Genomic DNA, 72,089 nt, shown 5'->3' with positions numbered 1-72,089 from the left:
TTTGTGCCAGCGAATAACTCTGTTTAAAAAGTGTAATCAGCGCCTCAAGAGAAGTAACAAAATCATTAAATCTCGATCTTTTGCTTATATCGTTGATTTGTGTTCTTTGTATGAGGTGTGAGGTTTTGTTTTAATCTAAATCTCTTCAATATATGCAAATGAATGATTACATTAATATAAGTGACTGATATTTTGGATAATTGTGAAAATAAAAAAAATGCGTGTGTTGGTGGATATTAGATGGGTGAGGTATTGTTGATTGAGAATCACATCCATAGTCGGATACCGTTGAGAATTGTCAAGATACCTACATGTGAGTTATTGAAAGGTACAAAATCAATTTTGGAATATTTCAAAGTGTGGGGATGTTTGGCCTCATATAGTGTTCCTGGTTAACGGAGATCAAAGTTGGGATTGAGATCCATCATGAGTGTACTCGTCAGATATGCTCGAAATTTTGAGCTTATTGAATTTTTTGTCTTGGTGTCAAAAACGATGAAACAAGGAATCTATGTTTCATTGAAAACAAATATTTTTGATGATCAATTGATTCGAAGTGTAAATTTGAACATTGAGTTGTAGTGATCAAACTAATAATGATTTAACAAATTCAGAATGTGAGTCTGAACACTTGATCACAAGTGATCAAATTGAAAATTGTCTCTGTGAATATATGTGGTTGCAGATGCAAGGAAAACTCTAAAATTAAGACACCGAGAATCCAAACACATAATCTCTAGTGATTGAACTAATAAGCATCTTCGTGATGATGAGGTTTAGAAAGTGGAATGGTGACGAGATCTCATAGTAGATATAAAGTTGTATCCACAACATAGATTGCATTTTCGTATTGTGACGGGGGTGTTAACTAAGTATACTACCAAGTGCACTTTGAGGGTCTAGACATATTAACTTGAGATGTGAGTTTGAAATATTAAAGCATGCGAGAATTTAGTGATCTTATCGACGAATGGTTAGTCGAGGGATTTGATATATGTACCGTTGCTAAAATGGAATAAAACCATTAATCGCGTCATCAATAATGAGAACCCTACCTAGTTCTAGCCAAAAGCTTGTTTCAAGATTTAAGGGGTAATAACAAGTTATCGAATAACAAATGTGCATTACGAATGAGGATTTAGTGCTCGAGTTTAGGAGGATGAATTGTAACTCTTAATGAATTGGTACTCGGTATTAGTTCTCGATTAGTCCACCTATATGGATATGAAGTGCCGCTTCAAATGAGAGTTTTTATTAAGATTTTCTCTCTCGTACATACTCATGAACACATGGTAAGCACATAGCCATAACGGTGTTAAAGTAAAAATACTCTTTCTCATATTATTTACCAGTTGTGTGTGACTTTTCCGGTATCAACTTTAAAGTGATGGTTTAAGCGACTGTAGATGTCTATTTTTGTTAGGATAAAAGCCTCGGTTCGATCTAGATCGTTGGAATCTAGATGATCGGTTTTACACCTGTACTGATATTTTTGGAAAATTGTAGCTTGTATTTTTATAAAGATTGATTTTTAGGTGATGAAATCGATTCATTTTAGGAAAACCGATTTTATATACACAAACCACAGAGGAATACCCACCCAAGAGATGATAGCCCTCAAGGGAAGGAAGATTGGAGTCGCCACCTCAGGAGCTGCCTGAGGACGGTCATCTGGCCCCTCGCAAGGTAATTTCCCAAAATGTGGCTCCCTTTCCCTTTGGAGGCTAAGATTTTAGATAAGGGAAATGGTGATTTTAGATAAGGGAAATGGGTACCCAATTGGGAAGGTATATCAGATAGTACCCGATCAGGCCCGGCCTAAGTCAGCCTCACTATTCCCTAGCTCGTTTATATCTCGAGAATTGCTCACAATTAATGTGTAGACCCTAATTTAGTGTTGCATTTGAATCATCACCACAGTTGAAAACAAATCAAGCAAGTGCAGGAAAGTAAGCAGATAATAGCAATCCTTATGCCCCACAGACCTGAGCATGATACTATCATTGGCTCATTTCCTAGTCTAAACAATCAGCACGCAAATCTATCAATTCTACCGATTTTCCCCTCATATAACAGAGAAGTAAGCCCCAATCCTGAGTAAAATCACACAGCCGGCCACATGTCCGCTAAGGCATCTTACTACGGTACCTCCCACGGCTCGTGACTTGGGAAGACTTGTAACATGCAATACAAACTACAATTAACATGCTGAGCACCCTCGTGTCGGGTTTTAGAAACGTTTCTGGAAACTGCAAAATGAGCCGATCAGCACATAGTACGATGCTCGGCTCTGATGCCTGCGTCGTGCAGATTAAAATGATATCAAATGGTTTAGGATCTTGGAACTTGCAAAGAGAGCCGACCAGCACAAAGATAGGCGATCGCCTCTGAAGGAAACCTGGCCGGCCAAATTGGCCAGAAATTGAGGAATCGGTTTTGCACTGAAATGTTCCAAAAGGATTCATATCGTTCAAGAAAACATGGTTTGAGTGGATCATCACAGAGGATGTGTCACGGTCTCAGTGCTTCAGGAAAGTAGACGGCGCTGATCGGCACTATGTGGGTCCTCCGACTTTATCATTAAAGTCGACTGGCAATCTTAACCATCCTTCATGTAGCACGTCCTGGACCTTATTTGAGTGAAAACTAGTTTTTTCTAGGTTTTTGGAAAGATCTCAGTCAGAAATTGCGTTTCTTGTGAGACCCCTGAATCTGTCTTCATGAAAAGATCGACAATCGGTGCACACGTCTATGGCAACCAACGCTATTTGCGCCTACCAGCATGTCTGCTCCTTCACCGAGTTTTAAAATCGATTTTTTCAAAATCTGAAAATTTTCTAGTAAAGAGAAGCAATGTCAGTAGCGCCGCTCGGCACTAATTGTGCTGACCGGCTCCATGTGATCGCCAATGCAGACTTTGCCACCAGCGCCAATTGGCTCTATCTTCTATTTGGTAATAAAATTACAAAATGATAAATAAACAAGGAAAAACGACGTTTGTCCTGAAAATAATATTCTGATCACTCGAATAGTATAGAACGGAAACATAGTAATATAACAAAGAATAATAAAGTGTCAAAATAATACGTCCCGACTTCAATGGTTTCTCCTATACCGTGATCGGCACCTTCGGTACCTATGAATATAGACGTATATAGATGAAGTACTAGATGGAATTGGACAAAATGCCTCACCCTTTGGACTATTGATCAAAAGGTAGTGCCCTCCTGGGACCAATTTTGTGGACAGTAGGGTGTTTTCTTCACTTGCATTCCTACCTCGTACTACTATCGAGGCCTAGGGGGAACTCTCACTCACTATTCTCTCAATCTCACAGAGCCTTAAGGATTATAAGAGCTCCTTTCACTCTGGAATTGCTTATCGCGAGAGCATGGAAATGGCCTCTATTTATAGAATTTTGGGAGCAATGTCTGGCAGTCGGCCTAGACAGCAGGGGAGGTCGGCTAAAATATTAGCCGGTAGCCACAAAATGCAAGCTCCAGCGGATTATAAATCGGATTTCCCGCTTTCTTACCTTGAATAAGGTCAAATCGGTTTAATGCGCGGAAGTCCAAGATCCGATTGACCTGTTGTGTCAACAGCGGCGGTCGGCCCAAACAACAATGGCGGTTGCCGCTCTATGCACTCGACCTAGACTTTCGAATTTCTTCACAGCCAACCCATTGAGATTCAGGTCGAACCAACTTGATATCCGAGATCAGTATCTGGATCCAAGTTGGGTTGGCCATAGAGGCCATCTGTGCTACTCGGCGCTACAAGTAAGTGCAGTCGCCGATCTCTGTGCCGACCGCCATTAACTGTTGGGCCCGACCTTTCTTTCTATTTGGACTGGTTTCACTCGTTTGGTCCAAAAACAGTTCGTAGGGTGAGAACATCTGACCAATCCATCATCATACACACGTCTTTATATTCGACATTTGGCCGATTTGAGTCTTCATATCATTGCAGAGAGCCGGACGGAATCAACTGGTTCCATTTATGAAAATCTTGCCAAAAATGGAGTGTCAACAGCGATTGGCCACCAATCACTTTGTTGATGCGTTGAGAGTTTACATAAAGGGAGGGTTTAAATTTAATGATACCATTCTTTTATGCATGACTGTAATTATTTAATTTCTAGATGATGCAATCTAATGGGGAATTGATGAATAAAATAAAATGTAAATTCATTGGATTTGCATTTTCGGTAAATTACTTAGCGTAATTTTTGTATTAAGTGGACGAAATTGAAGTTTTGGTTTGAATTAAGAATAAAATAATCAGCCTTTCACTGACGCAAAACATTATTTGACTGTTGCAAAGCATGTAACAGGAAATGGTTATTGCATATTGAGTTGCGTGGGACAACAGTCATTTGTTTTGACATAAGTGAAGAGGTGCTTATGTGCTTTGGGGACAAGGAGTTGCATAATTTGAAGAATGTTCATTGCATATGAATTGCAATCTTACATGCGACTGAACAGTTAAAGAGAAGAATAATTAAATGAGAACTTCCTTCGTCAGATACGTTCCAAATAAGAGTCATGCTCTTTCTGAATCAAATAGAGTGAGAGTAGTAAAATAGAGACTTTAGTGTCAAAAGTCACCTAATCAATTATACGAAACAATTTCTGAATATTGAGTGAGAGTAGTGTGTTTTCCGAGTTTGCAAATCGTAGAATACATGAAGGTTTTGTTGTATCCTCGAAAAGATTCGCCAAATCTCTTTAGCAACTTTGTGTGGAGACGAATAACTCTTTTCGGAAAGCGTTCTACGTGCTTTGAATCAATTATTCAACATAAAAAATTGTATTTGTGGTTTTCTTCGACTCCGAGTTCAGGATTGACGCCGTCTTCTTGTGCCGTCTTCGAAATTCGTCTTTTCCGAATCCGAATTCGGTTCTATCTTTGTTTTCGAACCATCCGCCCTAAGATATAAATCCCCAACAATATCTACTCCCGGAGTTACTATAAATATAAGGATTGATGTAGTAATTATCCACACTCGACCCGGACCGACTCATGCCCACATGATTCAAGCAAAGGAACCAATTGACATTCAAAATCCCACGAACTCAATGGCGAATCTGACGAAAGCCCATGGACTCACATGTAAGGCCCAGAACTAACGGATTCAGGAGTTCTGCTCCTGTAATAGTGGGTAGAGCCCTCATCCCCTGGGGGTCGAACTTTCACCCCTCATTGGGGGTCGAGACCTCGGGGTGTGGTGGGTTGGGGTTCGAAGTGTTCAAGCCCTTTGGGGGATGTTGGTCAAGACCTCGGGATCGAAGGGTTTCGAACCCCCCCATCCAAATAGGGGGCCTTAGCCGAAATCGCATCCCAGACAGACGACCCATGAATTAGTCCACTGGGTTTAGCCCAAGCTGCAGAGTATGGGCCTTAGTTTAAGCGAAGTCCAAGCAGTCCCATGCTTACTTTGACATGTTTAATTCATCTCAAGTCCGGAGGTCCAATGGTGACAAGACGATTCTGTTTGAGTTCCGCTATAAATACCGACCCTTTGGCTAAGTTTGGTAAGTTATCTATTCCCAAGAGAAGATTCACACTAATTTGACAAAGGACTAATTTGAGCGTCGGATGAAAGAAAATTTTGGATGATCTTACCTCAAATGACATGGTGAGGAAAAATCAATAAGAATTCGTTAATGAAGAATAATTATGACAATTATTCGAGTAATTAGAATCAAGTTCCTAGTTTCATACAATTTGATTGGTATTTTCTCACACCACTTGATAAGATAGTATCACTCAATAACTTCTCGTCTGATGGGGTTTTCTCGGGATCAATCCTAAACCCCACTAATGCTTGTCTTTGTTGATTCAGGTGGATCAAAGAGTGGTACTAAATACGAGAGACATATGAGACAACCAGTGTCAATGCATCAGGGGCTAAATATTCATCTTTGGAAAGTCCTCAAATGGGGGCATGTCATCGGTGTAGGAATCTTCATTGTCGGTCACAATTTCACCATTGTCTCGCATCACCATGACCCCCTTGTTTGGGTATTGACGTGCTATGCGTCCCCTGCCTTGGCATTTAAAACACTTAATGTCACGATTCCTAGAGGTAGAAGTGTCGATTTTACCTTGAGGATCGTGGCTGGTTGCTTCTTGCTTTTGCTCGATTTTCGACTTTAATGTGGATTGCTTCTCATCTTTCTTCCACTGATTCGGTTTCCAAGTGGATGTGCTTGGACTTTGGCTTGCACGTGTATCGCCTCTCCTCTTGAACTGGTTCTCAATCTTGATGGCCATGTGCACCATATCCTCAAACTTCACATAATGTTGTAATTCCATGGCAATTTGAATTTCTCGGTTCAATCCAGCCAAAAATCTTGCCATAGTAACCTCCCGATCCTCCTCTACATTTGCTCTAATCATGGCCACTTCCATCTCCTTAAAATATTCCTCTACACTCCGGTTAACTTGCCTAAGACTTTGCAACTTATTATACAACTCTTGGTAGTATTAACTAGAAACAAATCGCTTCCACATCACCCTTTTCATTTCCTCCCATATATCTATATGTGGCTCTCTATTTCTTCGTCTATTTATCACCAATTGATCCCACCAAACAATTGTATAATCCGAGAATTCAATGGCTGCCAATTTGACTTTCTTAAACTCGGAATAACTGTAACAATCAAATACAAACTCCACCTCTTTATCCCACTCAAGGTATGCTTCGAGATCACTCTTCCCTTGGAATGATGAGATTTTCATCTTAATACTATCCAAGTTATTGTCTTCTCGATTCTTAGCTTCTCTAAACCGCCATCCACATCTCCTATTACTAACATCCGAATCCCAATCATCTTCTTCATCAAATCCAGCTCCATAATTCTCTTCATCTTCAACCCTTACTTCCCTCGGTTGAACTCTTTCCCTCATATGCACATTAAGAGCATTTTGTGGCTGCTCCACATGTGTGCTCTCCATCTGATCTATCCGTTCATGAACCTGCTCCAACTCCAACCTCATCACACGCCTCATCTCACTCATTATGGCCTCCATAAGTACTTTCGGATCAGCCAATTCCATAGCACATTCGGAAATATTCTTAGTACTGTTGTGAGACATTATTGTTACAAAATAAAGTTAGAAAAAAAGAACCTCTCAATTCTCTCCCTTACGTGTTTACACTCAAGAATGTGAATCGCTTTACACTCATATTTTCACTCAAACGAATGTGGCTTTTAACCCTCTAATGTTCTCACCACTCCTGTCTTTTTCCACTCGATAATTCTCTTTCAGTTCTTTTGAAACTAAACAAACAATTCTCCAAAATTTTCAGTAGCAATTCACCAAGAACTTATCAAGGAAAATTAATGGTCGAAGGAAATTTAAGGAAGAAAGTAAACAAGAGAGAAGACAACTATTATGAAGGATGAAATATATCAGAATGTTATATGTAATTATGGGAACATAATCAATGTAGATCACAAAGAAAGGAAAATTTAAACAACTTTAGAATGGTATGATGCAAAGAATTTGGATCCAATCGACAACAACAGCTGTTTTCTTTTCTTTCGTTCTTTTTTTTTTTCAGCTCTTTTTTTGTTTTTGGCAGAATTTTTTTTTTGTTTTGCTTTTTTTTTTTGCTGCTAACAATCCACAAAGGACAAAACAGACGGAATGAAATTTAGCAAATTGAAACAAAAAGGATAGGATAAACCTGATTTGGAGCCTGATGCTTTGATACCAAATGATGCGATTTCCGCCCAAGAATGATGAGACCCGACAACTAAAAGAACCCAAGATCGTTCCAAGATCAGATTTGATTGACAAACCCTCGACTCGTTGTTTACGACATAAACAAGAACCTTGGTATAACTGACATCAACCCGTTGTTTATTGTAAAGCAAGAACCTCGGTATAGGAAGACGTTACGAACGATAGTGGAAAGCTGTTTGATAAGTCAATGGTGAACGCCACGGAAATTTCCGATAAGTTCGAATTAGTTCTCCACTATTTTCTGAATGTTTGTTTGTTAAAAATTGACAAGATCAGTATATATAGATCAAAACTAATCCTAATCTGGTCATGTCTCATCGTAAAGTAAGGAAAATAAAATATAAAGTATCTATAGAGATATAACTTAATCTATAAAGACATGAAATCTAAATATTCTTAGAATATCTCTATCAAATTTAAACTTTAAACAAATCTGATGATATTTTCTCTTGATCTTCAACAAATTCTAGAAACTTCTAAAATTAGCATTATCATGGGTTAATCCTCTGCATCATAGACTTAGCTAGAATCTTCTAAAACTTGAATAATGTTGATGCATTTTTGTTGATTATATAGTTCATGTCCAATGGGCCTCCACGGTTTTACTTGAGCCCAAACCTCTTGAATCAGGTCGTTGAGTTCATCTTTAAACTCTTTTGCTCATGCTCGCGTAATCGGTCAAATTGGAACTTGAACTGGATCCCTTGAAGTCGTGCTATGATTTGCATCAGAGTCGTCGGCCACAACAAGACTCTAATTATGTGGGTGGTGGCCATAACCGAGGCAACCACAACCGGAATCGAAAGAGCCCCAAAATTGAGGCCTTTTCATTTTGGCAGTGGAGCCCCGATTGAGCTTCTGCAATCTACAATTCGCACCTTTTTTTTTTTTTAAGAAAAAAAATATTCTTTGTGATAACCTGTATCGAGCCACTGAAGGGAAATACTTGGATCCAACACAAAACTACACTCAAGGAGGATAAAGGGAAAGCTCAAATGTATCTGATTTCAATCAGTAAGGTAGAAATGTCATAGGCACAAAGTTATAAATGTGTTACAAATTCCCTAACCAGCAAAAGCGAAAACAACTAGGAAGCAGCAGGTCCCGTAAATGCAAAAGCATCATCCCATCGCAAACAAAATTTCAGGAGGGATCCACCAACTTCGGGGGACACCTGATTTCCTAACAAAAGAATCTATCAGCTGGCTATTGCGCTGGACCTGGACCACCGTAAGGAGGCCTCCCCGTGGCATGACGTGGGGTTACCCCACCAGGACTCGGTCCTTCGATCATCCCATGACCCATTTGATAGGGTCCGGGCCTCTGCATTTGCATAGGCATTGACTAGGGACTGCCGGGGGCTGGGCCCCAACCCGCTGTTGGCTGCTGCATCATCGTCTGTCCGGGGACAGGAGGGTACTGCCCCGGCCCACCATACTGAGAAGTGGCTGGACCAGGCTGCTGCCCAAAAATGGAGGGCTGGGTATTTGCCATTGCAGGGTTCTGTAAAGTGTAGTCCCTACTCCAATCATTGTTAACCTGAAAGCGAAAATTAGCAATTTATCAAACTCGCTCACTAGTTTCTTCCACTCTTCAGGGGATATCCCTGTTTCCGTAATTCAATTTTAAATAAAAAGAAGGATAGGACAATTCTGGCGAATCCCAAATCAGACATTCTGCACCAAATTTAAAAAGATCCATCGGTGATGCATGGTCCAGGTAGAATTGTCCCCCAAAAGCAGAAAAATCAAGTTGCTTACCCTCCGGTATGCCCTCCAAAACTCAAGAGCACTTATCTCCTAAAAGCTAATACTACAATACCTTGATGCTGAGATCGGTATGGCGTGAATATGAGAGATGAAGCTTGCAGAACCTGCCATTGTAAATGCAGTGTCCCTCGAAGGACTCCTTTGCCACTACAGCCGTCTGAATATCTGCAGGGAAGTTCCATGAATAATCCACCTTCTTGACAAAATTTAATAATAAGCATGCTAGAATATTCTCAAAGATTTTTATCAGCATACTGAATCAGAGCCTGCACTCCCCCGTTCTTATCAAACATGGCAATCTTCTGTACAGGCCCAAAAGCAGAAAAGACCTAACATAACAAAAGCCAAAAGCGACACCAATAAAGTAAGAGATCTCTGGATGTAGGGGTTAGCGAGTATACAAGTGCTGCATGAGTTCGAAGAATGAGAAAGCAACCAACTATAGCATACTCTTTCTTGCTCTCTAACAGATACACCATGTGAAGAACATCCAACATGACTGCATACTGCATGTTCTCAATTAATGCAAGAAGCACATTACTCTCGGGTTGTAGTTTCTTCCCATTGACGCCAACAGCCAACTGTCATGATAACAAATATGCATCATTTGAGCAAATCAAGAAATTCAGGTGTATAAGCTAAATGGCTAGCTCTCAACAACTCATGGTCATAGGGCGAGATACCAAAGCTTTGTAAGACAAATATTGAAGGTTAGGAGGGGGAGAGATATCAAATACTTTGGAGAATGAGGGCACCATGCAGTAGGAGACACAAAGGCATTACCTGACCACTGCCATCTATTGCTGATTGAGCAACAGGTAGGTATGGATTGGTATAGGCCCTGAAAGAATAGAAAAAGATGAGAAAAATGGTTGATACGATAATGATATATTAAAGATCCAGGCAATATATAAAAATCGAACTTGAGCATGAAAGATTTGCCACGCCACATGAATGGAAAAACAAAACATTTGTGCTACCTGCTCCTGTGGCTCTGGAATTTCACGCTCAGGTCAGTGTGCGCAGAGTGTGATCCTGAGAGTGCATAGTACCATTTGCGCGGGGAGCAAATAGCTGATTCCGACAATAAAAATAATACCAAAAACAATATTTAGATATGCCAGGCGTCATCAAAAGTCGACAGCTTGAATATTACATCTATAAACTTAGTTTAGAAAATTTCTAGCCGACGACTGGCTCTCTGTGTCTGCATAATCTTATCTTTAAACATCCAAGCACATTTAAGATAAAAATTGAAATAATGTTAACATAAAGGCCATTACGAGTCAAAGAGTTACCTAGGGATGCATCCCCCATCCAGTGCATTTTTTGCAGAAGAAGCAGTTTCAGCATCAGAAAATTGCACCAAGGCCTAAAAAGAACATTGTAGTCAAGACAAGCAGAACTAGAAGGCATATTATAACCAGAGAGACCAGTGATGTTATCATAGACCTGAAATCCAGCTGTTTTTTCGAAAGCAGTGATTTATTGGACGAAGCCAAAAGCTGAAAACGCCTGCATTACAAGAAACAATATTCAGTACCTGAATATTAATGCAAAACCCAGCATGAAATTCCACAAAAACACTAATTACAAGCAAAATTGCACGTTGCATGAAAACAGCTAATACATCTTAACATGTCAACTAGTATTCCCTAGTAAATGAATTGGCATCTCAACTAATGAAGGAAAGTTTTCGAATTCAAACTTCCTGCAGGAATTTTGGATGTTCCAGCCAAACTTCGTCATATGAGAGTAGAAAAACAGAAATTTTAATGGCCACAGATGGGTCTCCAGAGAGTACATGGCATCCTTTGAACATCACCTGGTTCCTAGCAAAATTAGGTGTTCATTACTGCAGTTCACTTACCTGGCAAAATATGCCAGCAACTTCCCCAGAAAGATTATCCAAGAAGGGAAGACACGACATTTTTCTTATTTAAAGTGCCTCGTCGGAAGATTAATATTATAATAAGATTGCATAACAACGGATTTTCTCCCTTGAAACAAAAGAACTGTGTTCTATTGTCAAGGATCGATCAGTTAGAACTAACAAATTCTAATCATATCATATCATCTTTAAATTTACAGACCAAAACAAGAAATTGTTCACTTTCTTTTCAAAAGGAAAAAAACCTTCCACTTAGAGCCTCCACGAGTGCAACACAAACCACCCACAAAAAATAAAAAGAACATGAGGGAATCTCAATTTCTCTCTCTGATACTCAAAAGAGAGAATGTAGAAGAAAGGTAGAGAATCAAACTTTCATATTGAAGGCGTACCTAAATGTATTTATAGAGGTTGTGATAAATCTATATGGGAATATCTTGATCTGTGTAGAATATTTGATAACATATAACAAGTAGATTTACTTGCCAAATATAAGGTTAGAGAGAGTATAATATCTCATAAAGATATATTGATAGAATATTCAAGATATAATATCAAAAATATTGCTAGATATCATAAGAGATAAGTGTGGAAGAGTATATCTGCAAGATATTGTTGCCAATTTATAGTATCAAGATGGTCCCAAGATGATAAGTTGAACCGGAAATCGAGCGGGTTTTTCGGGCCCCTAACATGAGCCCCCACTCCCTTGAGCTCCAGAGGTCGCAACAGTAGATCAACGTCTTGTAATCATTGGTGTCTAGTTATGGGTGATGGTTTTTAAGTGAGTTAGCAAGGACCTTGCATGAGAAGACTTAACCTTCGCTGTTATAAAGTGAAGGTGGCTCCCATGGTGAGGAGGCTTTGAGTAGTCTTAGCTGTTAGATAGGCAAAAGTGGCACCTGTGGTAAGGAGGCTTAAGAAGGACCTTTGCTGTTAATTAAACGGATTGAGCTCCTATTATATATGGAGACCCAAATGAACCTTCGTTGTTAAATAAGCGAAGGGTGTTCCTGCTAAATAAGGAGGCTAAATGATAGGTGAACCTTCGTTGTTAAATAAGCAAATGATGATCATGTTAAATGAGGTAGTTTAAAGATAGTTCTTGACCATTGTTGTTAAACAAGCAAAAGTTGCCCTTGTCAAATAAGAAGGGTTGAAAGCGAGTTTTTGCCCAATATAGTCTTATTTTTGAAACTATTTCCCATAATAATCTTTCTTAAGAAAATATTTCCCACAATAATCTTATAAAACTTTTTCATTTGTTTTTAAAGTCCCAGAAACTCTATTACCGAAAAAAAGTCTCTGAAATTCTTTTACTATTTTATTTGAGGTCCATTTCATAAACTTATAAATTGAAAAATAAAAAGAAAAACACAAATAAAAACCAACGGGATATAAAATAGGGAGAATATGGCGGTGTGAGGCCCTGAAGATGGGAATGGTTTGCTTCGGTTTGCTCGTGTCAAACTAAAAAAAAATGATTAAGTTTGAGTGATAAATTCAAATATTAGTCACTTTATGATAAAAAAATAGCCAAATATTTTACATGAGTATGGTGATTCTCATATTCACTATTCGGAGGAGCCGTGGTCAATGTTGGGGTGGGACCTTGGGGTGTACAAAGGAAAAAATCCAATTAAGCTATGAGTCCAATCGAATCTAACAAACAAGAACCGAACTTCTCAAACTTATTCTAATTCAATGCGACTTTTTACCAAAAAGAAATTCGATAATAATTTATTGTATTCAATCCGGCTAATTATGGTCCACTGTACCTAACCAATTTAGTTAAATTTATTTTCCGGAAAAAAATATTAAAATAACTAAAATACTCTAAGATAAGTTAGATAACTCAATGAATTGAAAAATGAAATAAGAAAAATTATGAACTAAAATTGAATTTTTTTTATGGTTTGACTCATGAGAATTTTGTCCAATGGAGCAGTACCCAATATATCTATCTAATTTAATATATTTTTTAAGAAAAAATTAAGTTAATGGAATAAAAAAGGGATTTATATTTGATTCAATTTTTCTCATAAACCATAGTTTCGACTTGTAACCTTGAACTGTATTGAAGCATTTTTTTAGGCCAAAAAATTGAAGCATTGTGTCTTTTGTTTTAGCATGATTTCCAAATCGAACCGCGGCATGCCTAACCCTGTGGCTAGCTGCCACCCCTCCCTTTGTAATTTTACCGTCTTTATATATATATATATATATTTCCATTTTTATTTTATAATTTTCATAAAGGGACTTAAAATAAAATAGTGAAAATTTTTTGTGGATTAAAAAACAAATGACAGAGACTGTAAGACTATTATGGGGAATAGTTTGCCAACAAGACTATTATGGGAAATAGTTTCAGAAAGAAGACTACTTTGAGCAAAAACTCGTTAAAAGCGAAGGTGACTTCACTGATGAAGAGGATTGACCTTCGCTGTTAGATAAAGCAATGGTGGTATTTGAGATCATGTAAGTTAGGAAGCAATTGCAACAAGTAGATGTAGTGTTTTTTGCACAAGCTTATTCCCGTTGATGGGAGAGAGTCATAAGGGAAAATATTTAAAATTATTGATGGTAATATATAGCAAGTTATATTTAAGGATATGAATAAACGATAATTTGACAAAGTAAATAAGAACAAGAGTAATGCTTATTTGAACTAAGTATGAGACTTTCTTTTCCCTCTGTGGGGGTGATTGCTTGATTCGTGGTTGTTGAGTGATAAAGGTTGTCGAGCGGGGCATGAGTCACTGAGTTTATTGTTGCATTTGTCAAATGGGCGTTATCAATGGTGACACCAAGTATGGTGCGATGTGGTGGCTGAGACAGACAAAACATCACGTTTCTTTTAAGTTATGAACTTTCATGATAAATTATTGATGTAAAATGAAGTGGATTGATTAGAGTAAGTAAAAGATTTAAATTTTTCTTGTAGAATAAGAGAAAGGAAAGGCTAAAGGTAAAAGGGACTCCCTTCTCTTAATAATGGCGGTTATTGAGGATTGTTCAAAGGATCTCAAAGAGTGGATGCTATGGCATCTTCTCCGGAGAAAGTTGCAACCGACACGAGGGGCATCGTAATCTGCAAGGCGAGTCACTAGGAAGCTTCTGAAGTTCTCGTTACGGTCCTACCATGGCGGTGGTGATTCTCGGTGTGTCGGTCGCTAGAGCTTGCTATGGAGGGTTTGTAGCCCCCGGTGACTCATTATTCTCGATTTTGTTGCGACCAACTGCTGTAACCTGGTCGAGGGGTTTTGGAGCCCCCCATTCCCAATTTGGGAGCTTGCTTTGCCTCTTAGAGTAACCATTGTATCTTCTCGATGCGGAAAACAGCCAATGTTGATGACATTTCCTGCCATTTCTCCTAGACGACACCAATGATACAAGCCGAAAAGATTAGGCCTTGAACACGTGCAGGTCACGTGCCTCCACGAGTGCAGCACAAATGACCTGCAAAAATGGAAAGAACGAGATGGAATCCCAATTTTCCTTTTCGATACTTAAATGAGAGTACGTAGAAGAAATGTAGACTTTTGAGTTTTAGACATATTTGGAGGGTATTTATAAAGGTTGTGATAAATCTATATCGGGATATCACGATCTATGCTGAATATTTGATATTACATAATAAGTAGATACACTTGCCAGATACAGGGTTAGAGATAGGATAATATCTCATAAGATATATTGATAGAATATTCAAGATATAATATCAACGATATTGCTATAAGAGATAATTATGAAAGAGTATATTTGCAAGATATTGTTACTGATCTATAGCATCGAGATGGGTCAAATAAGTTGAACCAGCAAGTCGGGTTGATTTTTCTAGTCCCTGACACAAGGGAAGACAACGGAGAAGAGATAAGGTATGCTACTTGATGGGTCTATATCGGGATATCGTCATCTATGCATAATATTTGATTACGCATTATAAGTAGATATACTAGCCTGATACAAGGTTCGCAAAATAACTCATTAGATATTGTTAGATATTCAAGATATAATATCAAAGATATTGCTAAATATTATAAGAGATAATTGCAAAAGAGTAAATATGCAAGATATTGTTATTGATTTATAGCATCAAGATGGTTCCAATAAGTTGAACCAGCAAGTCGGGCCGATTTTTCTAGTCCCAAACATAAGGAATGGCAACGGAGAAGAGATAAGGTGCTATTTGACGTCAGAGGTTCTTAAAAAAGATAAATTATGAAAGGGCTTGCTTAGTTGTAAGGCAACTCTTTAATCGTAACATAACCTTCTAAGTATGAAAAGGTTTGAAACCTTGAAAAACCCAATAACTGTAATGCAGTGCAAGATACTTATGGGTGAATGAACCCTTCGGCTCTAAAAGATGGGAGAGGGGTCGGTGAAGATGACTCTTCAAGAGTAAGGGCTTTCTCGCAATCAGGCTAAAATGATGGTACTTTCAAAGATTAAATGTGGAGAAACTTTAAAGAAATTTCATTATTTTATATATATATAAAATGAGATTTTATATGGTGACAATAATCACCGTGATAACGTGTTTTTTTTTTGTTGTTAGGCAAGATAAAACTCTCTCGTTGATAACAGATATAAGTCTAAGAGAAAACAATCTATCTCAACTTAAAACTTATAAAGAAATTACAGGATGTCCCAATTACAAATAACATGATACTCTATTGGAATGAGCGGAATTTCTATTCAAATGCGCAATACTTTATATAGTATTTTAAAAATTCATCGTTGAACTATCCCTTTCAATATAATACTATGCAATTTGAATAGAAATGCCCCATAGTGGGAGTACCATGGAAGAATACAAATATACTAATTTTGTCGTGTGAATCGAATACCAGATTTCCTCTGATTATTCACTTACCGTGTGACATGCCCCCAACATTGAAAATGTTCCCATGAAGAACCCCGAATCCCCTTTTTTCGAGTAAATGTACAGACTAGTCATACGGCATTCCGAATTTGAACTACCTAAGTTGCAATCTACACATTTCTATTTATCAAATCCGATCTCTTTCCATGCATTCTCCAACAGACGGACAACTGAGGACATTGGCGAGCGCTTTTGCATATTCTCTTCTGTGCACATTATCCCGACTTCAATTACCTTCGCGCAACAATTCCAATACTTATTCAGGTTATCTTCGGTCCCCGAGCCCGATGCTACCTCCTTCTTCAGCGACTTGTCAATGGCTTCCCATATGTTATCAGGATATAAGGAAATTACCCACTTTCTCAAGTTGAGCCCATCCGAGAATTCTTCACTCATTGGGCTTTTCCTCGTCATTGTCTCCAGCAGCACCACCCCAAAGCTGTAAACATCTCCTTTTGGCGATACGATACCTTGTCCATACTCTGCATGCATAGGATAAAGAGCAGTATAATGACTGGTTTCGAATTGAGAAACGGTTCGATAATATTGAGGAAGAATTTTCAAAAGCTCCAGGTTTACAAAAGCAGTAATAAACTCAGCACAGAACCTCAAAACCAGTCTCTCTTTCGAGCCTTGCATATCGTACCTGGGGGCATGTAGCCGAAAGTTCCTCTTAGGAAACCCGTTGAGCTGTTACTGCCACTAGTTTTATCCTCTTCCACAAGCTTCCCGATCCCAAAGTCCGCCACATGCGCCACCATTTCTCTATCAAGAAGCAAGTTCTGCGGTTTAAGATCACAGTGAAGGATCTGTACTGAACACCGCTCGTGGAGATACTCCAACCCCTTCGCAATATCTAGTAATATCGAAATCCTCTCCTTCAGAGTCAACTTGCACTCTCTTCCTTCCTCTGATTTGATATTGTAAAGGTGCTGAGCCAAATTCCCGTTATCGATGAATTCCAGAACGAGGGCCTTAAATTGAGGGCTCCATACTGAGCCGACCATCCTCACAAGGTTCCGGTGCCGGACGGTGGAAAGTATCCGCCACTCTCTCTTGAAGCTCTTATGGCTCTGGACACAATCTCTATCCAGAATCTTAAGTGCCACAGTCATATTTCCGTCTTCGATGACTGCTTTGTAAACCGACCCAAAGCTTCCTCTGCCCAACAGGTTCTCCTCATTGAAACCAGCAGTTGCTATCTCGAGTTCCCTCAGGGTAAATTTCCGGCCCTCATGAGCTCTTAACTGGAATAGGCTCAATTTGCCAAGATTTACCCCATTAGTTGTCAATCTGCGGTGATAGCAACGAAGGCCAATAAACAGAACAGTGACTAATACACCGCAACCTAATGTAACTGAGACCGCATAGATCCATGTTTTGTTCTTGTGCTTTTTTCTCTCTCCTCGACAGGGGGGGAGGCCAATGGGGCCTGAGTCTCTGCACAGCCCAGGATTTCCCAAGAATGAGGTCCTGTTCAGATACTTGAATCGACCTGTGCTTGGAACTTCACCGGTCAGTCTGTTATAGGAGAGATTGAGATTCTCAATCGCCTTACTGTTTCCAATCCACATTGGGACTGTACCAGTCAAGTCATTGTAAGCAAGATCAAGAACTCTGAGACTGGTTATTTGCTTCAGAGAATCAGGAATAATTCCATCAAGCATGTTCCGAGAGAAGTTCAGGAGGTCCAGAGAAAGGCAACTTCCAATTAAGCTTGGGATGACTCCTGACAGGTTATTCCTGGACAAGTCAATTGCCTGCACAGAGACTAATCTTCCGATGCTTGCTGGTACTTCTGCTTCGAGGTTGTTATTCGAGAGGTTGAGAGCCAGCGCAAGTTCTGAGAAAAGCCCTATTTCTCTTGGGATTCGGCCTTGGAGTTTATTATAAGATAAGTCGAGCAGAAGTAGACCTGTGCAACGGGTTAGCTCGACCGGAAGATTTCCTGACAATTGGTTCCTGAACATATAAAGATACTTCAGCTGAGACAGATTACCGAGTTCAGTAGGGATTGAGCCTTCGAAAGAATTATCCCCGAGGTCGAGTAAACCGAGGCTGCCCATCTGTCCAATCTCGCCTGGAATCTTCCCATGAAGTTTGTTCTTCCCAAGGTACAACCTCTGGAGCTTCCCAAGCTTCCTGAGCGTGCTTGGTACTGTCCCATTTAGACGGTTACGTCCCAGATTTAGATTCACTAGGCCACTTAAGTTTCCGATGCTATCAGGAACATCCCCTATGAGAAGGTTATCGAAAAGTTTGAAGTAATAGAGATCCTTGGAGAGATCTCCGACACGAGAAGGTAGCATTCCTGAGAACCAACATGAACCGAGATGCAGTTTCTGTAAGAAGGAACAGTTTGTGAGGGCTGTAAGTAGACTGAACGAATCATCACCCGGTTTGCTGACCAAGTTATTCGAATGGAGATAGAGATTCTGGAGATTGTTCAATTTGCCTAATTCCAGTGGAGCTTCCCCTTCTAGTTCATTGATGCTCACATCGAGCAAGATCAACTGAGATAGGTTTGATAGTGCCAAAGGGATCTTCCCGGAGAGTCGATTATTAGACAGATAAAGCCTCTTCAGGTTCCGGAGATTCCCCAACTCAGACGGAATTTGACCTCTCAATGCATTCTCAATCAGTGAAATTTCCTCTAAAGCCGTGCAGTTGCTTATCGAAGAAGGTATCTCTCCCTCAAGGTGGTTCGTGTGGAGATACATGATCTTTAACTTCTTTAGGGTTCCGATTTCCAGCGGGATACCGGTGAGGTAATTAACAGCCAATCCCAATCGGATAAGTTCTGTCAAGTTTGCCAAGGCCGGGGGAACCACTCCTTCAAGGCTATTAACTGAAAGATCTAAGTATGTCAAGCTCCTTATGGCACCGAGTTCATCAGGAATCCTCCCAGAGAGATTATTGTATGTCATGTTCACATATGCGAGGTCTAAGAGTTGCCCGATACTACCTGGGATTCGGCCACTGAATCTGTTTTCCTGCAAGGAGAGAGCCGTGAGGAGGGAGAGGTTCGATAAGAATGGCGAGATGCTCCCTTCTAAGAGCATGTTTGGGAGCTCAAGAGCGGTGACCCTGTCCCGGAACCGGGCACTGCTGCAGGCTACTCCGGTCCAATTGCAGAAGGGGTTGACCTCGCTCCAGGAATGGAGGGAGTAGAACGGATCATTTGTGACGCTTTGCTTGAGCTTGAGAAGAGCTTGGCAGTCTATGTGATCTTCACATGAGTATGCAGCATGCGTTGTCTGAACATGAACAAGAAGAAGAAGAAGATAGAAGACATCTGTTAATGGCAGAGCAATAGTGAAGTATTGATGATTCTTCCCCATGTCTTTCTCCTTCCCTCTCTCTCCCTCTCCTATTGCATATACATAAAGAAAAAAAAAAAGCTCATTAATACATAATCCTGGATTGACTCTATGATGCCGACGAAATTATTCTATGATCTTATCCCGTCACGTTGTACAAGCAAATAAATCAGATTGCAGTAAACACGTGAATGGTATTAATCACACGAATAATGTGCCATAATTGTTGTTGACTGCGACGATCTCATTGATTATTTCTTATCTCATTATGGTGCAGAACTACTATAAGCTCTGCGTATGGGTAGGGTCATATGTCGAAAGTTGTAATAAAAATGAAGGGAATATGTATTCACCCAAAGATAAATAAATAAATAAAGGAAATATGTGAGAAAGATGGTGTAATACTGTAGTGCACATTCTCGCATATCATCTAAAGGTTTGCAAGTTGAATTCTCGTGGTGGGTTTTTTGTGCCCTTTAATGATTATTATGATTTTTATTTCATTATTTTAGATTCATGGACATCTCTTATAATAAGAAATATATATATATTATAAAGCCTTTCATTCTCTTCTCCTCATTGCGTCAAATGTGGGACTACTTTCTTAATGATGGCATCCGTGGAAACTAATAATACAGAACATTGCAGGTGGAGATGAATTGGACAGCCAACTCCTTTGAAAAAGCCAGGCCTTGGGACGGTTACACTCCACCACCCACAACCACCCCCCCCTCATTTCTTGATCTCCAGCCACAAGTTTTTCCATAAACTCTATATCTATATTTATAACATTTGGACGTGAGAAGCAAGTTAGTCTATCTAACTTTCCCTTCCATATTTTTGGATTTATTACTACCCCAAGATCGGGAAATACAAAGTAAAATGACAAAATTAACTGCCCACTATGCTGGGCAGGCCTAATTATAACTCGAGGAAATCCCTTGCTTTAGGCCCTCATTTTAGAATTTTTTCCATAATTGAGGAAAATTTCATTAAATATATATCGTATTATATATTATATAGAATACTTTACCCATAATAGATTAAGGCCCCTCATAGTAATTTATTTAAATTTCCAATAAACTTACTTTTCCAATACAATTCCTAATAAATCTCATTTTTCCTCATTTGAATAAATTAGGTTACTATAACATAATCAATTTAATATAATTCCTATCTCTTCTCTCCATCGACCCTCCAAGTTTATTACTTGTTTTTCCCAATCCCTAATTATTCTACCCATCAACCATTCATAGACTCAATTGAATCAATTATTCTCGTCATCTTTATTTTGGGTGGACTTGTTCATCCTTTGTAATGTTCAATTAAATTAATTTTATTCTCCTAGTCATCATCTTAATTTTGTTCTCCTACCATCATCTTTTTTATCGAATAACCCGACAACCTTTCTCTTTATTTATCTTTTTAACCTTTAAATTTTTTTCCAGTTATTTTTCAAGGACATTTTACTCTTATTCAGTTATTCTGATGTAGGAAACAAATAAATAAACATTTTTTTAAAATGATTGGAATAAAACATTATGAGATATTTATTATAAAAGTTTAACTAGTAATTTGCATCTCAAAAGTTAAAAATAATTTCTAAAAGAAAAAATTTATATTAATTTTATTAAATATAAATTAAACGACTCATATTAATTTTTGCTTTAGGCCCCCAATTCTTTTGAATAATTTCTAGACATTTGGATATTTAATAGGATATTGGTAACTTTATTAAAATGATGAAATATATTGCGAAAATATTAGATATTATTTATTCGGTTATATTTTTCTCTTTTTAGTCAGAAAACTAAAATTTTCAGATTTCAAAATATCTTTTTGTAGACATTTGGATAGGATATGGGTAACTTCATTAAAATGACGAAATATATATTATTTATTCTGTTATATTTTGTCAGGAATAATTACTGTTCAGTAGTATTATTGCATTATTTTTTTCGGTAATTCAGTATTATGCGCATTATTATTTTCTTTAGATATTGAGAATAAAAAAGATACTTAACTTTTTGGGTAAGAAAAGATACTTAATCTGATATTGAACTTATTTCACAAATAATTTTCTCATTTATCACGTGATATTAGATGAAATACTGAGAGATGTTGAATATATTAATCTGATCATTCTTTCACTGACGTCGGTTTTCTTGCATATTGTATTCCTTTACAAAATTTTATAAAGTGTATATAATATATAGCGATGATACTATAGACATATATGTGCTAATCATTGTTTGATACATATGACGTCAATGTATACGAATATACACTATCTAATAAATACGTGAATACGTGTAAATTATTGCCTCTTATACATTTCATTTTTTTTATAATCTATAAATATAACTATATATTAGAGTGGAAATTATAAAATAATCTACATAAGCCTTAACAAGAATTATCAAAAAATTTGGAGTTGAGTGTTTCCTCTTCTGTTTGAGATATTTTTCAATTTCAAATACGTTTTAGTTACTTTACTTTCAACAATTTCCAGCTTACGTGAATTTCAAATTTGGAGTCTCCCGCGTGTTGCGATGGGGTAACTGGCCTTTATTAAACTAATTTAATTATTACACTAGCGAATGAAATAAAAAACATGCAATACTCATAAACACAAACTAAATTAAGCCAACATAAATCTGCTCAGTGTCAATATTATAGTATAATTATTTCCACTATTAGTGAACAATTTTCTACATAAATGATTAACTATTATTAAAAAATTACAAATTTTCCCACAGAACACGGGAATTTTCAATTTCGTCCTTTTTGCTTTTTTGCTCAATTTCATCCTTTACATTACGATAAATTTTTATTCAATCCGTTGGTTCCTCAAACTATTAATGCTGATGTGGCAACTAATTCTCTGCCACCGTTACAATTCTATATTTCGAGAAATTCATATATTTGAATAAGTACATGTTTGGTGTGATTCTACGAGAAAAAAATTGGTGCGATGAAAAAGCTGCTTGAAGGTTTCTTCAATGGGTTAATCCAATTGCTTTAGTGCTAAGTCCAATGACGTGAAGTGTGTTTTGTACCACTTCGACAGTATTCCTGTCATCTGAAGTGACCAAGTTCCCGAGTGCCTAGCTGCCACATTTCACTAATTAATGAAAGACTTGCGCGGTGGAAGACTGGAAGACTTGGAATTGATGAAGTATATATACATATCTATATAGGAAATAGTCCGAAAAATCAATTACTTTCATAAAATTTCGCGATCTATCAATTTTTTAAATTTTAACATGAAAAATCACAATATTTTTCTCCGTTTCCCTAATCTATCAATATGCTAATTGAACCGTCAAACTGCTGACGTGACTGTTAACTGCGCTGATATGACGGACGGTTGCCTACGTGAATAGTATGTCACAAACTTTTTAACCAAAAAATTAACATAGTTTGTGTGTTTTTCCTCATCTACCAAATATTAATAACTTTTCCCTCATCTACCAAGATATCAATAACCTTAAAAAAATCACATAGTTTGTTAATGTTCCCTCATTTACCAAAATATGGCATCTTTAAAAATCACATCTACCAAAATATGACTTCTTTGAATGATTATAAATTTGAACTAGGGACTTATATATATGTATACTTATTTGAATGTTAAAATAATTTTTAACATAAAAGAAATGTTATAACAGTGGCAACTTTGTCATTTGCAAATCAAAAGAATATCCATATTTATTATCACATTAAGACAAATTTATACTGTAAAGACAATAACAATGCCAAAATAACCATTTCAATAGAAATTGTGCACACCAACATCTATAAAATCATAGCATGGTTGAATTTGTTGGACACTAGGACCAATTACTTTAGCATGATTCAACTTATTTTGGCATGGTTCATGTAGATATAGATTTCTATGACCGATTGTTATTAAATTTTGATAATAAGATATCATGAAAAATGCCGAAAATAGAAATTCATCATATATGCATATCAAAATTTAACACATAAACTACAAATACAAAAATTCTAAAATTCTAAAAAGTTTATGTGCGAAAAAAATAATAGTTGAAGAACTCATCTCTAAAAATTTGAATGTGGATGTACCTAAAATTAAATTATATGCATGTTAGAAATTAACAATTAGTCCCATATATCTATATTTATGTGTTTTAAAAATAAAAATAAAATTCATTTTTGTAAAAAATTTAAAAATATGAGACAATAACGATCAGTTCCACAAATATATATTTACTTGTTTTAAAATAAAAAATAAAAAATAAAAAATAAAGAAAACTCAGAAAATCGATAAAATAATGAATGATTCTACAAATATATATTTATATATTTCAAATTCAAAATTTTATTATTTATAAAAAAACTCAAAAGATTAAGAATATTTCATTAAAAAATGAAGCGTTCTAGGACCATTTGGCATGACCTACCTTTATCCTGCTTTCACATATATGCAGGTAGGAACTTAGACATATTATACTACCAAAAAAATAATCATAATAAAATAACCATTCAAACAAAACTTGTGATATTGGTGTGCACAAATTCTATTAGAATTGTTATTTCGACATGATTATTGTATTTGCAGCATAATATATCTAAGTTTCTATATTACTTAATGTCATAACATATATAAATATTCTTTTTTAATTTGCAATTGATAAACTTGTAACTGTAATAGTTATTTTTTATTAAAAATTCTTTTAACATTTAAACCTATATATATATATATATATAAGTCCCTAATTTAAACTTATAATCATTCAAAAAAGTCATATTTTGGTAGATGTGATTTTTGAAAAAAGCCTTTGGTAGATGAGGGAGCATAGCGATTTTTTAAAATTATTGATATTTTGGCATATGAGGGAAAAATTATTGATATTTTGGTATATTAAGGAAAAAAACAAACTATGTGATTTTTTAGGTTAAAAAGTTTATGGCAAATTATCCACATAGTCAATCGTCTGTCACAGCAGCGTTGTTAACAGCCACGTCAATAGTTTTGACGGCCCAATTAACGGATTGGTAAATCAGGGAAATGAAGGCAAACATTGTGATTTTTCATGTCAAAATTTAAAATATTAGTAAACCGAGGAATTTCATGAAAGTAATTGATTTTTTAGGCTATTTTTCCTATCTATATTTATATTATCTATTACATATATAAAAATTTGGAACTCATTATTGTGTTTCTCTATATTTCAAAGTTCCCATTTTACTCTTTAATGTATGTAAATAGTTTTCTTAATTCCTATTTTTTCGATTCAATGTACGTGGATATCTTCCTAGACTCCATTCACTCATGAAGATATAATTTCTATTTTCTATATAAAGTATAACATAACCCTTCGTATTAGTGTCCATTGAAAGAAAAAAATAGCGTCTTATAGAAATTCAACAATATGTACCCAACTCACTAAAGTGTTTTCGCATTTACGGCTACCAATTGTGCCTCCTAAATTGCAGTTAAATCACTGTGCCTCACCAATTCTAAAAGACATGTTGCATATGCATATATATATTTAGATTTCTACTTCTACTTTTTTCACCAGGCGGTTCTTTTGGCCATCTGCTTACTTACTCTATGCTCCTCATTTACTTCTCCAAGAAATACTCTTCACACTTTCAAAAATATGCATCTGTATCCCCCCTTCTATCTCTCTGTTGTATTCTTCTAAAATATAACCGTATGTACCTCTTCGCATATATAAAGCCATTTACACCAATCGGCTCATTCCAAATGCATATTTTTATTAATAAATACTCTATTCAAGTATTATAATAATAATATTAAAATTATAATAATTTATAATATCTACGAAAGTATAAATCCTTTAAAGTGTTTCTTGATTTTTACTTTTTGAAAATACCCTTTCAATTTTGAAAAGTAGGCATCTATATTACTCTATATGTCTATTCAATTAAATTTTCTAAATTTATAACCTCATGTACCTTTTTTCAAAATCATCAATTTCTAAATGCATTTTTTTAATATATAATATATATGTGTACATAAATATATATTAATTACAAAAGTGTGAAGTTTCCTTATGATTTCTTCACATTTATTATGTTCCATTTTACCCCATTTTACTCCCTTTTATTGTCTTTTTCCACTTTTATAATTCCTAATAAGATCTTTATATCAAATTAGTGCCTATTTTTTCATGAAAAGTTGCCTCTTGCGCACCATGCCTTTCTATGTCGTAACAAAAAATAATAGTGCCGCCTCATTGAAAGCTCATTAAATGTCATCACCTATTGAAATAATGGTCTGATTTCATTCCATTCAAAATAACAATAGAACTATTCTCACTTTTACTGAAAGATACAACATGAAATTTTGCTATGTCCTACAACATTTCCCAACGTTTTGCAGATTTGGAGGACTCTTTGTTTGAGAGAGAAGCATTTTTCTTAAGGAAATATTGTCTAAGAGAGAAGAACAAAATTCGATGAGCACATGTAACAACAATTGAAGATTAATTTTCTATAGGTATGTGTGTGGTTTTACTTCTATTTTTCAAAAGGTTTGTTTTTCTTTTAAAATGTTCATAGAGAGAAATAATGGTGTGACACAGTATATTGAAAATTGCTGAGTTCAAATCAAAATACAAAATCGTTCATTTTTCATTCCTCTCACTATTCGATTCCTCTCTCCATCCCTCTTTTGTCTCATCTCTTTCTCTTTCTTTTGGCCAAGCCATTGTTGCCGACTTGATGCTCATCGCATCCCACTTGCTACCATCTCGACTTGTCAGGATCAATATCCTCCCATTTCGTCGAGACGATCTCATATCTCACCGCCGAGGGTCTCTTCGCTGTGACCTAGGGCTCGTCATTGATCGGCTTTTCTTATTTGGTTGCATGCTTCCTGCATTTTTTTTCCTTCCTCATCGATCGACTTTTCTTATTTGGCAGCATGCTTCTTGCATTTTTTGTAATCAAATTTTTGTAGGAATTTCTATAAGATTGACATAAGGGTGCGTTTGTTTTTCAATTCAAATATTTACTGTATCCAATTCAATTATATTCTTTCCCAAATTAAATACTATAATCATTATTGTTTTATCATTTTCTCCCATTTAACAATAATTTCTCACTCATATATTTTTCTAACCAGTTTTATAATTAATTTTTTAATAATAAATTCTCCATCTACATTCACATCTATTTATATATATTCTCATCTATCCATATATTTGTCAACACTTGTAATAATTATTTTTTTTCTTTTCTTATTCCCTAAAATAGAGTTGAGTTGAGTTGAATCCCAACTCTAAAACCAAACACAAGCTAAAGATCGAATAAAAATTTCAAAAGGTCGTCTCAACTAATTTAAGGCCTTACAACTTCTTTCATGGTATATACTTTCATATATTTAATTAACCACAATGTGCCATAACCACATTAAGTCAAATGTCATTCATCAATTGGTTGGAATACAAAGAGTCACTTAATATAAGACCTCCTTTATCCTACATGGCGCAACCTAGAGATTCGTTCCGATTTTTATATAATTATAGATATAGTCATCTCCAACATAATCTATCATTTAATTATCTCATACTCGCCAATGGACCCGCACGTTGCGCGAGTTTATCATATGTGAAAATTTCCCCATTTGATTGATAATGGGCTTACGAAATAGTATTATCTCATTTGATATTGGACTTTCGAAGAAGAAGTATTAGTAATAATTATGATTTGATAATATTAATAATTATAATTTAAGAAATTATCCAATTTATAGTAATAATAATAATAACAATAATTTATTTCTAAGCAATTATCTCATTTGATTGATAATTGGTTTACAAAATAGTAATAGTAATAGTAATAATAGTAATAATATCAATAATTATTACTATTACTATTACTATGATGATGATGATGATGATGATGAGGTATTAAATGTGGCATTTCAAGAGTCGTTGTATGAAAGACCTCCATTTGTAGATTTTGTACAAATGGTAAAGAAAGGTGAATGTCCCTGGGCAATTATATGTTATATATATAGATGATTGATAATGGTGATAACAACGATGATGACGATGATGATAAGTTGTAGGAATGTATTAAATGTGGCATTTCAAGAGTCGTCGAATGAGAGGTTTCCATTTGTAGATTTTTTACAAATGGCAAAGAGTGGTAAATGCCCCAGCAATTATATTATATTATATATATATATATATATTTGATTGATAATAAACTTACGAAATAATAATGATGATGATGATGATGATGAGTTATAGAAATGTATTAAAATATAGCATTTCAAGAGTCGTTGAATGAGAGGCCTTCATTTATAAATTTTGTACAAATGACAAAGAATGGTGATGCCCTAGCAATTATATGTCTATATATATAAAGTTGTAACCCCATAATAAATAGGGTTAGAAAAGTAATTTTTTAAATAGTATAACGTCATGAAGGTAAATTTATTGGCTTCTTTAACAATAAATGATTTCTCATTAATAAAATAAAATAATTAAATTACATTACGTAAGAGATTAATGAGATGATTGAAAATATATCAACTAATTATAATATAAAAAATAAAAATAAATTATGTGAGCTATCGGAAGAAAATAAATTATGTAAAAGATTAACGAGAATTTAAAATAATTCATATATTTTTTATCATTTTTATTATAATATATCAACTTATATATCTATATATATACAAAGTTGTATCCCCGTAACAAATAAGGTTAGGAAAGTTATTTTATATATAGTATAAAGTCATAAAGGTAAATGTCTAAATAAACAATTATAAAAGTATATATAATTAAGACTAAATTAGTAAATGCATGTGAATCATTAAACACTAAATAATTTTATTACACAAGCACATTCTTGATTTTAAATATATAATCTCAAAATTTATTTGTAAAAAATACAATTTCTAAAATAAATTTATATAAAAAAAATTCGACATAAGTAGTAACTACAAAAAAAAAATTACTATATGCGATAAGCATGCTTAAATGTTGAACACTTTTAAAATAATAATAGATAAATCTATTTAAAAAATCATTAAAAATAGATCATTTACACTTACATAGAGGTCATCCATTACAATTTTTTAGAATTGGGTATTTAAGAAAATGTAATATGTTTTCTCAGTAATATCATTTTTCATCCATATTTGGTGATATAATTCATTTCTAATTATTCAGAATTTGTTATTCTATGCACTAATATTTGAATGCTTCTAATTTAAGAATATATATAACTTAATGAAAATTTTAATTGTGATGTCAAAATTTTTAAAAATCCATCTAAATATAATCACTATAAACAATAATCCTTGCATTGCACAGGTAAAAAAGCTAGTTATATATAGATTTGTATCGTATCATTTAATTAAATATAATAACGATGTTGAATCAATGATAACTTAAAGCATTAAATAGGTTATTCATTAAGTTTATGTCAAACTTAAAGCTTATTCAAAACTTTAAATTTTAAGTCACGTAAAAACTATTTCCAAAAGTAAATTCATAATTCTATGGATCATATTTTGATCAGCTGTTTTGATTATTAAATTGCAAAAATAAGAAAGTCGTACTGAAGAATACTATATTATTTCCTAAATATATAAAATAGGATTGTTAATTATGTTGAAAAAGACCATTATGAATTAATCTCTAAATTTTCAAATAGTTCTGATAAAATCTTACCAAAGATGTGATTAATTTAGTTTTTTTAGTAAATTCTCCATCCAAAATTTTATTGCCAATATTTAATCAGATAGATAATGGTATACCATAAAAAGCTGAGAAATGAAATTAGTTTAGATATTAAAGGATCCAATTATTTAAAAAAGCAAGTGGGAAAAAATGACATAAAATGGAAAGATTCACCTTATTGAGGCACCTATCAACTAAAAAAGGGGAAAGAATGACGCAATCAGTTTTTTAACAATTGGATGATTAATAAATTATTTATTTATTTATCAATAATTGCAATCCAATGACTTAAGGTTGCACAAAAGAAAAAAAAATGATTGCATGGTCCACTGCGAATATATATAAAAATAAGCGCGAATTCTACCAGCAAGTGTACTAATCAAATAATATAGTTTTTATAAAAAAAAATCAAGTAATATAGTGATGAATAGAGTGTCGATCCCATGAGGATTAATTAAGTATTAAACCTATATTAGATTCTATTATTATCTAGGCAATCAAATTGAGAGAATTAACTAATTAACTACTAACCAACCTAAATCGTCACAAAGAGCAGAAAGAGAATTGTATGAAAATATATCAATTGGAAGTGGGAAAAATAGAATCCACCCTAGTTTCACTAATCAGATTGCCATCATGTTATATAGATTAATAGCTATGTGGTCATTCAAGTGAGTTTATCAAACCTTTAAAATTAAAGTCTTAAATTCCTAATTAATTAATCAGCTCTCGCATCTCTAATTAATAGTGGACTCTAAATTACAATCATACACCTTCCAGTGCTACGATTGACTAATGCCCTAAATTAATTATCCCTAATGTCTTAGCGAATAACTAATTAGAAACATTGCATTAATCCATGGATAATCTCTAATTAAACTAATTAACGTAGCTTCCGCATTTAACTAATTAGTCTAATCAAGAATTCTTTACAAACCCTATATCAACTCTCGTATCCATATGTTTCTAACAATTATAACCAATTAAGAATTAAGAATTGAAATTGAAATTATAGGAATTGCAATCATGAATCATCCACGCATCTATTAATCCTATAACATGGCTACAATCATTATATTAGCTACCTAGGGTTTCATCATATTCCCACAAGAGAAGCTTAGAACATCATGGAATTGAAAACACAATTATAATTCAAAAGAGTCATTGCAATAGAATTCATATTCAGCAGTAGACTCAAGATATTGAATCCTAAAATAAAGATCCAACAATTCCTTTAAGGAATAGTCTCTTCCACGATTTTTTGCTTCAAATCAATTGCTCTAGGTGACGGCTCCAGACAAGACTCTCTTCAAAAACTATATAGGTTAAAAGAGTAGTGAAAGATGGCTCCTCCCCCAGGGTTTCTTAATCTTGTTATAAGGAGTATTTATATCCAAAACAAAAAAAGATTTCCGAAAGATATAGGCTGGCTCCAAATTGTGCAAAACTCCTCAATATTACTCGTAATTCCATCTAAGTCTTCAAAGACCTACAATATCAAATTACACATAATTAAGCACCAACTTCTTATAATTTCTATAAAATTAATAATAATTTAACATGAATTGTACGATAAAATATGAGTATAATATGCCATTATCAACTTCCTCACACTTGAACTTTTGCTTGTCCTCAAGCAAAATAAATAAGACCAAGGAAAGAAATCTATCATAGAGAATACAAATTTTCATATTCACTGATTCAAGCATCTGATATCTCGCAATTTATGACTCGCTATTTTGTAGTGCCCACTGCTCAAACCAAACTGGAAACATGTGATCAAAGTACTACAGTTGAAATCAACCAGCTAATTTAGAGAAAGCAAATTTTAATCCAAGCGTTTAGCCTAAGATTTCTATTTCAAAAGTAAATACTCAGTCCTCTAAGGAAAAATACACATTTAAACTTCACAGCTGTTAGCAGGCATATGATCCCTCTAATTATCCCTCTAAGCAAGTCAACAAGGTAGTGAAAGCATATGATATTTGCTTCGTTCCTAGGTTTTCTTTCTTTTTATTACAAGTCTTAATTCATTTTTTTGTTTTTGCATTCAATTTTTCCTTTCTGTTTCTTAAGCAAATTTGTTTTTCAAGTCCAATTTTTGTTTGAACTTGTGCCTTTATGCCTTTCTCGTTATAGTGAGTTCATTGAGTCGGCACATCCCGAGCTCATCACCCAAGTGAGCGGGTTTTAAAGGGACCCCTACAAACTCTTCCTCACTCTAACATTCAAGTTAGGATACTCATAACTCAATTCTTGAGTCATTGGAGTAAAGGCTATGCTTGCCTTTTTTTTTTTAGAATGTTCACTAACACTTTTCAAACTTCTTTTATAGGAATCACTAAGTACAAAGCTTCTTCTACCTCTTTCACTAAATGTTAAACTGCTCTTAGAACAATTAAAAAGAGGATATACTAACTAACTTTACTTAGAAGTAGACCTGTTCATTTTTCACTTAAGGATTTGACCGACTCTTAAACTTCAAACTCTAGGGCTAAAAACTAGGTAAATTTGATTTCTAAAGATTTGACTAATTAATTTTAACTAAGTACAAAAATCTCAATAGTGGTGAGTAGGGCGCCTAAATGAGTCAATTTTTTCAAACAATGCCTGAACAAATGCTATCAATAGTATTCTTCGTACACTCTCTAGATTTCAATAAAAAATTTTAAAAACAATTTAGCCTAACAATTGCCAGATAACTTAAGGACAATTATAGTTCAAGGTGACAGGGAAGTATAACCATTTATCAACATAGACAGGTATTAGAAGTCATGAGTAACAAATTAAATTACAGAATTCAGACATCAACACTATATTCAATTTTATACTCCATCTGTTTAGTATCTCCATTCCCCACACTTAGATTAAACATTGTCCTCACTGTTCCTAATGTAGCTCCAGTAAAACGAAAATCAAAATAAAGAACATAAGAGAAAAAGAGATACTAGTACTTCCCCGGTTTCGAAAAATTAAGCTGAAGCAATTGGAGTTCCAACTGGTATAGCAATAGAGAGAGTCAGCAGTTGTTATCCACCCTGGCTTCAAAAACAAAAAGAAAACAACAAAAAGAACAAAAAGTCGGTGCTTGATAAAACAGTCAAATAGCAAATATCCCAAGTCTATCCAATGAGTGGGTGCTTGATAAAGTACAAACCAACAGCAAATCAAAATAAAACAAATGAAGCAAAAGAATTGAGAGCCAACAAGGACTTTAGCTCTCAAACATGGGCTGCCTCCCATGAAGCACTTAGTTTATAGTCGCTAGTTCGACTTTTCCAGTTCTTCAACCGAATTTGCTAGATCCATCGTAGTGGCATCACCATCAATGTTTTCCCCTTCAAAGTAATGCTTGAGAAGATGACCGTTTACTTTAAAAGTGCGGTCGTCTTCTAACTTCAGCTCAACTGCACCATAGGGAAAAACATTAGAAATAACAAATGGTCCAGACCATCGAGATTTTAACTTACCTGGGAACAACTTCAGGCGAGAGTTGTATAATAAGACATTCTAACCAGGCAAAAACTCTCACTTTAGGATGTTCCTATCATGCCATCGCTTGGCTCGCTTCTTGTATATCCTAGCATTTTCATATGCTTCCTCTCTCATCTCAGCCATCTGATTCAACTGAAGCAATCTCTTTTCACCTGCAGCTTGTAAATCAAAGTTAAGGTATTTTATGGCCCAATATGCTTTGTGCTCAAGCTCTACTGGTAGGTGACATGATTTACCATAGACAATCTTGTATGGGGACATTCCTATAGGGGTTTTGAAAGCTGTCCTGTAAGCCCACAATGCATCATCAAGTTTTAAAGACCAATCTTTCCTAGATGCATTGACTGTTTTATCTAAGATACGCTTTATTTCCCTATTGGACACCTCAACCTGTCCACAAGTCTGTGGATGATAAGGGGTGGCAATTTTATGAGTAACTCCATATTTTAATAATAATTTTTCAAACTGCCGATTGCAAAAATGTGACGTCCCATCACTTATAATGGCTCTAGGTACCCCAAATCTTGAAAAGATGTTCTTTTTCAAAAATCTAATTACAACTCTGGCATCATTACTTTATAGAGCAACTGCTTTTACTCATTTTGAAACATAATCAACAGGCATAAGAATATATTTATTTGAAAAAGAAGAGGGAAAATGACCCATAAAGTCTATTCCCCACACATCAAAAAGCTCAATTACAAGAATGTTGTTTTGTGGTAATTCATGTCTCCTAGAAATATTGCCAGTTCTTTGGCATTGAGCACAATACATAATGTAATTCCTGTAATCATAAAATACTCTAGGCCAATAAAATCCACAAGATAAGATCTTAGCTGTAGTTCTTTCCACACCAAAGTGGCCTCCTGCTTCCTTAGAATGAAAGTGTTGTATTATGCTAAGCTGTTCAGTTTCAGGCACACAACGTCTAATTACTTGGTCAGCACAACATTTAAACATATATGGTTCGTCCCAAAAATAGTATTTCACATCATGCAAAAAATTCTTTTTCTGTTGAGATGACAAACCATATGGTGTGATTTTGCTGACCATGTAATTGACTATATCAGCATACCAGGGTAATCCTTGGATTTCTACTACATGCAATTGTTCATCAGGGAACTTTTCATTAATGGGTGGATCTAAAAAATCAGATTCCAAACGGGATAAATGATTAGCCATTACATTTTCAGTTCCCTTTGTATATATAATTTCCAAGTCAAATTCTTGTAGCAGTATAATCCAACAAATTAGCCTAGGTTTAGTATCAGCTTTAGCAAACAAATATTTCAGGGCAGCATGGTCTGTGTATACTATGATCTTAAAACCTATCAGATAAGGCCGGAACTTGTCACATGCAAATATGACTGCTAAAAGCTCTTTTTCAGTTGTGGCATAGTTCCTCTGGGCCTCATTTAAAGTTCTACTAGCATAGTATATTGCATGAAATCCCTTCCTTTGCCCAAGTACTGCTCCTACAGCATAGTCGCTGGCATCACACATCAGCTCAAATGGAAGCTCCCAATTAGGTGCAACGATCACTGGTGCAGAAGTGAGTTTCTCCTTCAATAAATTGAATGCCTGCAAACAATTGTCATTAAAAACAAAAGCAAAATCTTTTTCAAGTAAATTACAAAGAGGTCTAGAGATTTTAGAAAAGTCCTTGATAAATCTCCTGTAGAAGCCAGCATGTCCTAAGAAGCTCCTTACTCCTTTTGCTGAAGTGGGTGGTGGCAACTTCTCTATTATCTCCACTTTTGCTCGATCAACTTCAATCCCTTTCTTTGACACCTTGTGACCCAAGACTATTCCCTCTTTTACCATAAAATGACATTTCTTCCAGTTCAGAAGCAGATTAGTCTCCTTACATCTTTTAAGCACACAACCTAAATTTATTAGACAAGATTCAAATGACTTCCCAAAAATAGAGAAATCATCCATAAATATTTCAATAAAATTCTCTAACATGTTAGAAAATATAGACATCATGCACTTCTGGAAAGTAGCAGGTGCATTACAGAGACCGAAGGGCATTCTCCTAGAGGCGAAAGTGCCATAGGAACAAGTGAATGTGGTTTTCTCCTGGTCCTCGGGTGCTATATGAATCTGATTGTAACCAGAATAACCATCTAGAAAACAATAATAATCATCCCTGCAAGTTTTTCTAGCATCTGATCAATGAAAGGGAGGGGGAAATGGTCTTTACGGGTAGCATCATTTAGTTTCCTGTAATCTATACAAACTCTCCACCAGTCACAGTATGAGTCGGGATTAATTCATTGACCTCATTTTTAACCACAGTCATACCACCCTTTTTAGGCACTACTTGAACAGAACTAACCCATTTACTATCTAAGATAGGATAGATAATACATGCATCCAACAGTTTAAGCACGTGTTTCTTCACTATCTCTTTGAGAGTTGGGTTAAGTCGTCTCTGTGGTTGCACTGTGGGTTTGCACTCAGCTTCCAACATTATCCCGTGAGTGCAAATCAGAGGGCTGATCCCTTTGATATCTGCAATAGTCCATCTTATTGCCTCTTTGTGCTCTTTCAGCATGCTTAGGAGTTGCTGCTCCTGTTCACCTGTCAAGGAAGAAGAGATAATTATTGGCAAAGTATCATCTATTCCAAGATAGACATATTTTAAATGGCTAGGCAAGGGTTTAAGTTCTAGAACTGGGGACTGTGTCAAAGATGGCACTGGTTTTGTCGCACTGGTGCCCAGCTCCTCATAGTAGCGAGCCTTGATTTCTGACACCTTCTCCACATATTCTTCCTCAAGCTCATCATCATCACTCCAATCATCCAGATCCCTAAGGACTGACTCCATTGTATCCACACCTGCTTTCTCCTCCATAGACTCAAAGATAAGCTCATCAATAATATCAATGGTGTAACAGGATTTGCCATCATCAAATTTCTTTATGGCATCATAAACATTAAAAGTTAATTGTTCATCCATAACTCTTAAAGTGAGCTTACCTTGTTCCACATCTATTAATGCTTTACCTGTCGTAAGGAACGGTCTGCCAAGGATCATGGGCACCTCTCTGTCCTCCTCCATCTCTGGGACTATGAAGTCGACTGAAAATATGAATTTGTCTACCTTCACCAGGACATTCTCGACAATGCCCTTTGGATATTTGATACTCCTGTCAGCAAGTTGCAAGGTAATATGAGTTTCCTTATATTCTCCAAGTCCAAGTTTCCTGAAAATAGACAGAGGCATTAAATTTATACTTGCACCTGAATCAATAAGAACTTTCTCAAAATGAAAATTCCCTATAGTGCAAGGAACAGTGAAACTCCCCTGATCTCTTTGTTTGCGTGGTAAGTTAGGCAAGTCCTTTTGGAGAATCAAAGAATACTCCTCTGTAAGCATCACAAGCTCACTCCCATCAATCTTCCTCTTTTTAGTGGGCAGATCCTTCATGAATCTAGCATATGAAGGTAGTTGTTGGAGTGCTTCTGCAAATGGAAGGTTGATTTGCATGTTTTTAAAGACATCCAGGAATTTAGCAAATTGGGCGTCTAGCTGCTGTTGCTTTAATCTTCTTGGAAAAGGGACAGGAGGAACATACGGTTTCACCCTTAGTGACCTCTGCCTTGGTTCTTCCACCTTTTGCTTACCTTTGTCTTTCTCTGGACTTTTATCCCGAGTTTGAGCTTTTCTGTTGACTGTGTCCAATTTCTTGCCACTCCTCAGCATTTTAGCATTGGTACCCTTGGGGTTCTCTTCAGTGTTGCTGGGTAAAGACCCTGATGGTCTATTACTCAATTGTTGAGAAATCTGACTAATTTGATCCTCTAGGTTTCGAATAGTGGCTTGTTGATTCTGTAGCATGGTGTCAGTCTTTTGCTAATAGCTCAACATGAGCTCTTCCATTCTCGAATGACTCTGCTGAGGTGGAGCATTCTGAGCAGGGCCTTGCTTCTAGAATCTAAGTGGCGGTTAAAGTGCATTATTCTCATTCCTCCATGAGAAATTAGGTTGATTATGCCACCCTGGATTGTAAGTGTTTGAATAAGGTCCTTGATTACCCTGTTGGAAGTTGTTGATAGAGTTCACTTGCTGTCCATTGGGTGAAGCTGAGGGATTTCCAGACATGCATTCAAGAGTCGAATGTGGTCCTGAACACAACTCACAAAAAGCAACATGATTAGTATTAAAAGAATGTGCTGAGGTGAGTTTACTTACCTGGGTAGTGAGAGCTGAAATCTGGGTTGTCAAATTAGCAATAGTGTCCATGTCATTGACTGATGCCACTCTTGATTTGCTTCCCTCATTCTGCCAATTATGTGCATTGGAGGCCATCTCTTCTATCAAAGCACTTGCTTCATCATAATTCTTACCCATCAGTGCGCCTCCTGCTGCAGCATCTACTAGAGACCTCAATGTATCATCCAGGCTAAGATAGAAGACCTCAATTAGGAGATTATCTGGCAATCCGTGATGTGGGCACTTTCTAATTACCTCCTTGAATCTCTCACACGCCTCATAAAGTGATTCACCACTGAACTTTGTGAAGTTAGTGATTTCATTCTTCAATCTTGCAGTCCTAGCTGGTGGGAAAAATCTCCTGAGAAACTCAGATGAGAGGTCGGCCCAGGTAGTTATGGACTCTTGTAGAAGTGAATTGAACCAGGCTCTCGCTTTATCCCTAAGTGAGAAAGGAAAAAGCTGTAATCTAATAACATCATCAGTGACATTATTCATCTTTACCGTGTTATAGTATTGGAGGAATCCTACAATATGCTCATTAGGACTCTCGTTGGGATATCCTCCAAACTGATTTGATTGAACCATCTGGATGAGTGCCGGCTTCAGTTCAAAGTTATTAGCTAGAATAGTGGGCCTTCTGATCGCATAACCCATAATAGTAGGTACTGCATAGTCTCAAAGTGCTCTGGTAGCACCCTGTATCTGGCGGTTGATGTCATTGTCTGCCATCTCAACTGCTTGCAATTCTTCCCTTCTTCTGTTCTCTCTTCTCAACCGATGCAAGGTGCGCTCTATCTCAGGATCTAATGGTAGAAGTTCAGCACTTCTACTCCTACGCAAAGAATACCTGCAAAGAGAACAAGAAACAAACACACAGTAAAGTGTGCTTAAATTAATAATAGAACTAAAGGTGGTCTAATATTAAGTTAATCCATGGCAACGGTGCCAAAAACTTGGTCCACTGCGAATATATATAAAAATAGCGCGAATTCTACCAACTAGTGTACTGGGTCAGATAAAGTAATATAGTGATGAATAGAGTGTCGATCCCACAAGAATTAATTAAGTACTAAATCTATATTAGATTCTATTATTATCTAGGCAATCAAATTGAGAGAATTAACTAATTAACTACTAACCAACCTAAATCGTCACAAAGAGCAAAAAGAGAACTGTATGAAAATATATCAATTGGAAGTGGGAAAAGTAGAATCCACCCTAGTTTCACTAATCAGATTGCCATCATGTTATATAGATTAATAGCTATGTGGTCATTCAAATGAGTTTATCAAGCCTTTAAAATTAAATTCTTAAACCCTTAATTAATTGATGGGGTTTTTATCTAAAATGACCCATGGTTTACCCGTTTTGTTAAATCTATCATATGTTTTTTTTGTCAAATCTATCCCATGATTTACGTTTTGCATCAAATCTATCCCGGTGTTATCTTTTCCGTCGACATCTAACGGCTGTGTTGACGTGGCACGTGGATAGATAGTGGGCCACACTTGCCACGTGGGTACCACGTCAGCACGGCCGTTAGATGTCGACGGAAAAGATAACACTGGGATAGATTTGATGCAAAAAGTAAACCATGTGATAGATTTGACAAAAAAAAAGCATATGATAGATTTGACAAAACGGCTAAACCATGGGACATTTTAGGTAAATTCCCCTTAATTAATCAGCTCCCGCATCTCTAATTAATAGTGGACTCTAAATTACAATCATAGGATAGTCACTAATTAAACTAATTAACAGCTTCCGCATTTAACTAATTAGTCTAATCAAGAATTTCTAACAAACCCTATATCAACTCCCGTATCAATAGTGTTTCTAACAATTATAACCAATTAAGAATTAAAATTGAAATTATAGGAATTGCAATCATGAATCATCCACACATCTATTAATCCTATAACATGACTACAATCATCATATTAGCTACTTAGGGTTTCATCATATTCCCACAAGAGAAGCTTAGAACATCATGGAATTGAAAACACAATTATAATTCAAAAGAATCATTGCAATAGAATTCATATTCAATAGTAAACTCAAGATATTGAATCCTAAAACAAAGACCCAACAATTTCTTTAAGGAATAGTCTCTTCCACGATTCTTCACTTCAAATCAATTGCTCCAGGTGACGGCTCCAGACAAGACTCTCTCTAATAACTCTCTAGGTTAAAAGAATGTTGAAAGATGGCTCCTCCCCAGGGTTTCCTAATCTTGTTATAATGAGTATTTATATCCAAAACAAAAAAGGATTTTCGAAAGATATAGGCTGGCTCTAAATTGCGCAAAACTCCTCAATATTGCTCATAATTCCATCTAAGTCTTCAAAGACCTACAATATCAAATTACACATAATTAAGCACCAACTTCTTATAATTTCTATAAAATTAATAATAATTTAACATGAATTGCACAATAAAATATGAGTATAACATGTCCTTATCATTGCATCATAAAATTCTCCCCTAAAGAAGAGTCGCAAAGGTGGGCTGATTGGCATTGGATTAGTATGGGAGAGGGCTCAGAATCCGGGCCCATCAATTTGCAACTAATGGGCTAGTCCACTAGCCATGACCTTCACAGTTTTTTTATTTCAACAAAAACAAACAATAAAATAAGAATTGATAGATGTTAGACGATACCTAAATTAAATACAGAAATTTCACCCAAAAAGTTAAATACAGACAATTCCAAAAGTATATAATTGAATGTTAAGATTTGTGAGACCTGATATTTTTTAATTTCAAATAGTTTATATTTATATACATTCACTTACTTACTTGTTATATAAGTGTGTATATGTGAGATTCGAATATTTTTTTATGCCAAATAGTACATATGCTCATACACGTATATATATACTATTTTATATATATGTTGCTGCAGATTTTTTTTTTAAAAAAGTGGGGGGTGAAAGGGGCCTCACGTGGCCCCATTGCCCCCTGGTAACTCCACCGCCATTCTTTTCATTCATTTATCTTGTCTTCTTTCTTTCTTTGTTCTTTTTCTGGACTGAAAAGGATGAAGCAAGCAAGAAAAAAAATAGAGCATGAGAGAGAGAGAGAGAGAGAGAGAGAGAGAGCTATGTTGCATAGCTAGGGGAGAATCGAGGGGAAACGGGAAGAAACCGATGCCATCCGTTTCCGTTTCGCTCCTCAGACTCCCTTCTTCAAGCGAAGTTCGGGAAGTTCTCTCGTCCCTCCATTGATGTAAGCTCTGGCTCTCATGGGATTTGCTCTTGTTTACTTCGAATTTACATTTCCATAAGCAATTTGTGGGATTCTTGGTTGATTCCTGTCTTTATGGAGCTTCATGGTCGCTTATGCTGTGATTGTGTGGTTAAATGCCGCTGTGAACGTTCATGCTTGTTTCTCAGTCTGAAATGGGGCAGTCAAGTGTTGGTGTTTTGCCTGTGTAATTCCGGCATTTTGGATGGACCGTAGCATTTTGGACACACTGATTTAAATTTATGTTATTGAAATGGGTGATAAATAAGATAGTCCAGCCAGCATGACTCGAGAATTTGGACCAAACCTAGGTTAGAGTCGAGCAGGGCTTCCGAACTTGGGAAACTTATTTGAAAGTGATGAGCATAATTTGCATCGATTATAAGAGAGAAATCCATGGATTTAATATAATGAAATTGTAATGTGCATAATTTGAAAAATCTAAAATTGATGTTTGAGCAAAACGCAATACATGTGCATGAAAGGTGTAACTTTCAGGGGCAATTCACTGCCAATTGCCAGACAACATTGAATGACAATGTATGCATATATTATTTTATTATAATCATAATAATAGTTGTGCTTTGGAAATGTTAATGTTGGTTTTCCTTTTAGGATGAAAAATCTAATATAGTCAATATGCATGCTTAAACCATTATATTGTGTGTTATCTGATTTTTTTTATGCTTGCAATTAATAGGGCTTATGGAGATCTTGAATATGTCCTTGCTATGAATTTAGAAGCAATGGGTTAGTTGGATGGCTAAATTGGAGAAATTTATGGAACACCTTAGACCAGCACATTTGAATGTTTAGTGAATTGAACTTGGATAAATTGATAATGTTGGAAGACACTTACGATTATCCTGTTCTTGTTGATTTAGTGGTTGTACTGAGAATTGGTTCTCTTTCAAGCTTTTGTCCTTCATTGCTGGAACAAGATTCTAAATTTGGTGGTAATGAGTTAATGGAATTTCCATATTTGATTGAGAAGGTGATATGTCGAAACGAAAGAGTGGATGGTGGGTTCTGATAGTATAGGGGAATTTGGATGAAATTATTGATGCAGTCGATTGATTGAGCTTCATTTACTTTTAACCTTGTTTTTCTTGGTTGAGTTGAGAAGCTGTTTGTTTTCATGGAGTTCCACCATTGAAATCAATTCTTTTTATTAATACAAATATCTTGTTAATAACTGAAATGAATACTTTTATTCATTTAATTGCTTAAGCAGGGGGTGAAGGCTAAAATCATTAAATGGTAATTTTAGAAGATGTAGAGGATGATAATGAGGTAAATTAATGGTGTTACATGATTAAGTTACGGTGATTAAGCTACACGTCAATAGGGATTGATGGGTAACATAGGATAAGATAGGGATGGGATTGATTATGGAAGTATCTATGTGGTTTTATCGTATCAGGCAGGAGACCTACCAGCATCGATATGCATTGTCGTATTATTATACTGTTCATAATCTAGTTTTATGCTTCAAATGATAGGCAACAGAGGAGACCGAAAATCATACACCAGAAGGCTTTGACTCATTAAAATAGTTTTGGTGAGTTTCCGGTGAGTACTTTATTTCATTGTGAAATGATATATATATATATATATATGTATGTATGTTATGTGAATATTCTAGTCTTTTGTGAAATGATGTGTTCTAATTATATAAATTGTTAAGATGAGTATTGTGATAGTTAAATTAAGGAATTGGTCGTGCTACGTTCCGTGATGGAATTTGAGAGATAGTCTTGTATGTTCACTTTGATTTGAGATAACGAGGTGTGATTGTGTTTACTGGTTGTGTATGAGATATGTGATGGTAATGTGCTGCTATTGTGATGTGATTGGGATTATGCTTGGGTATAATGATGTATGGCGTGAGATGGTATGGTTACAATTGATCATGATTGTGATTGTTGTTTGACTATAGCCATTGGACCGCTGGACCCAGCGAATTACAAAATGGGCCAGATCGGCCGTTGGACCCGGCGGAATATAAATAGGGGCATGATCAGTCGCTAGACCCGGCGGAATATAAACAGGGGCCTGATCGGCCGCTGGACCCGGCGGAATAGAAAAAGGGGCCTGATCGACCGCTAAGACCTGGCGGAATACAAATTGAGGTCAACTCTTATCGCCAGAGGTTAATAGGCGGCCCCCCCTTATGAGATATGAATATTGGGAGTTGAGGATGATATGAATGAGATGTGCGGGGTCACGGTACCGTCACAACTCTGTTGCGAGGAAATGCAACCCTATGGCTATATTGACTTTGGTTGTGTTGTCTATTGTTTATTTGTTTGATTACTGTAAATATGACGATTGTTACGATTGTCTGACTTATTCTGTGGAAGCCGTGTTGTTTGCTAATGTGATTTAGTTAGGCTATGAGTGTAAGGTGATGTTGAGCTAATGGTTAATTCTAATAATAGTTTTATATGTTATAAAGGCAATTGATTGTTTATGAATGAAATTAGAAGTCAGTTGTATATATGGTATATTATACCGTGTTGATGAATTAGTTGATAGACTTGGTCATGCTAATACTATCTATATGAATATTTGGTTATTTAAAGTATATTTATCACTTAATATTATTCATTTTGCTTTGAAATTTTGTACTCACTAAGATGTAGCTCACACCCTGCATACATTTTTCCAGATAAGCTTCCGATTGCGCGAAGGAACCACTTTTTGATATCGGGGATCAGCTTGGAGAACTAGATAAGAACCTTAGTTATTTGATAGATATCCTTTTTGTATAGAATGAAGTTGAGAATGTTACGATCTGAAACTTTTGTCTAGTTGGTTTAGCAATGTAGCTTTGCTGGAATCGTGCTTATATAAATATATATGTGAGAGCATTTGTAGTAGTTGTATGTTTTTTAGAGTTATGAAAAGCAGGTTTTATATGAATAGTTTATGTGAGAACGAATATCGAGGAAATATATGGGGAAATTCAGCCGAAATTTCGGGTCGTGACAAGATTCATTTGTAAATATTCTATTTTGTAAATTATAAAGACACAATATCTCTTACACTCTCTCAAAATAAGCATGTAGTAGTAGTGTAGTAACGCTCGTGTTGAGTGAATGTAAACTCTAACATCTGAATGTGCCATGATCGAGTTTGACAATGCACGGCCTCCTTGGTCCGCGAATAATAATAATAACTGTGGACTGATATAGGATTCTCTTGCCCAACCATAAAAGAAAACGTCAACTTCAATTTCTTGATTTCAGAAATCCATAAATAATAGTTGACCATAGACTTCTTGTCTTCACTAGTCTAACAAAGTGGCTCGAGCTTTTTGGTTTTAGAGGCAAGAAGGTGTGCTTTTAGCTTGCTAACTTTAGGTGTCAGTTTTAGTTCTTGTTATCATGTAACTAATAATCCGATGGTCATGCTTTTTTACTGAGAAGAATTTTTCTTTTTTGTTACAAGAGAGGTTCAAGAGCTTAGTTGATATGATCCAGCTAGAGGACATTTGCACGGGCATGGGGAAAGATCCCGAGATGAAGAGGTCGAGCATGAAGGCGAGCTTTGGGACATGCATGTGCCAGCTGGACCAAGTACAAGAGCACGAGACAAATGAATCCCACAAGCCATGCAAAGGCTGATATTGCCCATCCTTGGAGGAGAAGTCAAGCTCTTGGGCGAGATGTATGTGGAGCAAGAAGCCACGATCGTTAATAACCTACAAGTCTATATAGAAGATGATCCAAGTTCAAAGGGCTGAATTTGAGCTATTTGTTCCAAGACATAATTAATTGCTTTCAATAAATTGGGCCTATTTTATTTTGGACTTGTTAAACTTAGGATTTATTTTAGCCAAGTCTATTAGCCCATTTAGATTACTAGCTAGTATCTCTCTATAGATAGGATGTGGCCTCCATCGAGAAAGATAGATCATATTTCATTCAATTTGCGAGAGAGATTTTCTCCGAGCTATTCTTCAGCAACTTCGCTGATATTTCAAGTGTGATTGCTTGTGATTTCCATCATTTATAATATTGGTTTCTAGCTCGTTATCGCTAGCGAGTCAATATTACATTTTATAATATTGGTTTGTGGCTCTTTATAGTGATCGGGTCAATATTTCTTATCCTTGAAACCTTCATTGGACGATCCCGTATTTGATCTCATTCTATTGTTGTCAGGTCTTGTGGCAGGTTCGTTGAGGCTCGCATCATTTGGTATTAGGGCTTTGGCTCCAATCCAAGTTTCACCGATCCTATTTCGTTCTTGATATTATTCTTGTTCTAGGATTCGGCAAATCGTTAAATGATTTCTTGTTGGCCAATACAATCTGTGCGCACCCGAATTTGATCTCGTCGGGGCATGCATGCGCGCGCCTAAGCAAACGCGGCTTGGGAGTGTCCACCTTCCCGGGGACGTGCGACGGACGCACGTGAGAAGGAGTCGCCACTTGCCATTTTACGACCCGAAGGTCGAGGGCCGGCAAGTTACCCGGGTCTAGGGGTACTGGGTACACCTAAATGCTAAGGCAATGGTCATGCGGAACCGAAAATTTCGACTTCGGGGGTTCTATTACATGCGAGCCTATATCCCGCACGCCCTTTCGGTACTCTAGTTTGCTAGGCTTGCCGTTTTGTTTATTTACCGCGTGATTTAGGGTCGCACTTGACTCGCCCGTTTTGACACCGTAAATTCGTTGAAGTGATCAAGTTGGGCCAAGAGTCCGAAAGATGAGTAGGCTTGTGCATCTAGGAATCGGTTCACTATCTTAGCGTTACAGTTCATCGAACCGTGATGGTCGATTCCCTGCGCGAACCGAGACCGCGAGTATTCGAGCTTACTCATCTTTTGGTGATGATAGACCAACTTAACCAATTCGACACTCGGACCTCTCGCTTGCCGATCGGGGATCCTTACAAATGAATGAATGAATATACAAATAAAATCCTCACAATGTTCTCTCGAATAATTACGAAGTGTAACTGAATAAGTAAATGGATCCCGATCGGTTTGCATTGGGCCAATATTCCGCTCCGGCTCACCGTGTGTTTTGAATAACCGATAAACAAATTAAGGCAACGCGGGCTCAAGGAGCCGGGGGTCGGGTCCGATCGTTCCAACGGTTCGCAAGAGAACCGGTCGATTCCCACTGTAACCGTTGGACCGATCGAGCTCCGGGGTGATATCTAAACTCGTTTCACGCATCCAATCCAAATTGCCTTCCACATAGGCCATATCTGGAGCGTGATGGTGACTCGAGGCTAGATCCCATTCCGCACTCGGGTTGCACGCGCTCGGTGAATTAAGAGGCGTTGGACCTCGTGTTCGGTGATTTGGGGCGTTGGAGCCCGTGCAATACGTAACCTATGGGTTCGGGCCCGAACCGCAATAAATCATCAAAACCAAGAATAAAACAGAAGAAAACTGATAAAACTGACACAATACAGACAACTACTGACAATTGTCGGTGAATACAGACAAGTGGTGTATTAAGCTGAATGTACGTGATTTAATCAGTTATTAACCGGGGTTGGTTAGCAAACAATGTATCTAACCTAGGCAAACATAGATGGTGGGCTAGAATATGGTTCTAAGCCGATTACATGTGTGAATTTGTTTTAGAATCCTTATTCAGTGAGATGACGCTGCGGTTTCACCGAATTAACCAAACTCGTATCTTGACTCTAGATTGGAATCTAATATTCCACCTATCCATTATCTAATGTTTGTTTAAGTCAAGTACATGATTAATCCGGTTTTTCGTCTTTTGCAACTGAAATAAAAAGGTTCACCACCGAATCTACGATAGAAAGAAAGAAACACCGAAAACGAACGAAATGGACCACGCGAATGAAACTCGCACCCGAACGGGTTGTCCTTTTTCGTTCATGGCTCTAGATGTTTCCAACTCCCTAAAGCCTAGGGTATCGGTGAATCACGGAATGACGACTATGCCCTTGGATAATAAAATTGTAATGTTCGTGTATAAATTGGAGGTCGTATTACGCGAAGGAGTCTAAGAAGGATTCTCGTGCCGCGACTCGGGCAACCTCAAATCGGGCCCGGACTCGAGTCATGGCACGTGAGTACTCCCTAGACAACAATTCTATTCGCGTTACGCAACTCGGTATTTTAAAATGGTGGATTTTTAATGGAAAAGGGCATTCACGCCGTTCCGTAAATCATCGATGCGTTTACAAGTTAATGACCAATTTACCCAATTATTTATTCCGAATGATTTGATTAATCGAATAACACGTTCTGTTTCCCCGTTTGTGAAATTATTCGATGAGGGTGACCTTATATCGCGGGTATTATAGATTTAATGGATAATGATCCAAAATCGTCGCGTCTATCATGCGATCCTCACATAGCCAACGATAAAAATATCAATGCACTCAATTCCAAGAAACGACCCCGAAACGGCTAAGGAGGTCACCCTAGACTCGGGAAGGGTTCGGGGGCATTCGGCCAATCCCGAAGGGGACAAGCCGAGTGGTTTCCCCAACCCAACTCGAGTTATGGGCGATCTCCCACACCGATTCTAATTATTTCTTACATGCATAATACATCGACTACGGTAATATTGCAAATTTCAACCGAATCAAAATAGTCACAATCGTGAATGCGCAAACGAACACGTCAACATGCACAAACGAGGCATTTATAGGAACAACCAAAAATAACGTTGACCCATGCGGTAGTGAAACGGAGGAACACGGGAACTAACCCCCTCAGAAAGAGAGAAGCCTCCATGGACCCGTGTGGTCCAAGGGGGCTCTCGGCCACCTTTCTTCAAAAGTGACCGTGAGCCCTCATGGCTCACACGAGTCCAATGGGAGGTTCTCCAATCCCGAATCAAGCTTTTTCCCGTCATGTTAGTACATTATACATGGTACGTGACAAAATAACGACAAAAGGGAGCGGGGACCGGTTAGTTTCGAGAAAGAAGAGGCGCCCTAGCCTCGGAAAAACCATGGAGGCTCACGGATCGCCCCCTCAAGGCTTGACCGTGGGTTCCATGGTTCGGCCGTGACCCGGGTTCTCTTCCGTCTCGACCCACATCGTCTCCCCTCATGAGATACACGTTCATCAACTTATAGGCACGATACAAAAAAGAAATGAGCATGGAACGTTGTATGGCATGCATGGGAAGTTCGGATCTAAAGGAAATATGACATCTTGCATGCATTCCGGTTATTTCAAGACTTCATTCGCACTTCATACATACAAACATCGAAGATTCTAACCCTCCTAAGTTGTAGTAAGATGTTACCTAGCCTCGGTGTACGAGGGAAAGAGTCGGGGACGTGGCCGTGGGAGTCGCTAGACTCGGCTTGAAGCTACGGGTCGAGTGACCCGAGAAGGGGGCAGCCGCAGCAGTTTCGGGAGAATGGCTCGGCACGTTCGCTCCGACCACGGCACGGTGCAAGGTCGGGCTCGTTGGACTCCTAAGAGGTAGATCTAGACGACCATGGGCAGTCCCGAACGTGCCAAGGCCTGAACAAACCCGAAAATATGAGAGAAAGTTCGGTAAAAAAAACGTGTTGAACCCGGTAAGAGAGGAACGGATGAACGGAGGTTGTGCACGGTTGATCGGCCCTCGGACCGTGACCACCTCTTCACGGGGGAGGGTGAGGGTTGTGAGGAACCCTTTGAACGTGATGGCACAACTCTCCGAAGTCGTGGGAAGAAATGGCACGTCGAGGAAGTGTCCGGTGCGCATGGGTATGCTCTAGGAACCCGATTATGTTTTCGGCTGGAACGGGGTGTTAGGGACCTCAAATCGAAAATCTAAGCCCGGAAATGGGCTTAGGGGGTGGGAAATATGTAGGCTAGGAAGTTTGATGATTTTTGGCTTAAGTCGGGTCGGGTGGTTACCGGAATACCGGGTGGTTTTCCGATGATTTTGGCCGGTTTCGGCCTTGGCAAGGGGTTGGACGAGACTTGGGTGTGGGCTGAAAGTTGAGAGGGTTTTAGGGAGAAGTTGGCTTGAGAGAGAGTGAGAATGAAGAAGTGATTAGAGTTAATGATGAATGGGAACTTATAGGGAGCTCTAACGGTGTGATTAAGTGAAGTTAAGTGCGGTTTTGTGTGCTAAGTGGTTGCCGAATTGCATTGGGGGGGCTGCCGAAAATTGGAGGAGCATTAATGAGGGGAAAATGTCATGTTGAGTGAGGGAAAAGCAAAGGGAAGTTGATGGGAGGTGATGGGTGTGAGAGGAGTTTGAATTGTGTGGTGGAGGGGAGAGGAGCCGCCGGTCATGGGGTTTGAACCGCGGCTTGGGGCTGTCAATTCGGAGCCGAGGGTTGAGCCGTGGCTTGGGGTTGAGCCGCGGCTTGATGGCTTGGCTTGGCTGAGCTGTGGGTCCCATCCGATTAGGAGAAAAGCCGGCAAACGCTTGAGACTTGATTGAGCTCGCGTCCGACCTCCGATGTCCGATTAATTTGAAGATTTGGAATTCTTGAACGACGAAGATTTGAATGAATCTAATATCGCCATGCGTCGCGTGAACGGACGTTCGGGCGACTCGGCGCCTCGGGAGTCGGTTTTGCCCTGTTTGGACGTTCGGAGTGGAATTTAGTGCCCCTTGATCCCCGATTGTTCTTTGTGCATCCTATCATTCATTTTGACGATCCTTTTGCCCCGTGAGGGATTGTTGGCTCGTCATCCTCGATCGGGGACCGTTGGCCCGGGAAGACCTAAGGACCTTGACCGGGATTTTCTCGGTGTGCCCTGAATGCCTTGAGGTGCTTGGAGATTATCGTGAGGTACTCAGAGATCGTTGTGGTCTCTGCTTTCCGTGGGAATACCCGAAGGTTCGCCAGGAGGCGTTCGTGACCACTGAAACGTACTTCGGGAGACCGAGCCGAGTTCCGGAAGGTTGTCTGAAGCTTGCTCCCCGGCCCTGGTGGTCCCTGGGCGCCCGTAGACCCGTTTTGAGGGGCCGTTTGCTTGTTAGTGGAGCGAACCCCGGGAGCTCTGTCAGAAAAGGCGTCCGTGGGGGATCGGGGTGTCCCGGCCTAAGCAGGATGCCCCGGAAATGCGCCCGGACGTGTCATTGGTCACTTTGGCACTGAGAGGGATTTTTGGAGTCCCATATTGGGCACCTTTCGGTGCTTCGGTGATGAATAGTGCCACAGTGCCAGCTTCGCTGTCTTCGGGATTCCTTATCCGTTCATTCTTCTGACTGCTCTCTTCCGTCTTTCTCAGTGGATTGTGCTCTTCTCCTACTGCTCCTGGCCCCGTGCCCGCATATTTGCCTCTGATTGCCGGGCGATGAATAGTGTCCCGAGCTTCAGTCGGGAATCCTCGCGCGGGAAGCCAGTGGGCCAAAATGGGATGCTGACAGCTTGCCCCTCTTTGGTTGCATGCTCGGTTAGAGGATGTAGCTAAAGACCATGAGAGGCACCCTTTTTGGTCCCGGCGACCGCTTCTGTTGTCGCTCTCTGTGATAGCTTGCTCCCTCAAGGCTACTCGCGCCTTGCTTGGATACATTGGGATATTGTGCGGGAAATTAGAACCGGGATGGACCCGAATGCCTATGAACCAGGATAGACCTGAATGTGACCGGGATAGACCCGAATGCATGAACCAGGATAGACCTGAATGACCGGGATGGACCCGAATGCATGAACCAGGATAGACCTGAATGACCGGGATGGACCCGAATGCATGAACCAGGATAGACCTGAATGACCGGGATGGACCCGGATGCATGAAACAGGATAGACCTGAATGACCGGGATGAACCCGGATGCATGAACCAGGTCCCGAATGCATGAACCAGGATAGACCTGAGTGACCGGGATAGACCCGAATGCATGAACCAGGATAGACCTGAATGACCGGGATAGACCCGAATGGACCCTGGGTGACCAGGATTTAGACCGGAAGGATCCGAATGACCGGAATTTTGACCGAAGGGATCCTGAGTGACCGGGATTTAGACCAGAAGAATCCGAGCGAGTGAAAATTAGGTCGAATGAGCCCGAACGATCGAGAAGACCTGAGTGACCGGAATTTAGACCGGGAGGACCTGAATGATCGAAAGGAGCTGAATGGGACCAGGATGGACCTGAATGATCGAAAGGAGCTGAACGGGACCAGGATGGACCTGAATGACCGGGGTGGACCTGAACGTGACCAGGATGGACCTGAATGAATTTAAAAGCCGGGATGGACCCGAGACGGGAATTTGAATTTTGGAATTTTGTGTAGAGCACTGTGTGATACGGCTTGCTTGGCGTTTGGATGCGGATTGCTCTGTGCGTGGCGACTAATGATGACCTCTTAACACTTGTCCTTTTCTGAACATCGTTGGTTGGGGTGGTGCGGTGCATCCCTCGACGATTTCCAAGTCTTCGAGAACACGGTTCGCCACGTGAGGCAGACGCGAATCCGTCGGCGGGGAGCGTCCCCTGGGGTTCCCGATCGCACCTGTACAGGGAAAAGAGAAGCCTACAAAGGATGTCAGCCGCGTGAAATCGTCTAGACTACGACGCGTAAAGGAATCTATGTAAAGATGTGTTGGGGCATGATATTGGTGGCCATTTGGAGGGCGGCTGCGTCCCTATTGAAGAATAGCTTTTCTGAAACGGATAACCCGCAGAATTATGTGCATAAAGGTAATGGGAGGGATCTTTTGGGATCCTCCAAATCAAGGATACGTCGATTCGATCCCACCCCAAGGCGAGTCTCGAGCCTGGAGAGTCGAAGAGAGTTTGCTGCCTAACCACTACTCGGTGCAGCTTCGCGGAGAAGTGTTGCCATTCTTTCGTGGTCGAGCCGAAATTGTCCCCTAACTTTTGCCTAGGCTGCAAAAAGCATGATGACCTAGCGGGGTGTTTTATTTGATCTTTCCCACATAAATGCTCACCTTTTGCTGCGGTTCCCCGTGTTCGGGTGAGACCGCACCCCTCGGGTCCTCTAATTTTTGCCTAGGCCGCCTCGAAAAGGTTTTCGCCCTAGCGAGGAAATGACTTATGCTCTCCTTTTGCCGCGACTCCCCTTTGCGGGATTTTAAGTCGAGCCCCTCGTTCCCTAGCTTTTGCCTAGGCCGCCTCAAAGAGGTTTTCGACCTAGCGGGAAAGTTTATTTTTTTTCTCTCAGGAAAGCTCAATATTGGACAAATGGTGGGAGTTGATGTTCGTTTACAGAAACAGAAATGTCTTACGATAGGAACGGGCACGGAACCCGGTGGACAAAGAATGTACAGGCGTTCACGGATAGTACTTCTTGATGGCATCAGCGTTGACGGGGAGGGTGTTTTCAGCGCTGTCCATGTCGCTCAGAATGACCGCCCCTCCGGAGAAGACCTCTTTGACGACGAAGGGACCTTCGTATTTGTACGAGAACTTCCCTCGAGAGTCCGGCGTGACGTGTAGGACTTTCCTCAAAACAAGGTCGTCGGGCTTGAAGTCGCGGTGGCGGACTCTTGCGTTAAAGGCTCGAGCCATTCTTTGCTGGTAACACTGTCCGTGGCATAGCGCCTTCAGCCTCTTTTCATCAATGAGGTTCAGTTGCTCGTATCGCTGTTTTGCCCACTCCGCTTCTGCAAGCTCGACCTCGGCGAGAATCCTCATGGAGGGGATCTCCACTTCGACTGGGAGGACGGCCTCCATGCCATAGACTAGGGAGTACGGGGTTGCCCCGGTTGAGGTTCGTATGGATGTCCGGTATGCCAAGAGCGCGTAGGGGAGCATTTCGTGCCAATCTTTATAGGTCACCGTCATTTTCTCGATGATCTTTTTGATGTTCTTATTTGCCGCTTCCACCGCACCGTTCATTTGGGGACGGTACGGGGTGGAGTTGCGGTGTCGGATTTTGAATTGTGCACAGAGCTCATTGATAACCTTGTTGTTCAGGTTCTTGGCATTGTCCGTGATGATAGTCGTAGGGACCCCGTATCGGGCTATGACGTCGCGTCTGAGAAAACGGGCCACGGCTTTTGCAGTGACTGACGCAAGAGTGACGGCTTCGATCCATTTGGTGAAGTAGTCGATCGCCACCAAAATGAACATATGTCCGTTAGACGCTTTGGGGTTGATCGGGCCAATCACATCCATTCCCCACATTGAAAAAGGCCATGGCGCCGTCATGGGGCGCAGTTCGTTGGGCGGCGCTTTGATTTGATCGGCGTAAACCTGACATCGGTGGCAATGTCTGACATGCTTCACACAATCAGTCTCCATGGTGGACCAATAATAGCCTAGGCGCATGATCTTCTTAGCAAGCATGAGGCCGTTCATGTGAGGCCCACAGTTTCCCCCGTGCACTTCCTCCATGAGACGTCGCGATTCGTGTTCGTCGATGCACCGGAGGAGTGTGGAATCGAAAGAACGGCGGTAGAGTATCTCGCCGCTCAAGAAATAATGTATCGTGAGGCGTCTGAGAGTCTTCCGATCACGGTGATCGGCGAATGGGGGGTATTGGCCGGTTTGCAGAAGGTTCTTGATGTCTTCGTACCACGGCTTTGCCTCAGATGCTTCAATCGTGTTGCAATGTGCCGGTCTCTCGGCTATCTCGATCTCGAGGGGTTCGATAAGGTTTTCCCTTGTGATGCTCACCATGGAGGCGAGTGTTGCAAGCGCATCCGCGAATTGATTTGTCAGGCGCGGGGTATAGGTGAACGAGACGTCCTCGAAGTTCTCGGCTAGCTTCTCGAGGTACTCGTGATATGGCACTAGCTTCGCGTCCTTCGTCTTCCATTGCCCCAATGTCTGGAAGATAGTGAGCATAGAATCGCCGAACACTTCGAGCTCTTTTACCTTGAAATCAATCGCCACTTGCAGGCCAAGAATACATGCCTCGTACTCGGCCACATTGTTAGTGCACGGGAAGTCGATCTTTGCCGCTACCGGATAATAATGTCCATCCGGGGATATCAGTACTGCGCCGATTCCTGACCCCACGGAATTGACGGCACCGTCAAAGTACATCTTCCACGTCGGTTCCTCTTTCTCTTCATCCACCTGGAGGATTCTTTCGTCCGGGAAGTCCGTGTTGATCGGCGTGTCGTCGTCGACCGGGAATTCTGCTAGATGGTCGGCAATCGCTTGCCCCTTGACAGATGTGCGGGGTACGTACTCTATGTCGTATTCTGTCAACTGGCAACGCCATTTTGCGATGTTCCTCATGGAGGAGGGGCTATCGAGCAAGTACCGCAAGGGGTCCGCTCTTGACAATAGGCGGATCGTGTGATAGAGCGTGTACTGTCGGAGTCTTTGCATGACCCACGCCAGCGCGCAACACATCTTTTCGATCTCCGGGTAATTGGATTCCCCTTCGGTGAACTTTCGGCTCAAGTAGTATATCGCCCTTTCCGTGCGCGTTGACTCGTCTTCTTGCCCCAGCATGCACCCTAAGGACTGTTGGCGCACTGTGAGGTACAAAATGAGGGGCCGGCTCGGCACGGGTGGTACCAATATTGGTGGCTGAATCAAGTAGGCCTTGATGGTGTCAAAAGCCTTTTGGCACTCGTGGTCCCATTCCATCGCTGCGTTTTTGTGGAGCAAGCGAAAGAGCGGTCGGCACTTATCCGTTAGGTTCGCAATGAAGCGTGCAATATAATTCAGTCGCCCCAAGAAACCGCGCACTTCTCAGACCGTCGACGGCGGGGGAAGCTCTTTGATCGCCTTGACTTTATCCGGGTCTACGTCGATACCGCGCTCGCTGACCACGAATCCCAGTAATTTTCCTGACCGGGCGCCGAACGTGCACTTTGCCGGATTGAGCCGGAGTTTATATTCTTTTAGGCGGTCGAAAAGGCGTTTCAAGTTGACGAGGTGATCTTCTCCTTCCTTAGACTTGGCAATCATGTCATCAACATATACCTCGACTTCCTTGTGCATCATGTCGTGGAATAGTGTCACCATGGCCCTCTGATAAGTCGCCCCCGCATTCTTGAGGCCGAAAGGCATAACGCGGTAGCAAAAGGTTCCCCACATCGTAGTTGTACGGACCCGAATGTGGACTCTCGTCGGGGCCCGCATTGCGCGCTTTTGGATCGCGCGGCTTGGTCAGAACGTCCACCTTCCCGTGGGGACGCGTGATGGACACGCGTGAGAGAAGGAGTCGCCACTTATCATTTTACGACCCGAAGGTCGAGGGCGGATAAGTTACCCTGGGTCTAGGGGTATGGAACACCTAGTTTGTTGTTAAGGCATTGGTCTGTGCGGAACCGGAAAGTCCGTGTTCGGGGGTTCATGTTACGTGCGGGCCCATATCCCGCACGCCCTTTCGGTACTCTGGTTTGCTAGGCTTGCATGTTTTATGATTTACCGCATGAATTAAGCTGCACTCGGCTCGCACGTTTTGACACTGAAGATTCGGTGAATTAAACGATGTCGGTTGAGAAGCCGAGAGAGAAGTAAACCCGTATGTCGGGGAGTTGGTTCACAATCTTGCGTTACAGTTCATCGAACCATGGAGGTTGAATCCCTGCGTGAACCAAAACCGCGAGATCTTGGATTTACTTGTGTCTGGGCAAGCATTAGACCGATTCGATTAATTCGACTCTCGGACCGTTCGCTCACCGACTGGAATTCTTACAGAACAAATGTACAAAATAAAAGTCCTTACAATGCTCTCGAAAACAATAAATAAAAATTACAAATGGCCGAATTCCAGTCGACTCGCGTTCGGTTATTATTCCGCTCTAACTCACCGTGAGTTTAGGGAAAAGACCGAAGAACTGAAATTCAATGCAAGCTCTCACTGAATAGGGCGTTGGACCCTGTGAGTGTTGATTAGGGCGTTGGACCCTGTGATCGATGATTAGGGTGTTGAACCCTAATATTATTCGGCCTAGGGATCAGGCTCGACCCGCATGGCAAACAGGTGCGGAAAGATAACACGCAACATGTTAATAACAGACAAAGTGTTTGTTATTGTCGTGTTTACGTGAATTAATAGATTATTAACCCAGGGGTGTTTTTACAAGCAAATGCCAGATGCTAAACAATCAAACATGTGCCAACGTTTTAGCATTCGGCTTTGTTTTGAGAACTTGACAAAGAGAGTCAAATCTCAGGTGTGTGGATTGCTTTTACAGTTGTTATGTATTGTGACACTGAATTACCACTGAATTAACCAAACTCGTGTTTTGACTCTAGATTTGGAATCTATAATTCCTCCTAACCATTATCTAGTGTTTAGTTAGGTCGAGTGAAAGGTTAATCAGCATTTTGCATGTTTTCTGACAGAGATAACTATTCTAGTTACCCGAGTCTATGTTAGGATGATAGAAAGTCATCAGTTAGATAAGAAAGGCTATGCAGATGAACCTACACCTGAACAGGTAGCCCATTCTTATCCCATACTGTAGTGTTTCTGTCATGCTAACCCTAAGGGTATCACTGAATTGTGAAAAGACGATTTTTGCCCTTTATTTGAAAGTTGTTTTCAGAAAAGGGAAAAATCGTAGTACGGGCTACTTCGGCCTGTAGCCGGTGTCAACCAAATCCTTGGATCGTCCAGGGCTGTGCAAGAACCTCGGAAAAGCCAAGGAACCAGTCGATCTGCCCGGAAGTGATCTAGAAAGATATTCTGTATCGTGACCTAAGCTACCTGGAATCAGGTAAAAACTCAAGTTGAGACACAGAAGCCCTTTTTAGACGTCCATGCTACATCGGACCGCGCGTTTCGGGTTTTGAAATTGATAAGTTTGAAAAGGGCACCAACGTCCTTTGACGACTCGTCGACGCGAGTTATCAGTTAATGTCCAATTCGGGTAAACTTTATCAGTGTGAAGTGGGTTTAATCATGTGAGCGTCCTGATTAACCCGTTTGTGGAATTAATGCTTAAGGGTTATAGCCGAATGCATTAATTAGGAAAACGATTCGTGATTCGACGACCAAAATGAATCCATAACGATCAAGGATAATTCAGTTGAATAACCGACAATATCCTTATAACCGAATGGATCTAAATGAGTCCTCGGTACATGAATCCATGCACGTTAATTTTAAAAGTGTCTTTACATGATACTTTAACATAGGAATCGTAAAGACATTGAAGTAAAAATTCACACCATCCGATAAACGAATTAAACTTGAGATAAGGAACTCATTCTTGACCCAAGGAAGGCCAAGAAGCCCTCGGCTTCATCTTATGAAAGGTGGCCGAAGGTTCTCATGGCTCTATCCGAGTCACAAATGATTTCCTAATCGTGGTTTAATTATTTTTCGCATGCTCAAACATCAACCGTGATAAATAACACTCCTTTTTAACAAAAGCCGGCGTTATCACGATTTGTTTAGCTCATTTAAACATACAAGCATTCACAAACGTTTTAATTAAGGAAAGGATAAAATAACACCGGCTTCATGCGTGCAATAATGATAAAACAAGCTCGGAAACTAACTTGGATCGGCTAAGGAGACCGATCTTAACCCGGAAGGAGCAATTTAAGTCTCAACCCTCTCATTTAGAGAGTTGGCCGAGAATTAATTTGCCGTAGTCGGGTCGGGATAGTCTTCTTTACGACGATCCAAGCCCTTTTCCGACATGGTAGCAAGTCATAAGATAGTGCACATGCATAATATAACATAAAATTGCATGAAAATTGAATCTTGCAAGTGAAACATGCATGAAACACCATAATACTCCATAGCCATGCAAAAATATAAAAAGCCCTAACTCCTCTAAGTCGAAAATGTTTTACCTAGCCTCGGAATACGAGGAAAGAGTCGGGGAAGTGTTTGAGAGTCGGGTGACTTGGTGGAACCCTTAAAAGGGTATTCGGGTGCAACGGTGGACGTGCACGGGCGTGGTCAAGCACGGTGACGGGCGCTGGACACGATGATGGGCGCTGGTGAGCGCGGCGACAGGCACGAGCGTGCTGGATGACGGGCGCTGGTGGCGTTCGGTGACAGGCACGGGCGTGCTGGAGGACGGGCGCTGGTGGCGCTCGGTGACTGGCACGGGCGACGGGCACGGGCGTGGTCAAGCACGGTGACGGGCGCTGGGCACGATGATGGGCGCTGGTGGGCGCGGCGACAGGCACGAGCGTGCTGGATGACGGGCGCTGGTGGCGCTCGGTGACTGGCACGGGCGACGGGCACGGGCGTGCTGGTGGATGACGGGCACCGTGGACGTGCACGAGCACGGGCGTGGTGGATGACGGGCACCGTGGACGTGCACGAGCACGGGCGTGCTGGATGACGGGCACGGGCGCGCTGGATGACGGGCGCTGGTGTGCTGGATGACGAGCACGGGTGTGCTAGGTGACGGGCACGGGCGTGCTGGATGACGGGCACGGGCGCGCTGGGTGACGAGCGCTGGTGGCGCTGGATGACGAGCGCTGGTGGCGCTGGTGACGGACGCTGGTGATAGGCACGGGCGTGGTCGATGACGGACGCTGGGGTGGTCGGTGACAGGCACGAGCGTGCTGGATGACGGGCACGGGCGCGCTGGGTGACGGACGCTGGTGACAGGCACGGGCGCTGGTGACGCTCGGTGTCGGACGCTGGTGACGGGCACGGGCGTGCTCGATGACGGACGCTGGGGTGCTCGGTGACGGGCGCGGGCGTGCTAGGTGACGGGCACGAGCGTGCTGGATGACGGGCACGAGCGTGCTGGATGACGGGTACGGGCACGCTGGTTGACGGACGCTGGTGACAGGCACGGGCTTGCTCGATGACGGACGCTGGGGTGCTCGATGACAGGCGTTGGCGAGGCTGGTGACGGACGCTAGTGACGCTAGTGACGCTGGTGATGCGTCACTGTTCACCCGAGAGCTCCAACTTCACCTGAAACGACCAAAACAATAAGCAAATGACTCCAAACTAAAAAACTGGGTTCAGAAATGGGTTCCTTGGGTCCAAAACATGTCGTCTATGAAGTTTGAAGAATTTTGGATATAAGTCGGAATAGGGCCCGCTATGGATCCCGACCTAAACTCCAAAGATATTTGGCTTGGTTTTCGGTTTTCATGAAGTTCTTTGCTTGCTGCTGGTTCCTAAGAAGTTGAGAGCATTTTCTAGAGGGAGAAACTAGCAAGATCATGTGTGCTTCCTTTTTTCTCCTTAGCTTAATGACAAGTATGCAATATATATGTGAAGCTAATGAGCAATTAAGCAAAACAAAGCACCATTAAGGGCCTCATTAGCAAAAGTCGGTTGCCCTAATGGAGATGAGGATGAATGTCCTCCATGTATCTTGATGAGGAAGAGCCAAGAAGCATTAATGGAGGTGGAGTTAATGGCTTGAGTGTTGACTAGAAAGACCAAAGATATTTTGGGCTAGGTGAGGGTAAGAGAGGAAGAGGAAAAGGCCGAAAGCTTTGGGGCAAAGGGCGGTTGCCCTTGGGCAGCCCGTGGGTCCCACGGCTTGAGAGGAGAAACCGGGAAAAGACTCGGGTCTCGATTGGTCGCGTATTCGAAGTTCGTTGTTCAAATTGAACGTCGAATTGTCGGTATACACGTGAAAACGGAGTTAATGAGCCCGAGATTGACATTTCCCATTGAGAAATGTCCCGGATGTGTGTGAGGCTCGGAAACCGATTTTGCCCATTGCAAGTGATTAGGGCGAAGTTATCCGCTTCTGACAGCATATTTCTTATCTGCATCTCACGTTGGTCATTTTGACATAAGTTGTCAGACAACGTGAACAATCATCCCTTAAGCCGGTAATGCTAACGTGGGGCCGGAGACGTCCTAGGAGGCCGAAACTGGGTTTCTCAGGATGACTTCTGAGTTGCTTAGGCACTTCAGAGATTACTGTAATCTCTGTTTGTCAAGGTCAGACCTCCAAGGACTTGAAGAGTGTATCTGAGACCTCTAAAGCACTGTTCGGGAGATCTAGATTAGTCGAGTGATTTATTCCGATGATTCCACATTGAGCCTTGAGGAGGCTGGCATTGTGTAACGTAAGCATTCGGCTTCAAGTTTCCCCAAAGAGGACCTCCGGATATGGATTTCCACTGAAAATGGTCATTTCCGCTCTTCGGAGGTTACTCGGGAAACCGTGAAGGGTTTTGCTGTCTGTTTTGCCCAATTGTGAATGTCTGCTAGAGTTTTCTGGGCAATGCGGTATGAACTTTATTTGCTGTAATTCCATCAGACCATTCTCCGGCTATGCTCTTCTGAAGAGGGGTATGCTTGTTTTGCCGTTCGGAAGTCATTTGAAGTGTCTGTGTGACTTCCAAGAGACAATCTGAAGCATTATTCGTGCTCTGTGTGCTGATGGGGCATGGCCGCGTCTGATATTTGGCATTAACTTTTCTCCGGGAAACCGACATTTTTGGACTTCCACTGAAAAGTTGTCTGTATACAGAAAATTGTTCTGTATAGAGCAGATGATTTGCAAAATGCCTTTGAAGACATTTTCCATCTTTTTGGCACTGATGTGGATTTTTGGAGTCCAATATTTACTATCTTCCGACGACCGAACGAACTATCGGAAAATAGTATCGTCCGTGTAGTACACTGAAAATGCCGGTTTTGGACATTGTTGAGCTCTCTGGTCGCTCTGTTGCCCTTTGGTGACCCCTAGAGTCCTTCTGTCATGTCCATGGGTCATTTGCTCAATTTTGCCGGCTTGAGGATGAATAGTGATTTCTTGCTCTGCTTAGCCGTTTTCTGTATTCTGCTCAAGTCGTGGCTTGGATCATTGCTAATATCGTTGTTTGGAATGGTGAGCCAAAATGGGGTGCTGACAGCTTGCCCCTCTTTGACTGCTTGCTCGAGTAGAGGATGCAATCAAAGATTTCAAAAGCACCCCAGTTTGATAGCAATGATCAAAGTGGAATTTCCTATATGGCCCTCTCCCTTTTGCTTTGGATATGTAGGATGTTGTACCTAATAAAAAGGGAATATGGTGAGATGCGCACAATAGACATGTAGAGTTCGGAACAAAGCTAAAACAGGCAATTAAAGTCGGGATTGACCCGAATGGGACTGACCCCAATGCAAGAAAAGTAGTCGGGATTGACCCGAAGGGTTTGCAATATGCACGGGGCGCATACCGAATGAACTGCATGGTTCAAAGGCGCCTACCCGGTGGACTTACGAGGTGCACGAGCGCTTGCTCGGCGGGTTTGCAATATGCACGGGGCGCATACCGAATGAACTGCATGGTTCAAAGGCGCCTACTCGGTGGACTTGCGAGGTGCACGAGCGCTTGCTCGGCGGGTTTGCAATGTGCACTGCGATTCTGAGAAGGTGCACGCCAATCAAAGTGCATTGCGGAAATAAATGCGCACTGCGATCCTGAGAAGGTGCACGCCAATTAAAGTGCATTGCGGAAATAAATGTGCACTGCGTCCTGAGAAGGTGCACGCCAATTAAAGTGCATTGCGGAAATAAATGTGCACTGCGATCCTGAGAAGGTGCACGCCAATTAAAGTGCATTGCCGAAATAAATGTGCACTGCGATCCTGAGAAGGTGCACGCCAATTAAAGTGCATTGCGGAAATAAATGTGCACTGCGATCCTGAGAAGGTGCACGCCAATTAAAGTGGCGATCCTGAGAAGGTGCACGCCAATTAAAGTGCATTGCAGAAATAAAGGCGCACTGCGATCCTGAGAAGGTGCACGCCAATGAAAGTGCATTGCGGAAATAAAGGCGCACTGCGATCCTGAGAAGGTGCACGCCAATGAAAGTGCATTGCGGAAATAAAGGCGCACTGCGATCCTGAGAAGGTGCACGCCAATGAAAGTGCATTGCGGAAATAAAGGCGCACTGCGATCCTGAGAAGGTGCACGCCAATGAAAGTGCATTGCGGAAATAAAGGCGCACTGCGATCCTGAGAAGGTGCACGCCAATGAAAGTGCATTGCGGAAATAAAGGCGCACTGCGATCCTGAGAAGGTGCACGCCAATGAAAGTGCATTGAGGAAATAAAGGCGCACTGCGATCCTGAGAAGGTGCACGCCAATGAAAGTGCATTGCGGAAATAAAGGCGCACTGCGATCCTGGGAAGGTGCACGCCAATGAAAGTGCATTGTAGAAATAAAGGTGCGCGAAGTAAATGCAAACACTGAGGAGTAGTGTGAGGTGTGGAAGGAATCATTGTGTTTCTTCCATCGTTGATTTCGTCCATGTCGCAATCGATGCTGTGGTAGGACGTTTCATTGCTTGCCAGCTGATTTGGATGTCACTGAATGCTTGGAGTGTTATCCTGAAGGTCTCTCTTCGGATTTAGACTGTAGTTTTTGGCATAAGACAGACATGCATTCGTCAAAGAGAAACTCTTCTCGGGGTTCAAATCCTGCTTCCTGCATCTAGAATCAAAAGGGCTAATAGTGGTTGTCAATCCTACTCTATAGCCATAATGAAGATGTGTAAAGAAGTCTGAATAATAATGCTTTGGGGATTTGAACATGATGACCATTTAAAGGGGTGGTCGTCTCCCGCTAAATTGTGACTCGACAAAAGGGCTTATGTTTACAGAACGGGCATGACCCGTAGAATTTGCATTAGGGAAAACGGAGGGATTTTGGGATCCTCTACATCAAGGATACGACGATTCGACTGCATGTCGAAACGTGTCTTGTGCTGTGAGAGTCAAAGAGAGTTTGCTTGCATCAGAGACTGCCAAACTACTACTTGTTGTCGCTTCACACTGAGTGTAGCTGTCATTTCATAGTCGAGCTGCCGAAGGCCCCTAACTTTTGCCTAGGTCACAAGATGCGTGACGACCTAGCGGGGTATTCTTTTAGACTCTTTTCTCATTTAGAGCTCACCTTTTGCTATGACCGTCTCATTTGGATCTGGTCATACCTCTCGGTTCCTCTAACTTTTGCCTAGAGCACCCTTTCGGGTTTTCACTCTAGCGAGGATTTCGTTTTGTACTCTCCTTTTGCCACGGCCCCCCCTTTGGCGGGATTTTAAACCGTGCCCTTCATTCCCTAATTTTTGCCCAGGCCGCCTCAAAGAGGTTTTCAACCTAGCGGGAGATTTATTATTTTTCTCTCAGGACAAGTTCAGAGAAAGGGAAAGAGCAGAAGCGGGGAGTGTATTAATAAGCAGAAATGAAAGTGCTGGGAGATTGTACATGCGAAGAAAGTTAAAAATGTAATGTGCATTTGAGGAAAACGTCCACAGTGGAATGAGAGAAACACCATCACGGATAGTATTTCTTAAGTGTATCAGCGTTGATTGGAAGAGCGTTCTCGTTCCCGTCCATATCATTGAGAATGATTGCCCCCCCGTCAAAGACTTCTTTAACAATGAAGGGACCGTCGTATTTGTAAGCAAACTTGCCCCTGGAATCAGGGGCGATATGCAAAACTTTCCGCAGGACGAGGTCGCTGGGGCTGAACTCGCGGGGACGAACTTTCTTATTAAAAGCTCGGGCCATTCTTTGCTGATAGCACTGACCGTGGCAAAAGTGCTGTTAGCCGCCTCTCATCAATGAGATTGAGCTGTTCGTAGCGTTGCTTCGCCCATTCTGCTTCCTTGAGCTTGGACTCGGCAAGGACTCTCATAGAGGGAATCTCTACTTCGATTGGAAGAACTACTTCCATGCCGTAGACCAAAGAATATGGGGTTGATCCAGTGGATGAGCGGATAGAAGTCCGATACGCCAAGAGTGCGAACGGGAGCATCTCGTGCCAGTCTCTGTAATTCACTGTCATCTTTTCAATGATTTTCTTTATGTTCTTGTTTGCTGCCTCTACCGCGCCGTTCATTTGTGGACGATACGGAGAGGAGTTGCGGTGTAGAATCTTGAACTGTGCACAGAGCTCGTCAATGAGCTTATTGTTCAAATTCTTGGCGTTGTCTGTGACAAGTGTCGCAGGGACCCCGTAACGTGCGATAATGTCGCGTTTGAGGAAGCGTGCCACGGTTTTTGCAGTGACCGATGCAAGGGTGATAGCTTCGATCCATTTGGTGAAGTAATCGATAGCTACCAGTATGTACAAGTGCCCATTGGATGCTTTGGGGTTAATAGGACCAATCACGTCCATGCCCCACATTGAAAAGGGCCACGAGCAGCCATTGGATGCAGCTCGTTGGGTGGTGCTCTGATCTGATTTGCGTAAACTTGACACAAGTGACAATGCCTGACATGTTTGACGCAGTCAGTCTCTATGGTGGACCAGAAATACCCAAGTCGCATGAGCTTCTTTGCTAGCATGAGCCCGTTCATGTGAGGTCCGCAATTTCCCTCGTGCACTTCTTCCATGAGGCGTTGTGCCTCATTCTCATCAACACAACGAAGCAGTGTGGCATCGAATGAACGGCGGTAAAGGGTTTCACCACTCAAGAAGAAATTTGCTGCAATGCGCCGAAGAGTCTTCCGGTCATGTCGATCGGTGAATGCTGGGAATTGACCCGTTTGTAGCAAGTGTTTAATGTCTGCATACCACGGTTTGCCGTCGACAGCGTCGATTACATCGCAATGGGCAGGACCCTGAGCAATCTCAAACTCGAGGGGCTCGATGAGATTCTCTTTTGTGATGCTAACCATGGAAGCGAGTGTTGCGAGTGCATCGGCGAACTGGTTCTTCATGCGCGGTGTGTATGTAAATGAGATGTCCTTGAAGTTTTCTGTCAAGTCTTCAAGGTACTCATGATATGGCACCAGTTTCGGATCTTTCGTCTTCCACTGTTTGAGTGTCTGAAAGATTGTAAGCATGGAATCTCCAAACACTTCCAGCTCCTTGACTTTGAGGTCGATTGCCGCCTGCAAGCCGAGGATACATGCCTCATATTCGGCTATGTTGTTGGTACAGGGGTAATCAATCTTCGCTGCAACAGGGAAATGATGCCCTTCTGGGGATATCAGCACTGCGCCAATCCCTGACCCGGTGGAATTGACTGCACCATCGAAGTACATCTTCCATCTGGTAATTTCCTCCTCACCACTCATTTGGAGGATTCTTTCGTCTGGAAAGTCAGAGTCGATCGGTGTGTCATCGACAATCGGGAACTCTGCTAGGTGATCTGCTATCGCTTGGCCCTTGACTGATGTGCATGACACATATTCGATGTCGTACTCCGTCAGTTGGCAACGCCATTTTGCTATATTCTTCATGGAGGACGGAGTGCTAAGTAGATATTTCAAAGGATCTGTCTTCGACAGCAGGCGAACAGTATGGTAGAGAGTGTATTGCCGGAGCCTTTGCATGACCCACACAAGTGCGCAACACATTTTCTCTATCTCAGGGTAGTTGGATTCCCCTTCAGTGAACTTTTTGCTTAAATAATAAATTGCTCGCTCTGCGTGAGAGGATTCGTCCTTTTGCCCTAACATGCATCCGATAGATTGTCGGCGCACCTCAAGTACAAAATGAGAGGACGATCCGGTGAAGGTGGAACCAACACCGGCGGCTGAATTAGATATGCCTTGATGGTATCAAAAGCTTTCTGACACTCATCATCCCATTCGATCGCTGCATTTTTCCGAAGCAGACGGAAGAGTGGTTGGCACTTATCTGTCGAATTTGCAATGAAACGCGCGATGTAATTCAGCCGTCCTAAGAAGCTCCTCACTTCGCGCACTGTCGATGGAGGGGGCAATTCCATGATTGCTTTAACTTTGTTAGGGTCGACCTTGAAGCCTTCCTCACTAACTATAAACCCTAACAATTTCCCTAACTTGACGCCAAATGTGCATTTCGCTGGGTTAAGTCGGAGTTTATATTTCTTGAGGCGGTTGAACAATCGTTTGAGGTTAACCAAATGATCTTCTCCTTCTTTGGACTTCGCGATCATGTCGTCGACATAGACCTCGATCTCTTTATGCATCATGTCATGAAAGAGAGTGACCATTGCCCGTTGATAGGTTGCCCCGGCATTTTTGAGACCGAAAGGCATGACCTTGTAGCAAAATGTACCCCACATCGTGATGAATGTGGTTTTGACTTTGTCTTCTTCGGCCATTTGAATCTGATTATATCCAGAGAAACTGTCCATGAAGGAGAATTGTGTGTGGCGCGCTGTATTGTCCACTAAGACATCGATGTGTGGCAGCGGAAAATTATCCTTTGGGCTAGCCCTATTGAGATCTCGGTAGTCGATGCAGACTTTGACTTTCCCATTTTTCTTCTCCACTGGAACAATGTTCGCTACCCATTCAGAGTAATTGCATACCTCCAAGAATCCCGCGTCTACTTGCTTGATGACTTCTTCCTTAATGCGTAAGAGAAGGTCAGCTCGTTGACGTCGCAAGTGTTGGCGTTTGGGTGGGAATCTTTCAGTATCGAGTGGGAGGAAATGCCTCACGATTGAGGGGTCTAGGCCTGGCATATCGGCGTAGGACCAAGCAAAGACCTCCTGATACTCTGTCAAGAAGTCGATCATTCGGGTCCTCTGTGCAAGGTCGAGTCCCGTTCCGATTCTAAGGGTGCGTGGTTCTTCTGCATTGCCTATGTTGATGTCTTCGGTTGGCTCGACGGAAGTGAGTTGGTGGTTTTCGAGACGATGCAAACTCTCTTCTATCTCGGGCACGCGACCATCCTCGTCAAGTCCTTCCCCGAAGTATATGGGTAGGGACTTTCCGAGATGTGTTTCGAGTGAATCCGAATCGTTGTATCCGTGATTTGGATTCGATTGGAGCCTGGCCATGAAAGTGAATTGTTTTAGAAATTAAAGATGTTAGAAGCGAGTGCAGGAGAGAGAATTTAGGCACAGGAAATCAAAAAAACATGCAGGGATTCTATTAACAAGCCATAACAAAAACCCATCTTCTGTCATGTGGCTTATGGCATTGCCGACATGCAGGTAGCATTATGTATAAATACCGTCTTACACATCGGCAACTATGGCCGAGTAGAGCGGAATTGAAGTCCAGTTGGTAAGCTCCTCATCCTCCTGTACAGGGCGGATATGAACCTTAGAAGATGTCTCCTCAATGACGGCATATATGGCTGGCAAAGCCAAAAACGCTTCAATTGCATTCGAAGAGAAGTCATCTGTTTCAGTGATCGGGTTCTCGGAGGTGCCTCCCATGATTTGCGGTGGTGCTGCAAAAAATTGTGAGAGTGGTGGAACCGGCATGCCCCTATAGAGTTTCCCATAATATGCAGCAAGGCGGTGTAGATGTTTTCCACGACGAGCTTGCATGATCTCATGGCAGGAGGGGCGAAAGCCGAGTCTCCTCCTATTGCGGTATTCCTCCATTTCAATCGGTCGAAGGATTCCCTGTGCACGTGCCCCGAGTCCAGTTCCAGGGACATAATTGTTCTTCAAGAGAACTTTTCCAATCATGCGATCAGTTCGTGATGGACTGACCTCTCCGTAGTCTCGAATTACGGAGATCATGTCGAAAGAATGGAAGGGAAGATTCTGATCTTCTCCAATGCTGATATAAGGGATAGCCGTTTCCTTATAGACTGCGTAATCTTCCTCGCCGTTGACAGTGATGAGTTTGCCTTCGGCAAAGAATTTCAACTTCTGGTGCAATGATGAAGGAACGGCGCGGCGGCGTGAATCCATGGCCTTCCAAGTAGGAGACTAAAAGCATTGGGTATTTCAAGGATCTGGAAGGTAATAGAGAATGAACAAGGACCCACATCAATTAGGAGATCAATTTCACCCATTCACCGCTCTCTTAGAGCCGTCAAAGGCTCGAACGGTGGTCTTGCTTGCACGAATGCGACTCATGTCCACGTTCATCTGTTTCAACGTGGAGACGGGGCAAACGTTAAGAGCAGAGCCGTTGTCGATCATGACTCGACCAACGACGTGGTTGTTGCACTTGCAAACTATGTGCAATGCCCGCAAGTGTCCTTGTCCTTCCGTGGGAATTTCGTCTTCCGAAAAGGAAATCTGATTCGAGAAAATAGAATTCACCGTCTCCTCGATTCTATTCGGTGCAGTATCTTTCGGGACTTGTGCCGCAGTGAGAACTTTCAGCAAAGCGTCCCGATGAGGTTCGGAGTTCAAAAGCAATGCGAGCAACGATATATGAGCTGGTGACTTGCTCATTTGCTCGACCACTTTGTATTCGCTTGCTTTGATCACCTTCATGAAATCTTCGGCTTCTTGATCGGTGACCTTCTTTGTAGAGAATGACACGGCTTTTGGAGCGGTTGAGAACTCAGTAGCGGGAGCCTTTCCTTTGTCAACAGGCTCTGGACCCTGATAAACCCGTCCTGAACGCGTGATTCCCATCGCGCTCATTTCCAGTTCTGCACTGGCAACCTCGCTCTCATATGTCCAGGGAACTCGACTATCGTGATAAGGCTCCTTTGCAGGAACTTCTATAACGAACGGGACGGGAGCGAATGCGACTTCTACTGGAGCATAGTTAATGGCAAATGGAGTTGAGGCCTTTTGCGCGTCTTCTTCCTCCTCAATAGCAGCAATGCTAATCATGTTCACAGAAGGTCCTGAACCTGATCCATGATCAGGAAGAGGATTTGCACGGACATTCGGCGGCTTCACCTCGTTAAAGGAGATTTGTCTTGCATCAATCATCTCCTGGATTTTATCTCGGAGTCTCCAACAAGTATCCAGAGTGTGACCAGGAGCACCCTGATGAAATTCACAGCGAAGATTCTGGTTATGCATGGACGGATCGAAACGGGGACCTGGTGCTTCCGTTTTGATCTTGTCGCCTGCAAGGAGCTGTCTGAATATGTGAGAGGGGGGAGCTGGTAAATTGGTGTATTGCTTGCGTGAACGCGGTTGAGCAGCACTGTCTTGTTGAGCTCTAGGAGCTGGGACACGTTGAGCCGGCTGAGGAGGTCTCGAAGCCGGGGGTCTAGCTTGTTGAACTTGAACAGGAGGGTACGGTTGCGGAGGTTGCGACTGGATAACAGTGGGCGGGGTTGAGAAATAAGCTTGCGGCGTTTGATGAGGTTGCACATACTGCACGGATGCGCATATGCTGAGAAGTCGGTAATGCAGGGGTGTAGTCCACCGACATTGGCTGTGGAGCTTGATGTCCAGAATTGACGATGCCAATAGTCGCGTCTTTGCCTCTTCTGGATATTCCGGCAGTTTGTTTCTTCTTCGGTGTCTCTCCGTCTTTCTTCCTTGACGGGCCTTCAATTCTTCCTAGCTTAACTCCCATATCCAACTTCTTTCCTGCCTCAATCAGGTCTGAGAAAGAGGAAGTATGAGCCAGGAGATGTGAGTAATATGCGCCTCTGAGCGTAGAATGAAACAGTTGAACTTGCTGTCGCTCAGTGATTGGAGGTATGTGCTTTGCCGCTTTTCCCCTCCATTCCGTTGCGTATGCTTCGAAAGTTTGACTTTCTTTCATCTCTGCATGCTAAGATCAAGAAGAGTAGGAGGTGTCTCTGCACAGAATCGGTATTGGTCGAGGAATTTTGAGAAAGATCTGTCCATGTAGGGATGTCGCCGGCTTTCAGGGTCATAAACCAATCTAGCGCCGATCCCGTAAGACTGTCTTGGAAAGTCTGGATGACAAATTCCTCGTAATCCCAATACGAAAGCATTTTGCTATGATAGTGACGGAGATGATGCCGAGGGTCTTTGGTCCCATCGTACCTCTTAAAATCTGGAATCTTGATCTTAGGGGGGCAACAACATGCCCGGAAAGAGATTCCAGTCACTGTCACCGAATTCAGGACGAGAAGTGCCTGCTTGGAGGGTTCGAATGGTTTCCTCCATTCTCTTCATTCTTTTCTCCTGTTCATTTTCAGGAGGAATGTTCGTCGGTATAACTGCAGGTGCGGCATGAGTAGGCGTGCCTGGCTCAGTGGGGGGAATATTTAGAGGCGGTGGAATTTGGTAAGAGAAGCTCATTTGGGTTTGTGGGGCTTGGAAGGAAAAAGGTTCTGTAGTAGGAGCAGGGATTTGTGTGATCGCGACTGGAGGAACCGTCAGTGGTGGAACGGTGTAAATTGGAGATTGAGTAGGTATGGTGAGCGGCGGCAAAGTGATCATTGTGGGATCTATTGATAGGAATGCTGCGGGTGGAAACGGCATTGATGTAGGAGCCGGTGGTGGTGGCATAGGATCACTGACTGGGCTGATTGTCGGCCCATATGTCATTGCCGGAAAAGACATATCTTCGCTATCAGTCACGTAAATAGGCGGGTCGATCGGATTCCGAAAAAGACATATCTGCGTTCAGGAGGCGGAGTGTGGCTCGAGGAAGCTCGGTTTTGATCCCGAAGCATAGCCATGAGCTCTGTCATATTGGTATTCATGTTGGCAGCCAACTGATTAACGATCCCTTCAAGTGCAGCAAAATGCACGGGATCGACAACATTGGATGACGCCTGTGCAGGAGAAGGGACGTGCGTTGGAAGAGAACCGGAATACGTTGTAGATGCTGGAGATGATATCACACGTGTGTCTTCCGGAATGGACTGTGCAGGCATCGGTGGCGCGTCTTGCTCCGAGATAATAGGTTGTTGCTCTTCGGCCATTCTTCCGCGTGCCCGAGTAGGGTATCGATGCGACCCCAGTTGTTAGTACCTGTATATGTGTAAGTGTATAAGTGCAATTGTTATGTGTTAACCATCTTCGAGATGTAAATGACAATATATGAATGCATGAGATGTATGAGTTTAAAAACACTAATGCCATTACATCAGCTTGATTCACGTTTCATAATTTACAAAGGCAGTCTGTTCGAAAGGAAACATAAACATTAAACCGACAACTGTTACAACCCGTAGCTGAGTGAGCGCTACGCGGGTTCTGTACAGGCAAAAACGCTCAGCAACTGAGCTCAAGGGTGGGAGATCCTGCGCGCTCTTGCCTGCGCTCGATCCAGCGTAGCGTTCAAACGCGCTATCTCCCTGTCTTGGCCGGCTACGCGTGCACGAGTTTGAACCAACTCGCTCTGAAGCTCTCTGTGATCAGTGAGTTCTGCACGAATATCCACTAGCTCACAGCGAAGACGATCTCGTTCTGCCCTAATAACCTGCAGCTCTGTGCGCACGACTCCTTGGACTGAGCTCTCTGCATCTGAAATGTCTGCGTGCGATGTCGGCAGCATCTGTGGCATGCGTAGCCGACGAACAGGTGCGAATCCATATGGATGGAACTGCATCACATACGCTGCTGTAGCTGCGAAAGCTCGCTCCTCGTCAGTGGGATGCTCTGGGAAGTACAGTTCCTGGACGATGCGCGTGCTCCATAAGCGTCGGACCTCTCTAACCCGTAGAATCCTATCCGGGAGTGAAATTGTGGTGTTTGCCCACCTGAAGCGGTGTGAAGTGCGATCTGCTTCTATAGGAATATCTTGTAGCCCACCGAGTTGTCTGATGACTCGGGATGGAAAGATAAGTGTGCTCCCTAAATGACTGATTAAGGGAAGTCCTATAATTGAAGGACATCCCATGATCATGGGACCGCCAGGATTCCAACGTGTAGTCCATAAAAACTGTGCTGGGGTGAGTTCTTCCATAAACCGCATCCAGTCGGTGTAGTTACGGTCGGAGGGTCGAAACACATGAAGTAAACGAGCGATGAGTGATCGCTCGTCGGTGATACATGAAAAAGGATGGGATAAGCCGAACGGTCTAATATGTGCTAGAAGCCAAATCTGAAGCAGATGTGGGGATCCTCTCATCCTGCCCCGTCGATTCTCTCGTACATAGTCAAGAGACCGAATGGTCTCAGCCAAAACGGCTTCCACATAACTATGGCCTCCTACCACTTGGAGGATGACCTGAGCAAGTGCCCCGTCTGTGAGGTTCGACGAGTAAGGGAATAGCATAGTCCCGAAGATGAGCAAAGAAACCCGTGACAAGCGTCCCGCTGATAAGACTCTCCCGTGGCATTCAGAGCACGGGCCTGTATGAAATCTATAAGCCATGTGGTCCTAATGCTGTGCTCCCCTCCATACTGAAGCTCGCAATGAACTTCTTCGTTGCGGAGACCTAAAAGGATGGCTAGTCTGTTCTGTATCGTGGCAAACTGGTTAGGCACCACGATGTCATGAATCGGTGTAGACAGCTGAAGAAGTGTCGCATATTCTTCTACTGTAGGGGCTAACTCTGTCCCATGAAAGCTGAAAACGGCTCGCTGAGTGTCCCAAAACTAATAGCAGTTCTGAGTAGGGTCCAGTCAACGGGAGAATCGGCGAGTAATGGTAGGTCTCCTATGAAGAGCCGGAGGAATGCACGGTCTACTGGGCGGAATATGTTCCAAAGGCGAGTAATGTCCGCAGACGGTGTGATGATGACATCCAGCCTAGGACAGGGACGCGGGCGATCCATTCTTACCTAAATGGATAAGATATTGGTTTAATGTTTATAAACAAACTGATGCAATGTCCTATTTTGTTTTGAAAATATGCATGCAGGTGCAGAAAATAATTATAGCACGAGTTCTTTACATTATACAACACTCCTTTAGTGAAAAAACAAAGGCTCGCCTAAAAGAAAAACTACGAGCCGACTCAAAGACTCAACTTTTGGGTCGGTTGGCGGCGTGAAGGTTATTTTTGGTCCAGCATGACGGTCCCTGTTTTATGCATGGTTTCAGTGTTCTACTGGGAAAACCACTAACTAGGGATGGGGGCTCTCGATTCAAGGGCGTCAATTCCTTGAAATCGAGCGAGGATCTTTGGGGGCCGGTTCGGTGGCGGAGCCGACTCGATCCGTTCCCTTACTCGGAACCTCTGACTAACCTAGCTTCCTAAATCGGCGCCCGTGGGATTTCAGGCGAGGTACCTAAATCCACTAGAATGATGCAATGCAAGTGCAGAAAGTAAAGGTGCATAAAGTAGATAAGCGGAAAATTGCAGGAAGCGGTAAATGAACATGCAAGCAAAGCAAACGAATCGAGCCTGAACCCACTAAGTATGTCCCCAGTGGAGTCGCCAAGCTGTACGGACCCGAATGTGGACTCTCGTTCGGGGCCCGCATTGCGCGCTTTGGATCGCGCGGCTTGGTCGGAACGTCCACCTTCCCGTGGGACGCGTGACGGACACGCGTGAGAGA

General features: G+C 41.0%; 1 protein-coding gene, 1 long non-coding RNA gene, 1 other non-coding gene and 1 pseudogene across 4 annotated transcripts; 2 read left to right on the top strand and 2 right to left on the bottom strand.

Moving 5' to 3' along the window:
* Positions 1-8,864: 8,864 nt before the first annotated feature.
* On the bottom strand, positions 8,865-11,045 carry LOC116209236 (annotated as a pseudogene).
* A 5,044-nt stretch (positions 11,046-16,089) lies between these two features.
* Positions 16,090-19,726, bottom strand: LOC116209392 (LRR receptor-like serine/threonine-protein kinase FLS2). The gene is made up of 2 exons (XM_031543021.1): positions 16,947-19,726; positions 16,090-16,782 (listed from the first exon to the last, which is right to left on the bottom strand). The coding sequence occupies exons 1-2, from the start codon at positions 19,639-19,641 to the stop codon at positions 16,421-16,423; spliced, it is 3,057 nt and encodes a 1,018-aa protein (XP_031398881.1). The 5' UTR covers positions 19,642-19,726; the 3' UTR covers positions 16,090-16,420.
* Positions 19,727-37,255: 17,529 nt separating this feature from the next.
* On the top strand, positions 37,256-37,362 carry LOC116209728. Its single transcript, XR_004157320.1, has one exon. It is a non-coding gene; the product is annotated as a small nucleolar RNA R71 (small nucleolar RNA).
* A 2,682-nt stretch (positions 37,363-40,044) lies between these two features.
* On the top strand, positions 40,045-43,272 carry LOC116206791. 2 transcript variants are annotated; one of them, XR_004156798.1, is made up of 3 exons: positions 40,045-40,260; positions 41,781-41,839; positions 42,950-43,272. It is a non-coding gene; the product is annotated as an uncharacterized LOC116206791 (long non-coding RNA). The 2 variants fall into 2 exon arrangements; XR_004156797.1 differs by having other exon boundaries at positions 41,781-41,850.
* The last annotated feature ends 28,817 nt before the right edge of the window (positions 43,273-72,089 follow it).

This window comes from Punica granatum, chromosome 5, assembly GCF_007655135.1.
Source record: "Punica granatum isolate Tunisia-2019 chromosome 5, ASM765513v2, whole genome shotgun sequence".
NCBI lineage: Eukaryota > Viridiplantae > Streptophyta > Magnoliopsida > Myrtales > Lythraceae > Punica > Punica granatum.
The sequence above is the reverse complement of the archived record's forward strand: the minus strand, read 5'-3'. Positions and strand labels throughout refer to the sequence as shown.

Coding starts and splice junctions, on each gene's coding strand:
- LOC116209392 (XM_031543021.1), bottom strand. CDS start 19,641: ATGGGGAAGAATCATCAATACTTCACTATTGCTCTGCCATTAACAGAT. Junction 16,783..16,946: donor TTTCGGCTACATGCCCCCAG/GTACGATATGCA, acceptor CTATGCATGCAG/AGTATGGACAAGGTATCGTA.